This window comes from Rhipicephalus microplus, chromosome 6 (genome assembly GCF_043290135.1).
Source record: "Rhipicephalus microplus isolate Deutch F79 chromosome 6, USDA_Rmic, whole genome shotgun sequence".
Lineage (NCBI taxonomy): Eukaryota > Metazoa > Arthropoda > Arachnida > Ixodida > Ixodidae > Rhipicephalus > Rhipicephalus microplus.
Window position 1 is genome coordinate 144,368,869 of NC_134705.1, and position 67,839 is coordinate 144,436,707.

At 45.2% G+C, this 67,839-nt stretch overlaps 1 protein-coding gene across 3 annotated transcripts; it reads right to left on the bottom strand.

Annotated features, from left to right (window-relative positions):
- Nucleotides 1–11,686: 11,686 nt before the first annotated feature.
- LOC119167277 (monocarboxylate transporter 7) lies at nt 11,687–36,582 on the bottom strand. 3 transcript variants are annotated; one of them, XM_075866791.1, is made up of 5 exons: nt 36,435–36,582; nt 26,276–26,509; nt 22,303–22,446; nt 20,169–21,152; nt 11,687–16,276 (listed from the first exon to the last, which is right to left on the bottom strand). In XM_075866791.1, the coding sequence occupies exons 2-5, from the start codon at nt 26,496–26,498 to the stop codon at nt 16,107–16,109; spliced, it is 1,521 nt and encodes a 506-aa protein (XP_075722906.1). In that variant the 5' UTR covers nt 26,499–26,509; nt 36,435–36,582; the 3' UTR covers nt 11,687–16,106. The 3 variants fall into 3 exon arrangements, with proteins under 3 accessions (XP_075722906.1, XP_037274630.2, XP_075722905.1); XM_037418733.2 differs by lacking the exon at nt 36,435–36,582 and adding an exon at nt 31,523–31,659; XM_075866790.1 differs by lacking the exon at nt 36,435–36,582 and adding an exon at nt 31,523–31,628 and having other exon boundaries at nt 26,276–26,506.
- Nucleotides 36,583–67,839: the final 31,257 nt, after the last annotated feature.

Here is a 67,839-nt window from a genome sequence, read left to right on the forward strand (position 1 = left end):
TCAGTTTTATAATTTGGCGCGCACCTGTGTGACACAGTTCGTCCCTCAAAAATGTGTAAAACATAACCCAAAGCATCCATGGTACACACGTGACATAATCCATCTCATACGGCGTATTAAGCGCATGCGCAAGCGAAACCCCCTCGATCCATTTCTTTTTTCGCTGAAGTCTGAGCTAAGAACGAAAATGACAGAAGCGAAAAAGTTTTATTACAACACGACGTTAACAACATACATGAAAGAAAACCCATCAAAATTTTGGAAATCAATACTTCCCTCTTCTCATGACTCTACAGCATTCATTATCAACGATCAAACTTGCACTGATCCTGCCACTATTTCAGAAGGCTTCAACAGATACTTTCACTCTGTTTTCAGCCAAGATGATGGTTCTCGTCCTCCTTTTATACATAGCTCAGAACACGCGTTGCCGAATCTCGAGGTAACTCACGCTGGGGTTCATAACCTGTTGCTAAAAATTGATACGACTAAAAGCGCAGGACCCGATGCCATACCGAACATGTTCTTGAAGAGATACTCAGAATGGAATGCCCATTATCTTACAGTGATCTTCAATAAATCTCTGGAAACCTCAATTGTTCCCAGAGCTTGGAAAATTGCCAGCGTCGTTCCAGTATATAAATCTGGTGATAAGCAGCTTATACAAAATTATAGACCAATATCTCTTATTTCGACTTGCTGTAAGCTTCTTGAACACATTATTCATAAACATATTGTACAGTATTTAACTTTCCACAGCCTCCTCTCACAAAGCCAGCACGGCTTTCGCTCTGGTTTCTCCACCGTCACGCAACTCATTGAGTTTACTCACGACATAGCTTCTGCACTCAATAGTCACGATCAGCTAGACGCCATTTTCATAGATTACTCGAAAGCTTTTGACATGGTCTCTCATGAAAAGCTTCTATGTAAAGTTCGAGCAATATTAAAAGGGTCCAAATTAATAGACTGGATCACTGACTATTTACACTTAAGATCTCAATTTGTTACTTTTAATCGCACGCATTCTTCATCGGTAACAGTCACATCTGGAGTCCCTCAGGGTTCAGTTCTGGGACCTCTGTTATTTGTCATTTTCATTAATGATGTAGTAAGTGTTATTAATAACACCAACGTTAAATTGCGCCTATATGCAGATGACTGTGTCTTGTACCGCATTGTTTCTGACGCTAGTGATCAAGAAGAATTAAATAAGGTATTTTCAAAGTTCTGCCAATGGAGTAATATGTGGCAAATGAAAATCAATTTTACCAAGACAGTCGCCATGACTTTCGGAAACAAAAAGAAGCCGCTGAATTACTCTTACAATACTAATGGTAGTTACTTGTCCCAAGTTAGTGAGTTCAAATATCTGGGTGTCATTTTTTCACATAACCTAAAATGGCATGCCCATATCAACCATATCTCTGCTAAAGCGCTTCGAAAACTTGGCTACATGAAGCGAACTTTAAAAAATGCAACGTTAGAATGTAAACTGGCTGCCTACAAATCACTTGTCCGTCCGATACTCGAATACGCCTCAACTGTGTGGTCTCCTCACCTCACGTGTGACATAACTCAGCTAGAATCAATCCAGAAAAAAGCTATCAGATTCATCTTCGGTCGCTACGATCGCAGCTTCTCACCTTCATCACATGCGCACATGTTATCATTGCAGCCTTTGGAGCATAGGCGCGAACACGAACGCGTAATTTTGCTGCACAAGATCGTCCACACGCCTTTCGGTATTCAAGCACCGTTCTCTTTTGTACCCGCTAATACACGTGTCACTAGACAAACCCACAGACTAAACATTATTCCTTTCAGGGCACATATTGACTGTTTTAAGTATTCATTTTTTCCATACACTGTTGAAATCTGGAACAATTTGGATGGTTCGTTTCGCGCATTGACTCATGAAGAGTTCGTTGAGAAACTACGTAATTCCATATAGTTTTCAGCTGTTTTTGCATTGTCTTAGTGGTTGTTCTTTTTCCGAGTTCCTATCTACATCTGTACTTGCACCTGATAAGAGTTTTTTGTTCAAGCTATGTAAGTTTATCATTTCTTCATCTTGTTTGTATAATCTTAGCGTTTCTTTTGTTGTACTTTCTTTGTACTAAAACATGTACCCACTCCTGCTATGTCTCGGAACCGAGACAGCAGTATTTGTAAATAATAATAAAAAAAAAAAAAAATATATATATATATATATTGCTGCGACAGGTTCGCCACATTCAAGTAGCCCGCCACAATCATCGTCACCAGCACCAGCAAGACCCGGCTCGGCTGGCATGCGCCACGCGTTCGGACGTTCAACAACGAGGAAGAGGAAGTTAGTCAGATCTCTGCCACTCGGCTACTCGAACTTGACGACCATAGTTTTTAGAATCGTGGGCACAAGTTCGCCCTAATAAAGACGCTTGTTTTTTAACCTGTCGGCGTCAGCATCGCTACATTTCTGGTGGAGTTGCTGGGTTATGAATCGAAGCCCCACGAGCTCAAGACAGCGTAGCCCCGACGACCAGCGTATCAACCCCGTGGAAGTGACTCCTGTACACCAGAGGGCAAGTCGCCGTCTTCGAGGTGACTCACCTGAGTTCGGTCCTCTTCACTTCATACCAAGGGGAATTCAAACGATGGATGCCACCACTATGACTAGCCAGGTAACACCGGCACAAGTGTTCATTAGCCAACCGCACCAGCCGCCAGTTTTCCACGGCGACTCGTACGAGGATGTTGAAGATTGGTTGGACCTGTTCGAGAGAGTAGCGAGCTTGAATGGATGGGACGAAAGAGAGAAGCTCCGTCGCGTATACTTCGCCCTGGAAGACTTCGCGAAGACATGGTTTGAGAACCATGAAACCTCGTTGTCTACCTGGGAGGTATTTCGACGACAAGCGGTGGCTACGTTCGTGAACATAGACAGGAAAGAAAAGGCGGAGGCAGCTCTTCAATCGAGAAACCAGCTAACAAACGAGAGTGCTGCTATGTACATTGAGGACATGGTCCGCCTGTTCAAGCGTGTGGATTACAACATGGCTGAGGATAAGAAGGTGCGCCATCTAATGCGCGGAGTGAAGCAAGAGCTGTTCGCCGTTCTCGTCCGCAACCCTCCGAGCACGGTTGCTGAGTTTTACTCGGAAGCGACGGCCATCGAAAGAACACTGGAACAGCGGGCTCGGCAGTACAACCGGAATCTTAACTGCGCATCTGCACAGGTATTTCCCGGAGGCGTGCGAAACGACGTTGAAGCCCTGCGAGAGCTAATTAGATCAGTTATCAGAGAAGAACTGAGCAGACTGCATATGCCCCAGACTTCAACTGCACTATCTGTTACGGACGTTGTTCGTGACGAACTGAGGCAGGTGATACGAGAGCCAGAGCGTGAGCTGCAGTCGGTTCGACCTATCCGAACATACTCTGAGGTTGTCAGACAACCCACGGTACACAGCAATGCAGCAGTTGCGATGGCAACGACTCCTCTCTCACCTGCGGCACGCAGCGCACCTCGTCCACGGGAACCGACAGCTGCCTATCTGCCCCCAGGAGCACGTAGCACACATCACTATGTGGAGCGTAGGCCCAGGAAAAGTGACGTCTGGCGTGATCACGAGCGCAGGCCTCTGTGTTTTCATTGTGGGGAAGCGGGTCATCTGTACAGATTCTGTCCTTACCGACAGGCTGGATTAAGAGGCTTCCCGTCATATGCACCGTGCCCCCGAAACGGCGAACGACCAGCGGAGATTGAGGAGTACTTGTCGACGTGCCAGAACTCGCCAACTCTACGCCAACACCGGTCACGGTCACCATCGCCTATGCGCTACCGGTCATCCAGCCCACGTACACCTTCAAGGCTGCCTGGTCATCGCTCTCCAAGTCCACACCCGGAAAACTGAAGCAAGCGACCTGTGGAGGTGAGGCCGCTGATAACGTCAGTTACAAAGATCCTCCAATTTGGTTTGAGGGTGATGACGGTGTATTTCCGGTAGATGGGTGCAGCAACGAAAACGTTACTTCAGATTTGCGGTTGAGAATGGAAGGATGGGAGCTGAATGCCTTAGTCGACACCGGTGCTGATTATTCAGTGATAAGTCACAAGATGGTGAAAAAGCTAAACAAAGTTGTGACACAGTGGAGTGGATCGCAGATACGCACGGCAGGCGGTCACATTATTACGCCCCTTGGCAGATGCACTGCAAGACTTGAAATACGGGGCTTTATTTACGTGGCCAATTTCATTGTGCTGCCAGAATGTTCAAGAGAACTCATTATAGGAATGGATTTTTTGCGAGCTAATGGCGCCGTAATTAACCTGCGTAGGTCCAGCGTGTCGTTTTCGACTGAACGAGCTATACCTGTGGAGGAATCTGAGGAACGACGCCTAACTGCTCTACGCGTTGTTCATGATGACGTAACTGTGCCGCCACGCTGCAGTATAATGGTGCTCGTAGAAAATGATGCATTGTACAACCGCGAAGGCATAGCGGATACAAATGTAGGACTGTTTTTGAACAAAGGTGTCTGCGTAGCTAGGGGTCTTGTTCACTTGACGAATGGCCGTGCAGATGTCCTACTCACAAATTTCTCCAATGAGCTTCAACACATCGCTCAAGGCACGGCTATCGCCTATTTACACGACTTCTGTATGGCGACCGAACTATGCAGCTTAACGACATCAACCACTCGACCAGTGGCCTGCAACATCGACACATCCGTGACCGTCAATCAGAGCCTTCCGGACAGTCAGAAGAAACAGATTTACGCCTTGGTAAAAGAATTCTCTGATTGCTTTTCAAGTACCTCGAAGGTCCAGCGCACGTCCATCACGAAACACAGAATTATAACGCAAGACGACACGAGGCCTATATGCCAGCATCCATATCGGGTGTCACAGAAAGAACAGAAAATTATCAAGAAGCAAGTGGAGGAGATGCTTTCTGATGATGTCATCCAGCCTTCGAATAGTCCATGGGCGTCTCCCGTAGTGCTCGTTAAGAAGAAAGACAACACACTTAGATTCTGCGTCGACTACAGAAAACTGAACAGTGTAACTAAACGAGATGTCTACCCCTTGCCACGTATCGACGATACACTAGATCGGTTGCGATCCGCAAAGTTTTTCTCCTCCTTAGATCTGAAAAGCGGATATTGGCAAATAGAGGTCGACGAGCGGGACCGTGAAAAAACGGCATTCGTAACACCAGATGGCCTCTACGAATTCAAAGCGCTTCCATTCGGCCTCTGTTCCGCACCAGCGACGTTCCAGCGAATGATGGACACTGTCCTCGCCGGGTTGAAATGGCAGTCATGCCTAGTGTATTTGGATGACGTGGTGGTATTCTCTGCAACGTTCGACAAACATCTAGAGCGACTACGCACAGTATTGTAAGCCATCCGGTCAGCGAAATTGACGATCGAACCCGAAAAATGCCACTTCGGCTTCGAAGAGCTGCGATTCCTTGGACATGTCATTAGTTCCGAGGGTGTTCGTCCCGATCCCGAAAAGACAGCCGCTGTTCAGAGGTTCCCTACACCCAGAGACAAAAAGTCAGTGCGTCGATTTTTGGGTTTATGTGCCTATTATAGACGATTTGTGGAAAACTTCTCAAAGATTGCGGAACCTCTTACAAAACTGACAAAAGACGACGTGCCCTTCACGTGGGAAAGCGAACAACAGAAAGCTTTTGACGAATTAAGGAAACGACTACAGGGTTCACCAATACTTGCCCATTTTGATGAGACAGCCGACACAGAAGTCCATACCGATGCCAGCAATGTCGGCCTCGGCGCCATCCTTGTCCAGTGGCAAAATGGTCAAGAGAAAGTGTTAGCCTATGCCAGCCGCAAACTATCAAAAGCTGAGGCAAACTACTCTGCAACTGAAAAAGAGTGCCTCGCAGTCATCTGGGCCATAAACAAGTTTCGACCCTACCTTTATGGTAGACCGTTCAGAGCTGTCAGTGACCACCATGCTCTATGCTGGCTGGCAAATCTCAAGGACCCGTCAGGTCGACTAGCAAGATGGAGCCTTAGGCTGCAGGAGTATGATATTACGGTCGTGTACAAATCGGGAAGGTAACACAGCGATGCCGACTGCCTGTCACGCTCTCCCGTCGATCCAAGTGTACCTGAAGAGGACGACTTCCCGTTTCTAGGCGTTGTCGACACATCCAAAATCGCTCAACTACAACGAGATGACCCGGATTTGCTGGCACTTATACAACACCTGCAGGGTCTCGACGTTCAAGTCCCTCGCATATTCTCCAGAGGGCTCTCCGCGTTCTGCCTTCGAGGAAGTGTCCTTTACAGGAGGAACTTCGAACCTAATGGTGAAACGTTTTTACTAGTCGTGCCCACAGCCATGCGAGAGGAAATTCTGCACGCATGCCACGACGAGCCAACATCTGGACACATGGGTGTGAGCCGAACATTCGCCAGGATTCGCCTGAAATACTATTGGCCTAAGTTGCTCGCATCAGTGCAGCGCTACGTGAAAACTTGTCGTCAATGTCAACGGCGCAAAACTCCACCCGTAAAACCAGCCGGCCTTCTCCAGCCAATAGACCCTCCAGATGCCCCATTCCAACAAGTCGGCATGGACTTCCTAGGACCTTTGCCGACATCGCGTGCAGGCAAGAAATGGATAGTCGTAGCCACAGACTATCTCACCCGTTATGCTGAAACTGACTCTCTATACAGTGCGACAGCTGCCGAAGTCGCCAAGTTCTTTGTGAACAACATAGTGCTCAGACATGGTGCGCCAATCGTCGTTATTACGGATCGGGGCACCGCATTTACTGCAGACCTAATTCAATGCCTGATGCGCATGACAAATACCGATCACAGAAGAACAACGGCGTATCACCCTCAGTCAAATGGCTTAACCGAACGCCTCAACAGAACTCTGACCGACATGCTATCAATGTATGTTGATGTTGAACATAAACAGTGGGACGAAATATTACCCTACGTAACATTTGCATATAATACAGCCGTTCAAGAAACAACCCACGTTGCCCCTTTCGAACTAGTATTCGGCCGAAGAGTGACCACCCCGCTGGATGCCATGTTACCACTACAGGACGAAAGCAGCTATCCACCTGACTTAGATGACTTCTTGCAAAGAGCCGAAGAAGCACGACAAATGGCAAGATACCGAATACGCCGTCAACAGCGCGTCGATTCTAGTCGCTACAACAAGCGACGCAGTGACACACTTTATCATCCCGGTGACAAAGTGTGGATATGGATACCAGTGCGCCGCCGCGGACTCTCTGAAAAGCTTCTTTGCCGATACTTCGGCCCTTATGAAGTACTCAACCGTATCAGCAACGTCACTTATGAAGTTAGGTCCGCTGGACACGTGACTTCAAGACGCCGCAATCCCACGGAAGTGGTCCACGTAGTCCGCATGAAGCCCTATCATGACAGATCGTCGAAAAACGAGTGAGAGTGCGCGTGTATCTTTTCACTGTCTTAAGCATCGGGACGATGCGTCTGAGGAGGGGGGCAATGCTGCGACAGGTTCGCCACATTCAAGTAGCCCGCCACAATCATCGTCACCAGCACCAGCAAGACCCGGCTCGGCTGGCATGCGCCACGCGTTCGGACGTTCAACAACGAGGAAGAGGAAGTTAGTCAGATCTGTGCCACTCGGCTACTCGAACTTGACAACCATAGTTTTTAGAATCGTGGGCACAAGTTCGCCCTAATAAAGTCGCTTGTTTTTTTAACCTGTCGGCGTCAGCATCGCTACAATATATATATATATATATATATATATATATATATATATATATATATATATATATATATATATATATAAAAGGCACCTTAACATGGCAATCGCGTTCAATTATGTAGTCGAATACCGCAGAGCAGACGTCCCTGTGGCTATAACCAAATTTAATGCTGCCAAACGATAAAATTACTGCCATATTTAATTCTAATCCTGATTTGTCAAGTGCAGCTACCAGGTATCTTTTGCGCTGATAAGAATATCGGCGACAGAATAAAAAAATGATCTATCGTTTACATTTCTTTACAAACCTGACATAAAGGTGACGCCTTTAGACCAACTTTATGCAAATAATAATTTAGTTGCGGAATTCTACAACGCAATCTTGTATAAGTAACTTCCAATTGCCGTGTTGCGCACCACTGTCTATTCCAGCAGCATATTAGATGTGCGAAATCTCAAAATTTATCCAATGAGTAGCAGTTGAATTTATGCAAACAGAGGTTTCTAAACTTTATTGCTTTCGTGTAAGCCGTATCAGGCAAAACCGGGATAAGGGGACCACTAAGAGATACTGTGGTTAGTGCATCCGCCATCTCATTGAGCTATATGCCACTATGGCATATGCCACTACCCATAACAGTTGCAGTTTTCGCAAGTTCAGTAGCACATACTGAAAAAGAATATGTAAATACGACTGCTTCCGATTCGCCCAAAGGAAGTTTCCATAGTGCCAGCACAATAGAAAATGATTCTGCTATGAATATTGGTGTGTAATCTGGAAGCCTAGCCGAAACGAACCAGTCAAGGGAACCTGAGAAGATACCTGCCCCAGCCTTTTTATTTAATACGGACGCATCAGTCGCAATTATTTTTTTTTTCATGTTCACGTGTGCCAAGTAATCCTGAAGCCGGTCATTTAAGTATAGAAATGGCGTGTGCCTCGCATTAGAGGGGTAAAAATTCTCAAATTCTATCTGAAGGTCTAAATTAAGGTTACTTGTTGAGAAAGTATGTTTTATTTTGACGTTAAGTGGTTCTATCAGCGCTTGAAGGAACATGATCTGTGGGTAGTGGAATTGCGACCACCGAGTTTCAAGAAATAAGCTCGGCTTTTTAATAAAAGCATAAAACAATTCTCTCTGGGGCAAAGTGTATATTTTTAAAAATGTTTCGATGATAAGTATTTTGAATCTATTTAACAACAAATGTTGACGCGCTTCCGTGTATGCACACTGTTAGCAACAATCTTGGGCAGTCCAAGGCACAGTCGTAAAGCTTCCCTTTCTAATAGTATTAGCGGCCTCATTGTATAAGTCGCACTGCCCGAGAATAACACACAGCCGAATTCCATGATAGTACGCATGTACATTTTATACTACGTGTCTATTTACTTGACCTGCGCGCGGCTGATGACGATGAAAAATTATGGCTGAGCACTTAGCCGTTCTTCTTTCTTTTGGAGCCTCTGCACTGGGGTACAGCCACAGGGATGTTTCATTCACCGTTCAGGAATACATCCCTGTTACTAAACAATTCGCTTGCTAAATTGTGTGTGCACAACGTGTTTTTGAATTCGCAATCAGCACTTGAAATTATAATTAACTAACTATTATTCTCAGAAATGAATCAATGCGGAAAGTATCGGGAAAATTAGCCTTATAATTGGCCAATCAACTCCATTAGGTGTGAGTCATGTTGAAAGGCAAACAACAATCACAACTTAGTCTTGGAGTGAGAGTCACTCGGAATATGTCGGGAACTCTCCAAGTTCATGGCTATCAATGTACTGTATCAGGAAGTGCGCATGCCTGCAGTATTTTGTCGATTTCGCATTTTGAGAGTACAAGCAATTTCAAAATTTTATAGCTTACCGGTAAGAAAATCTCAATATGCTTTCATCTCAGACCCAGACGCCTTCTTTCTTGCTCATTGGCTATGGTTTCCCACACCCCAGCTAATGTTTGTACAAAAGCAAGTACAAAGTATAAATGTGAACATTAGCATTGTAATTTCGACAAATGACCCGAATTGTAATCTTATAACTAAATATGATAATATTTCCCCATAAAAATTAAGTTCCAGTCTCTCAAAGCTTTAAATAACATGTAAATAGATTGCCTGGTGCATGCGGAAACAAATAATATAATAGCCACAGATGCTTCAGTGAATACTGAAAAGGCAGATATAGGGATTGCATCAGATTTAATTGACTAGTCCTTCTCTGTGCGACTGCCTGATTTCACTCCAGTTATTGAAGCTGAGCTCGTGGCGTTTATTTTTGCACCTCAAAGAACTTCCGTCCAAACAAAACAGCACAGTCATGATGATAGAATCCCTTTCAGCTTGTGAAGCACTGACAGCTTCTGAGAACTCTCGAACTCTAAGGACATTACAACCATTAGTACCACCACAGTTGAGACACCTGAAGTTACTGTGGGTTCCAGGACACTGAGGATTAAGATTAAATGTATTGGCCTATTCCTTAGCACGAGCCGCGCTTGATGGCCAAATGTTGTCCGTACTGCCAGAAGTTCAATATATTACCGCAATAATATATAGAAAATCAGCAATCTGCACTGATATGTTAGAAACATTAACTAGGTGGACAGAATATAACCACGTCAAGTTTCCATGGCGACCCCAGTTGAGTCTGTTCCTGATTACTAGATTTCGAAGCTGTGTCCCCCCTCTAAACCTACATTTACACAGAATGATACCACCTTTCTGTGCATTCTGCGGGAAGTAGAATCAATTGAACGTTACCTTTAATCTTGTTGCCGATACTCTACACTTATAAAAAGACTTCTAGTTATTCCCTTTCTGGAAATAGGCGTTATATTGATGGCGGAAACTGTAGTGAATTTTGACGCCTCTGTTTTGGGACATTGCCACAGGGATGCTTTCAATGCCGTTTGCCATTTTATTCAGACATTTAAATGTATCTCATTGTAATCCCCAATAAAATAATTATTATCGCGCATCATCAAAAAGTGTTTTAACATAAATTCTGAAGGGTTAGGTGAAGTAAACGCACCTGTGGAGTCATCTGAACACCAAAAATCTCAATATCTCTCAAATCGACTTTTCAATTTTTCTTTCCCTCTTTTTTTCTGTAGTTTTCCTTACAGTAGTTACATATTATTACAAATTCATTCTTACACATGGTTGGAGTGATCACAGAAAAAGTACACTACGCTTTTTTGGCCAATCCTCCTGAATCGGTATGAGCCATAATTTCAGGGAAACAAGCAAGCCTTGAACTACACACTCGTGGGGCAATCAGCATTTTGCGACGACTTAATGTTATTTTACTCTTCTACCACGTTATGTTACGTAGGTTAACGCGGTTTCTCGCCCAACATGGCGTTCGCATAGGGGCTTTCGGCAAATTTGTTTCAAGCACCGATGTGGCTCTTTAGCTACTTGAATGAATGGTAGAAAACTCAACTCCGATGCAGAGAATTCGGGCACGAATGTCATTTGATCTTTAGTATTTGTTTTATCGCTTGATTTTGTCAAGTCTATGCGTAGCTTTTTTATGCCTGTCAGTTACGCCACTGACGATGAGGGCAATGCCGACGACGCTCAACACAAGAATGGGTGCACAAGATCTGTGCTCTAAAGGAGAGCAGATTTGAAGCTTGCATGTCAAATTCAAAAAAAAAAAAAGAGGAGGCTAGTCTAGAAGATAGCTGGTTGGAGCGCCATCAGCAAGACCACGTCAGAACGCCTCCTGCAAACCCACAATCACATGCGACGTTAGGAAGGCCAGGCGTTTTTTTTTTTTTTTTTCAGCTATTGGACTTCTCGAGTCATCATATGGTCTGGCACGAGTTTTAGCACCGCCTTGCTATAGGGTCGTCTCTGGCATAACAAGCATCCTACACAGGCTACCAAAATATGGCTAATTTTGCACGACGAAGAAACGAGGCAAGGCGTCAATGGAGGGTTTCCGTCATGACGTTCACAGAGTGAACAGTTGTTTTATTTATTTTATTTATTTACAGTATTGTTAGCCCTCGCGGGCTGTTACGTGGGTGGGAATGCTAACTATACAGTGCTATGTACAAATCGTTCCAGATGTCGCTGAAAAGCTTCAGCTGACCCACAAGCAACAAATACACTGGAATCAAGCTAGTTCTAGTCAACAATCGTACGAGGCAAAAAAGAGAACATGAATGCATCAATTCCTGGGGCACAGGGCAAAATAGCGTATACGGATGATTGATTCGTGATGACACTCAGACTGGAGGGTTGAAGCACAAAGTTGGATCGATGATTAGCCTGCTATTACACAGTTAATAAAGAAACTTCAAGCGTGTGATTTGTCATCGCTCCGACAGCCTCTGAAGGTTTACCCTGTGAAGTAGCGCGGTCACTGATTTCGTTTTTCGGTATCACGAATAAGTAATCCCGGCTGCCATTCGTTGGATCCGTTCCAGATCATCAACGGGCTTCTGAGTGTGTGGGTGCCACATAATACTGGCATATGCTAGTGTTGGTCGCACTACTGTTTTATAAGCCATCAGCTTTGTTTCAGGCAATGCGTCTGTTAGCGTTCGCCCAGCTTACGTTCAGCCAAACCACAAGTATTTTAATATGCTTGTTCGAGGTTAGGTTCACAGTTATTTTAACACCAAGATATTTTACCTCACCAGCTCATTTAACTTTTATTTATTTTTTATTTTATACATATACGTTAATGGCGCTTTCTTATTTGATACCGACATACAGCCAGTCATGTTGAAATTAATTTTCATATCCCTAAGCGGAAAATGTTATGCATTCACGCTATATATGCATTCACTGCTGGATACTCTCCCTTTTACTTTTTGTATGAAAGAGACCCGACATTGCCGTTCGACACGATTGTACCCAACCCTTGCCAACCTGTCCACAGCATATGCTCGCCGCACTGTTAGCACAGCCGAAAAGGCCCGTCAGATTGCCAATCAACGCCTTTCGGACTCACAGCTCTGCCAGAAACATAGCTATGACAGCCACCACCGGGACGTCCGCTTTAATCCGGGTGACATCGTTCTTCTGTGGTCTTCGTCGCGACATGTTGGCCTGGCCGAAAAGCTTCTGCCCAAAAACTCCGGATCTTACCATGCGCTACGGCAGGTAACTGATGTTACTTCTATATGATATAGTCCCTCTAAACCCTTCGATACCCTCCACTTCATCCGACATCGTCCACGTCGCTCACCTGAGGTACCTCTCGTCCAAGAACTGCTAACAAGTGCCGGGTCAGCGCTATTGCCGCCGGTATATATATATATATATATATATATATATATATATATATATATATATATATATATATATATATATATATATATTATATCGGTGTGTGTGTGTTTGTGTATGTGTGTGTGTGTGTGCGTGTGTGTGTGTGTGTGTGTGCACTGTAAACAGAAATAAGCCGAAATGGGAGTAAATGACCTTGTCCTCTAGCGCGCACCCAGATGGGTGTTTTAAAAAACCCGTCTCTGGGAGTAAAAAATTTACTCCCCATCAGAAGGGGGTTTTCGCATGGTGTCAGGGGGGTTTTTATTTACATCCATAAGGGAACTTTTTCAGGTCAGTATGGGAGTAAATTTTTGCATCGACGGAGAAAAAAATTACGTCAGCAGCCATACCATGCGCTAGCGTAACTTTAATTACATAACATTTAATGAGCACAACAATGATTACAGTACAGAAACATTATCACAATGTTCACATTATACCACAACACTCGCACTCACCACAGCTTGCCACACGCAGTACACACCTACCATATAGTCACCGGGTATATATATGCACCACATTTTTACCTCCCATGTCGCCCTGGTGAAAGCCTTTTTTTGCTGTTAATTATGCAATAAATATGCACGGCGTAAGTATGAACTTGCGGTAGTCTGATGTAAGCACTTCAACACACATGCCTTTTATCCTAATCCTGCCTAATATTTAATATTTTTTTTACTATAACGAAAAAGTTTTATCAGTTGACGCTCTGTCGTACAGGCTGAATTCGCATCAGCAGTGCTGTTTGTGGACCCGTAAAATGCACTGAATCATACACAAAGTGCGCGCGGCCTTGAATGAACACATTAACGAGGCACATTCAGCAGCTCCAGCGATGAACCGAGGTAGACCGCCGCTACCGCGTTCGACGACTAGGCCTCACTCACGAGTACGGCACAGTGATTCGATGAATGACAGCTGGCGATCACAAAATGCTTGCTGATGTGCAGTTTACGTCTCGTTTTTCCCATGCACACAAATAGGTGTCCGCTATCCACGCAGTTTAAGCTACGGAGCGATAGACTTAAACGAATGAGACGGTTCGCAGTCGCTGTTCCCGTTGCTCGCATGCATTGCATGTATAGCTCGCAGAGCTCGCCACGGCGGCCGGTGCGCAGTGCGAGCTCGATACGATGCCGGCTTGATACCGACGCCATAGCGAGACCTTCCTACCGCTTAGATGTTGCAGCCGGTGAAATACCGGTGACACTCCGAGAAGCCACTATCGGAGGAGACGGGGCGAGCGCGTCGCCGGCGCAACTCTCAGACCGGTTGCCGGCCAGCCTGCCGTAGTCGAGCGAAGTCTACTTCGAACCGCTTCGAAGTTTTACGGTGCAATCGCTGACGATCGTACTCCGCCACGTTCGGCGCTCGCCTTGTAGTTAGTCATTGACAGCTGCGGTCGCAAGGCGCAGAAGACGGTTATACATCCCAGCAGCCTTCATTTTTTGTGAAACACATTCTTTGCATCGCCGGTGGTCGGTGCTAGCTCGTAGCGCTTGCCGCGGTGGCCAGCGCACAGTGCGAGTTCGATACGATGCCGGCTTGATACCGACGGCATAGTGAGGCCTTCTTACCACTTAGATGTTACAGCCGGTGAAATCCCGGTGACACTCCGAGAAGCCACTATCGGCGGAGACGGGGTGAGCGCGTCGCCGGCGCAACTCTCAGACCGGTTGCCGGCCAGCTTGCCGTAGTCGAGCGAAGCCTACTTCAGACCACTTCGAAGTTTCTGATGGTGAAACTCCAGGAGCAGCCGCTGACGATCGTAACAGCTTACTTTTGCTACCATTAATTTATTCTTCGAATTTTTTTGTTACTCGGCCCTTTGAAGCATGGCATTCAGGACGTTTCGTTGAGGAATCGGACCGATGTGCAGCGTGGTTTAACGTGCGAAATATATTGAAATGTTCCCAGTAAATACCAACCGGTCGCTGCTATTCTTCGCTGCACTTATAATTTCGTTGCCTGTTGACAGATGCTTACACGGTTAGCCACACAAATCACATGTGTTTCACACCAACGTGCAAACATATGCCCGTACAGACACATACACACACACACACGCGCACATACACACACACACACACACACACACGAACACACACACGTCACGCCCAAAGAGGGTTTTTAAAGCTCCTATAGGGAGTTTGTAACCACGTGACCTGAAACTCTCTGGGGAGTTTAACAAGGTCATGTCGTTCATAAACTCTGTGATTACGGAGGGGGCGTTTTACGATGACATGTGCCGAGTTCACTCCCTACCAGGGAGTAAATAATTGGGGCAGGGGAGTTTTGTGGGCTCATGTGCTGGAGAAACTCCCATTTCGGCTAACTTTTGTTTACAGTGTGTGTGTGTAGCGATAGGAGATCAAAAGATTCTTGTGCCACCCCACACTCTCTATAAAAGTGGCTTCAATGAAACAGCCTGACCCGACATGTTTGCGATATCGAAGGTAATTGCGATCTTTATAACAAACGAGCACTACCTAAGCAATTGCTGAACACTAATGATAGTGCGACTGCTCAGCGTCCTATATAGCTGCCGTCATAAGCCTTCACACCACACATACAGTTTCCAAGCGGAAGTTTTCCGCTTACGTTGCTGTGAATTCTATTTATCTGTGCTGGGCGCATACACTGATGACAAAACGGGGACACCATAGTCGCCAGAGACACGGGAGCACTCGTGTGTTCCTTTACACGGTCCCGTTTCCTTTGCACTTTCCGCAACGGAGAACTACGAAAACATACAGTATGTACACTGTTGCGAAAGGCGACACTTGCGGCTGTCTCCGTAAACATCACTTGGAGCGCGCGGGGCGCGACCCAGTGCGACAGGACTCTCTGCAGAGGCGGGCACCAACCCGTTCCTGAGTGCGTGTCGGCCGATATCTTCCTTGAGCAGGTCTCGCTAGAGACGTCGTGGGAGCACGTGAGCTCTCACAACGCCACTGCACACGGGCAGGCGTCGCTTCGCACTCGGACAGGCCCGGGTCGATTCTCCTCCCGACTGGAAGCACACAATCGACTAAAAGCACAGCTGTTTCTCTTACGCTCGACGGACGACTCAAGAGAGGCCAACTTCCACTTGGCGCTGCTTGGAGTGGCCGCAGCGTGTCCACTCTCGTCTGCGCTCGCTAAATATTCTTATCGCCCAGAGAAGGCAAAGAGAGGCGTTCACGGCGGCCGCAATGTGAAGGAGACCGTCGTAAGATCCCTGCTGGTCCCGGTAGTAGCCTGCAGAAGCAAGCACAAACAGGCAACGTTAATAGAGTGCTGTCTAGAATGGGTTCCGGACGCTACGAATGCACGGTGAAGGCAGAAGTTTGAAGAAGAGGGTGGGGAGCGTGCTTTGTTGCAGCACCGAAAGTTAGTGAAACCGCGACACGTGAAAGCGATGCAAGCCTGCAGCGCCTGTGCTATATACAGCCGAAAACCAAACAGTGTCAGAAACTGCTACAAAGGCTGTTTTAGACTTTATCAAAAGCAGTGGACTAGATACTAGACTGTAGGGTACTATGCTAAGTGGCTACTGTATATACGCACCACCTCATTTTGTCCCCATCATCATCCTTCATCCCTCTTTCCTTCCCCCTTCCCTCATCCCTTGTGTAGAGTAGCAGGCTAGAGCGAACTAGCTCAGGCTGACCTCCCTTCCGTCTAATAAAACCTCTCTCTCTTTCTCTCTCTCTCTTTTTCTCTCACTCTCTCACAGCCGAAAATATGAGACGTAATAGCGAACACATAAGCATTTCTTGCTTCATGAAAATAACTCTCTTCAAGCTTGGTCAAAAAACAAGAATATCAATAAGTCATCCGATTTCAGGTCGCCAAATGAAGAAGGACTCCGTATAACGTCTGGCCACAAGGGTCTGTACTTACAAAAAATTGACGCTGAAAGTCTTCGTGAGAAAACTACTAGGCCAAATCGCGATACCGGACATGTCGTTAGCAAGAGCAGCTAACCAATTGCAAACCTCCCCTACGAACCAAAGGCTTTCTGCATTCGGCCTTTAATGTTCTTTAACGTGAACATGAGTTCAAAAACACATTACGATTTCGCACCTATCATTCAGAGATGCGTATCTCATAGCAAAAAATCCAACCGGTGAGCTCGCGATGAGCACCACAACACCATAGAAAGTGAGGCACTGAAATGAGTAACACTTAACATAACATAGCGTCTGATCTGCCGAGAAGGCCACAATGGGTGCTTGTTAACACACCTATTGATTGGCGTTGCCCATGCTTGAGTTCGCAAATACCTCAAGGGGCATTAAAGAGAAACAATGGCTTCATTTATGTTTGCAAACTGCGCTCTGAAAAGTATAACACCATATGTTTCACTTTCACAACTTCATTATAAAATGAAAAATATCAAGATTGAAGCTTCGTTTTTAAATTTAGCGCCAAAATGTCAGTGCGTGACGTTGAAAACTTCAAAATGTAATTTTCCTATTTTCGCGTTATCGGCTTGATGAAAATGTCTCAAACTTCGCATGATAAGTATATAGCACCCATAGACGACAGTGATCTTCAATTTTTATCTGTTATAAGCTACCCAGGACTTAGTAGATGCCTTCGAAACATATGACGTCACGCCGTTTGGTGCGGTAATCTGAAAGAGCGACTCCACGCCCATTTTCTTTTCGCGTGTTTCTTCGCTTACCAAGCGTCGTGTCGACTAAGAACGGTGTTTTTGAGATTGGGAAATAGTACTTTACTAATACGCGACAAATCATCTTGCTCCTTAGCGTCCCTTTAGGAACAATAGTTTAGCGCTGTGCTACAGCTTAACTGGAGAAGAAGCGTCGCATGGCCTAATGCATAGAGGACTTGCGAAGCCTCTCTCCGTAGGCAAATAGCCTGCCTATCCCCTCACCACGGCCTTTTTATTCTTGCTTGGAAAAAATAATTTTAGCGCCTCGCCCCCTCTTCCTTCACAGTTAGAAGTGCAATTGATTATCTTCATTTCATTTCCTGGTTTGTCTGTCATTTGTCCGTGTGCTTCTAACTGCCTCAACATTGTAACGATAATATATATTCATCTAAATGACACATAACGACGTAACAGTACGCTGTACATCTTTGCACCAGTTCGACACACAAAAACATTTATTAAGCGCTATAGCATTGATTCTTTGTATTTTATGCTTGATAGATCTACGACTACCTGGCGTGCATAAAGTTACCTTAACTCGTGCAAATATATTGCACTATTTATAGCAGTTTCATTATTTGAGCATGCATTTTTTTTACTTTTTGACACGCAAAATATGCGTATCCCAGCACCACCAAAAGTGTTTGTAATGGTGCCGGTTTTATATTTGAACGAGGAACTACAGCAGGGGCTACTTACTGCACTTAGTCTTTTTCGCGTTACGCAATTACTCGTGTTGCTGGCAGTTTGATGGTTCCACATCGGCTGCAACAGCGGTGGAAATTCCACGTACGAGGCCCACGGGACGGCTTTGGGCTCTCCCATAGTCGAGTACTAAGTACTCGAAATCGTTAACCACTTTTTCTAAACACACGATTGAGGTCTGTGGTCTGCGGTGTGTGAGGCCCACAGGGCAGCTTTATGTTCTCTAATTGCAGACTACCACGTACTCAAAATCGTTAAGCACTTTTTTTAAACACACGTCATAATTTAGCTAGTGTGATGGCGAGGATTTGTCGTCTTTTCTGAAAAATAATAAGTACAGACAGTTGACGAGCTCATTAACAGTTAGGCGAGCAGGTCGACTTTCCGACAGCTTAAGACCTTCTAATGATTGCGAGCGACGAGACTAGCAAGAGTCGCGTATGCGCATTAAGTTCACTGTAACCGCGAGCTTCACCTGCGTGTTTCTACTCACAGGCCGATCACCACCCTTGTCGTCTACATGATGATTGCTTTAAGAAATTGGATTGGAGCGAAACCCTAGCCGTTTTGTGTGACACACTTCAAATACTACTCAGAACACGCTAAGCGAGGGTCCTCAATGCCCGACCGAAACACAGACACTTATGTAAGTCACATATTTTGCTTTAACACCTGGCCATTTTCTCAGTAGAAATTTCCGGGTGCTTGAAAGCATGTAGACAACGACGAACGTAGCTCAAAGTGGCTTTTGAGCTTTCACGGGGAGACAGACTTAGGCCCATATTCATAAATCAACCTTGGCCTTGCGTCTAATTTTCCTCAAGTGTCTGTACTCCCCACGTGCGTTAGGGCACAGAAACGGTAAGAGGGCAAAATATAACAACAATATTGGTTCATTTATACTGACCTACTTTGTTTATTAAGTGCAATGCATGATTAAAATTGATAACATAAATTCGAGGTAAGGTTGGAGTTCGTTTGCGAATACGGGCTTTATATACTCACCATTAGAGCACGTGTTGTGATGGGAAAACTTTTCTGCGTAGTTTTCATGCAATATATTCTACGCTCAATGGTTCATTCCAAATTCGCACCTCGCCTACAGAGCATTCGGTTTTACGTAAAAGCTTTTGTGTGTTGTGCACGTCGCCGCATAGGGCAGTGTGTCACCCGTCGGTGTACCTTCTATATCGCTCCCTTCTTTTTTCTCTTACCACGGTGCCCAGTAGCAGTCTATAGACAAGCTTTTTTTAGACCAATATCTGCCAATTTTTCCAGATTTAGCATCACCTTCTTCGGGAAAATGAAGAACAGATGATCAACAAAAAGGCGTCCTTACTTAGTCGCATACTCCCTGCTTGCCGCTTGCGCTGTTGGAGCTTCTCACCGATTTGACCATGCTAGGCTCTGTGTCGCGCTGGTGGTGAGCATTCTGTGGACAAAACTTGCGTTTTGGTTGAACTTGGTGCGCATGCGCTAGTTTTGCAAGTTGTGTCACTTAGCTCTGTTGGTAGACACCGAAAGACCAGTCAGCCGACGCTTTCGTGGTACTGTTAACGTATCGGTCGACTGTAACTGGCAACGAGCCGTTTTATCGATGATACGAGTGATCACCAGTGTGTAGACCTTACGGATATTTTTAGCGCGAAATAAGCACGAGATACGGACAAGCGCATACCGTCTAAAATCTACCGTAAGAATGAACCTACTCACCCAACAAGTTATTTACTGAAGTATGTAGACCATAAGACCAAATATACTTACCAACCAACATCGGCCTGAACAAGAGCACCAGGCCGTTGCAGAAGGAAAGGGCACCCATCATAACGGGCAGGTGCTGTATTCCGAAGTCCTGGACGAGAAGCGGCGCCTGCAGCGAATGCCTGAACCCGTTGCTGATACCTATGAGTGCCGAACAGGCCATCATCGTGGGGAACGTCCTGAGCCACACGAACAGCTCGAAGCCGGCGGCCTGAAGGACGTATCCTAAGAGCATCACAGAGTCGAGCGTCAACAGGCCCCAGTCTATCACGACACCACTTAGAGCCCTGCACGCAAGGTCGCCAGCCGCGAAGGCGTACACGAGAAAGGCCGCGCGGGTTGGCAGGACACCCCGATCGGTGGCGAGGTCCACGTACAGCATGAAGTAGGTCGTCAGTCCGAAGATTATCACCGAAAAAGATAGCGAGTCCAGCACGAATCGCCACGTTCCGAAGAGTCTCGCGTTTGCTGTCAAGTCCTGGAGGACTCCTTTTTCTGCTTTCGCGCTGGTCGTGGATCGAAGGAGCGAGCAAAAGTTCCTGAGGTTCGGCGCGTATTTGGGGACCACGATAGCTTTTGGTACAGGCACCAAAGTGATACTTTCTAAAATGGTTTTCTTTCCCTCCTCTGGAGCAGTTTGTTCTTTCTCGGGATATGCCGTCAGCAAGGGAGCTACTGCGGACTTCTCGGTCTCTGGGTAACTCTCGCCTTTCTTGCTGACGGAAGAATTCTTGTTCCTAAGTTCCATCCAGGCCGGGTTTTGGACGGCGATGGCAGCTGGAAATGTGTTCAGGATGAGGCCTCCCAGCAGCAAGAACGTGCCCCTGATGCCATAGGTGACGCGGAACAAGTCGGCTAATGGGGCGGATAAGAACATGTTTGCGGCGCACAAGGTGAACATGAGGCTGCAGGCCGTGGCGCGCCGCTTCTCGAAGTGTTGCGACGCCAGCACTTGGACGCCGACGAACACTCCTGACACCGCAGCTCCTGAAAGAGATGCAAGGATGGAAAAATATAAAAGCTTTTTTCACTTCTCAGTCGAAAATTACGTCAGGGCACTCGTAGGGGGCAATCAGGAATCCTGTAGGTCGATCAGCATTTGTCTGAGTAACAACTAGAGGGTCATAGCAATTAGGATCAATTAAGATCTCTATCTGGGATCTTGTACTGAGGCGGCCATTCACAACCATGGCAAATCAAAGGTACTGGGCTTGTCATTGAGCTAAAGTTTAGGTTCTCCTTAGCTTCCATAAACAGAAGAAAGCTTTACGGATACTTTTTGTTGAAGTTTTCGTTCCCCCATGGTGTTTCAACTCATAGTTACCGCATGAGTTGGATCAAGAAAGAAAAATGCTTGGGACCAGTCCAGAGGCCGATCGTGCCACTCATTTTAGGGGGGGGGGGGGGGGAGGGCGTGGCCTAAAATTATACCGGAGAAGTGGGCAAGGTCATGACTTTTTCTTGATTTAACTAGCAGAAACCCCTTTTCATAGCATAAATATACTGTTAATGTACGCTCACAATGGTTTCGCTCTTTGTCGCGATTGGTGATAGGAGCACTGAGGTGAGGGGGGTGTGCTGACACAGACTTGGGGGGGAGCAATCACCCCTACCCCCCCCCCCTCTGGATCCACCACTGGACCAGTCCCGTCTGGTAGCTTACCCGTGCACTGTTAATTGCAATAGACGAGAAAATAATGTGCAGGATCACAATGTGCAGGATGTGCAGGATCACAATAATGTGCAGGATCACAATAATGTGCAGGATCAAATATTTAGCAGGATCACAAAACAACTTAATTCCGTGTGAAGCCGCAGGTCGCTAGTGAGAGACCTGCAGGCCGTCTGTTTGAGACACCTGCGTCCGACGTTCGGCCCTAGAGCAAAAATATTGCACCTAGAGCAAAAAAAAAAAAAAAAAAAAAAACTTATGGCACATTGTAATGTGCCCAAGCTGGGGAACGGCACTGCGTATTTGTGTGATGCAAACTTATCTAATCATATCTCTACCAATGCTAGTTCAATTGCCAAAAATTATGAAATTACGTACGCAAAACTGGGAAACTTGTTCATTCTACCACCGACAGTCGTCTCCCGCTACTGGTGACATCGCATATCTGGCATTCGTAATTCTTACCATGCACAATTCCCAGGACTATTGTGAGGAAGAGGACACTGTTTGCGAAGTAACAGGCGCAAACTGAGATTGCAGAGGCGAAAGAGAAGAACATCAGCACCGGCCGACAAGAGAAACGCTGGCAGAGATATCCGATCACGGGACCTGCACAAAAGAAGGCGAAAGGTTATCGTCGACTGTTGACGCTTTAACGAAGGTGGTGCGAGCAGTCAGTCAACTTGGTCTCCGAACTTTTAGGCAAGATCTTCGAATGGGAGACCTTAAAAATGTTACGCAAAGGCGTGGTTTCGCAGAAGAACATTTTCACGTTATACGCAACATACTTCTGCGCATTATTTGCGGAGGAGGATTCACCCTGCCATATTTATTATCAAGCTTCTACTTCTACGCTTGTTAGCGCTGCTCACAGAGCTAGCACGTTTGAGATATGAAACCCATGTTAATTAAGTAAGTGAAGTCGGCTATAGTTTCGTTATGTTCGAAATATGATGACTAGCGTTAGAAAAATATGGCTAAGTGATTCCTTCCGCTGGATCGGCTTGGCTCAATACTAACAAAGGTCGACAAACGTGGTAGTATGCAATGAATAAATGTTATTGGTGGTTTATTAATGGCAACTTTTTATTAATGCAATATTCAATTGCATTATTCATTGAATCACATTCTGATATGGCACTTTCGGATTTACAAAGGCAAGATTGGTTGGTTCTGGGAGAATTTTTTTTTTCAACTTTCATCTCATAAGCATAAAGCTGAACTTGTCTAGGCTGCAGCACATTCTTCGTTTATACGATGGTCACCGGTGGTCACCATCTCCGCGTGACAGGGGGCTGTGGTTAGAGACCACGGCTATCAGTTTACACGACTAATTTTTCCTGCCAAACCACTCCTCGGTTTTCAACTATAACTGCTCAGTAGACTATAGGTCGGCGAACAGACTGATTCCCAGAGTAGCCAAACGCACGAAGGGGGAAAGAAAAAGTTAGGTGGGCCAATGGGATTAAGAAGTTCGCAGGTATAGCGTGGTGGCAGAAAGCACAAGACCAGGTTGGTTGGCACATCATGGGAGAGGCCTTTGTCCTGCAATGGGCGTAGCCAGGCTGATGGTGATGATAACTGTCTATATTAATAATTATTGAGAAGGGTCATCAACAAAGAGAAGCGCACACTTAAAAAAAGAAATTTTCTGCTTTCGCTGCCTTCTTGCCCATATTTTGCTTGTAGGCCAAGCCCTTTTCTATCACGCTGTCCAGGCATTTGCCAATCGTAACGGAAGCCTATGGGAATCCAAACTGTTTCCAATCATCAGCCATCGGCCACTGCTGATACGTTTACGCTGTTATGGTGAATATATGGCGGATTGTCTGTGGCCCACAACGCAACACCACTTTCCACCCGATGCACGCCCACAACACGGAAAAAGAAATCGCAAGCTAAACCAAGGGAGCGCCGGCCCAACCCACACTATCGATAGCAGACAAGCAGACGCTGCAGTGGCACATCAGTTCCGTCACTTCCGCTTTGCAAAATGTAATGCAACACGCACAATCTTGCTCTTAATTCTGGCAAGCGAGGTGAGCGTTTGGAGGCAGGTTATAAAATTTATTTGAAACAATTATTTGAAACTCTCAGCTCAGCAATTTAACATAGGGCGGAAACGTGGAAACGAACGTACCCAGTGAGTTTCATTGAGATTCGTTGGCAGCGTAAATTCACCGAAGTTGCATGGACTTTCAATCTACTCATTACCACCATTATATGAGCCATACCTGGATTCGTGTTTATACTCACGTTTACTCGCAGGTACTTGAAAGCAGTATCGTTCACACACCTTTTCAATATTAATTGATCAGAGCTATGAATTACGTAGGAGAACCCCGCTCACCCGCGCACTCTTCCAGGGAAGTTTATGCAAATATATCTTAAGTTGTCGCCTCTTTCAAGCACATTGTTCTTCCTGGTTTGAAACCACTGCTAATTCGTATTCGAAGGTACTAAACGGCGCCAAGAAGCGCACCGATCACGAGAGATATTGGTGTTAAAGAGCATTGGCACCATGATCGTAAAAGCCGATTCTATACTAACGGACTCATGGTTCGACTCACTCAAACTCATTCGAACTCAAATCGAGCCCTGAGTCTGAGTGAGTCCGGGTGAGTAGTAGTTTGCTGAGCTCAAGTCTGAAAGAATCCGGTTGAAGAGATTTTTCGTGAGCATGCATGAGTTTGAGTGAGCGTGGCTCAAGAAAATTTTTGTGTGTGAGTCAGAGCGAGCCCTAAGCGCAAAATATATTTCATGAATGAGTCCGAGTGAGTTCCACAATTTTTACTGACCTATGATAGTAGACATACGGCAAATGTACCATTACATCCTTTATATTTCCATGTGCTCCTTAGGCGATTAGTGCACCTGCGATGATTTCTTTATCAGCGTATACGCGACGCATCCAAGTGTGCAGGCATTACATTGTCTAAACCTGTCATGGTAATCACGAATGGATAAGGTGGAGAGTATATGTGTACATTGGCGTCATTTCATCTGTTACCATTAGTGCGCGTAGGGAAAACGCAAAAATGACGTGAAGCCTTATTTTTTGTCATCGTTATCGTCATTTGAAGCGTAACACAGAATCAGTGCTAACCGTTATTGCATGTAGAGCAAGAGATAAAAAAATAACGTCAAAGCATTGTTTCTGTCCCCATTATCATCACTAGCAACAGAAACAGAATACTCTACGTCCAGTGAGATAAGGAGAACCCTGTCATGTCACGATAGCTCCTTTATCACTTCTGTCATGTGACTACAACCTAATCGCGCTTTCTTGGTACTTTCTGTTTAGTTGTGTGACTGTTTTTAACGAGTACTTTCCTGTCAAATCTTCAGCGAATCAACGGCTCATCTCGCGTTTTTTCACCCACGTCTCTTTGAAAACGGGCAGGACAAAGCCTCTTTTGCTCTTCGGGTGGCCACTCGGGCTATCAGCTTCTGTCAGCCGCCGCAGTAGTGGCCTTATCCAGCGTGCGAACAAATGTGATGTAGAGAAAAAAAATTGTAGCAGCCTACGTATTTCCGCAAGCGCAACGTGAAGCGGCACCGCGAAAGCGAATCCTTTACTTGATAACCCTTCTATAGCCTTATCGCCTTCACACTAAGCTAGCTACAAGTTTCATGAAACAAAGTACACGTAACTTTTTTTTTCTTATTGTCTTCGTAACAATGCCACTCTCATACACCACTTGTACTGGACCGATTGCCAGTACAAGTGGTGTATGAGATATCACCCAAATGTAGAAGGTCCTCTACGTGGGACTAACGGGGCACTGCCTGAAAGAAGAAGGGCACCTGCCCACTCAATGCTCCGAGTGCGAGCCTTTGCTCGGGGAGATAAATATCTTGGGAAGGAGCAGCACTGAAGTGGACCGGGAACTTTTGGAAACATTTATCAATAAGGAGAAGGGTGATGATTGCATAAGCGCCCCTTTGAATAATCTATATAACGCAGAAGGCCATAGATGAGAAGTAAACACGCAAAGGCTCATGGGATGCGTGCGGTCTGCACCGGCTTCCGGTTCAACGACTCTTCATCTGCTGCGTCGGTCCTTGGGTATCGGTACAGTGTTCTTGTATCAGTGTCGCTCGCTTTCTTTATGGCGTTTACTCAGTTGTAGCCGCGCAGGTTATCCCCCTAGTGTTGCATTCCAATGAATTCTTACTTACCGTCTTTACATAAGGTAAATCCAGCCCTGGACTGAAGGCAGGTTATCGTGGAAGCATGTCATCACTGTATTATTCTTATTTTATCCATTTTGAAGCATCTTTTTTTTTTGGTCTCTACCAACGAGGCAGGGGTGAGGGGGGCTGCGATGTAGCTTTGCCCCCCTCTTTTAATGAGGAACCCTGCTCACGCTTATGAGGTGAACTAAGGACTATCTAATCAGTCCGTCTATCCGATCGGCGAGTTCCCAAATCCCACCTGTGAGGCAAACGACGCTGGCGCAGAGGACGAGTGGCCAGGAGGCCTCTTCCCTGCTGACCCCGTACGTGTCGACGATGCCAAAGAAGAGCACGCCCGCGGACTGCTGCGTCATCATGGAGCCGCACAGCAGCCAGCTGAGGAAGCCCGCCGTCACCCAGCTCCAGCGGGAGTCCAACCCGAAGCGCGGGTCCGACTTCAGTGACGCCTCGCTGCGAGCCATCGCGGCGGCTTCTGAAATCAATTGGCACGCTTAGTCAAAGTTCATTCGGATCCAGATAAGAAAAGAAAGTTGCATGATACTCAAGAAGCTTTACCACTATCCCTAAAAAGGAAGGTACATAACAGCTGCATCTTACGTACACGGAGCAGAAACCTAAAGGATCACAAATAGAGGTCAACTTAAATTGAGCATGACGCAGAGAGCAGCGGAAATAAAACGGTAAGTGTAACCTTAAGTCACAGGAAGAGGACAAAGAGGGGGAAGGAACAAACGTGTTTGACGTACATCTTAGTCGAAGTCAACAACTGGGCAAAGGGCATGTAACACGCAAGCGAGATACCCGCTAGCCATTAACGATAACGAGACTTGATTTCAAGAGGAGGCAAACGCGCGGAAGAAAGAAAGTTAGGTGGGTATGTGGGACTAAGTTTGCGGGTATAACGTGGCAGCAGCAGCAATCACAGCACCGTGTTAATAGGCGGAACAATGGAGAAGCTTTTTCTCTGCAGTGAGTGCGTTTTGTCAGGCTGGTGATGGGGATGATTATGGCTCAAGACTAGTGCAGGGGGATGGGGATGCAGGGAGGTGGTTGCTGTTTAGTAACGCATAGTAATAAACGTAGAGGTGCCCTTAGTAGTAGGGCCCAGTAAAAACTGGTCATGACGAGCAGTTAGTCTGCGCTCATCGTGTCCATTTCTTTCCTGTGTTCTCTTCATAGGCGTAGTAGCTTCATGCATTTTCAAGCATGCTACTCACAAACGTTTTTATTGTTTCATGATCTCCAATTGCGATTATTTGTTGCCAACAGGTGCAATACGTTTTCGTGACAAGCAAAGGCTATAACAAAGATTAAGTTACGCGAGTGTTAAGTACTGGCTTAGGGGACATAAATACAAGTCTAGGGGAGAGAGAACAAAATATAATGAATAATATTACAATAAAAATGAACAAACTGTGCGCAATAAGAAGCTTGAAGTGGTAGTTAAACAGCTCTTTAAACAATTCTCGGCTGGTCTCATTAACAATGTACTAAAGAAAATGCACTGAAGCAACTCAAACGGAATTATGTATACCAGTGGAACAGTGGAAACTCGTGTGATTAGCAATAAAGAGCCAGATAGATTGACTTGGAGTTGTATTTATGGAGAGGTGCTACGTGTAGAAAGGAGCGTGCCGAGGTTTTGTATTGGTTGAAAAGAGCTAATTCGGAAATCTTGAGTTAAGTTAACGATGGCGCAGTCGTATCACAGCTCAACGTGTATGAATATTACATATCTATTTTACTTCGCCAAGAGCCTGAAAATAAGGCATTGTTTCTTCATTTCATTGCTCTGACATTTGAAAAATGATTCATTCTAAGAGTGTTTGCCTTGAAGCTTGCCTTTCACTTGTTCTAAACTTCCAACGAAGACTACACAAGTCTTTACAAACACTGAAGGAAGCATGGACCATTCATATTTTATACGCGTATGTCGGGCAAACGCTTCAAGTCCCGTCGACTTATCAGTTGAACAGAAACTCACAAAGTCACCTATGAAACCAACAAAGATGATTCTAAGGTGGTGAAAGTTATCTTCTAACAACTCTCATTCGATGTATCAATGCAGCCCCGCAACCCTTCGAAAGCTTTCTGATTCTAACGTCGTTTTACACTTATTCCAAGATTGGCACCTCCCCTGGTTGTGCTTCGTTTCCGCAATTTGACCTCATTTGACAAAGCTACGATCCAGTGCGATGACATCATAACCAAAGAGGTCTCAGTAACTAGAGAGAACTTCGGCGCTAGTGTCTACGGGAGCTGCAACGCACGGCGCTTCATCTATAGCATGGCAATGATAGCTACAGTACTCGGACCTGTCTATAATTTTTGTTGTTTTTCGGCTTTGTTTAGCTCCATGTGGCCTGAATCCGCTTTGTCGCAAAACGATGTTCAGCAAAGGTTTAGCAGTCACGTTTCATCACCTTGACCTTATTAGGTTCACCGATTCAAGTCAAGTCACGAAATTCACAACGGTCCGCTCTTTCAATCGAAACGAAACCGAAACTCAGCAGTAAGCAAAGTCATAAGCACGCTGAAGCCACAAGCACGAAGACTGGGGCCAAGTTTGTGTACAGTCTACCACAAAAGTTTGCGCACCACGCGAGCACGTACGAAACTCGAGTTACTGTATATGCTACCGAAAAGTAGCATATGCAGCAACTCTAGTTTTAGCCATATTTGAAGGCATCATCTGCTTCTTCTGGAGCACCGTTCGAGGCGACGAGTGTCGGCCCGTGTTCCTGAGGCGGGCGTGGGACCAGGCCGAGTCTATTCAAGGTCCAGCCTCAGTGGCCTATAGATCAAGGTTCAAGGACGTGACCTGCGGTGCGGCTGCTGCCTGGGTGCAGCGGCCGAAAGCGGGTTCGTGAACGAGGCCTGCCTGGTGCTGCCTTCGTGGGCTGTTGCGTGATCATGATACTCGGGAGTCACGGCCCACGTTGCTGAGTTGGCCGCCGAGTGTTATGCAACGGTGCTGCACACGGTAGCACATCCGTGTGTTCGGACCATGCCGCTTCGGCCCTGCCGCGCGACGACCGGCACACCACGACGGGAGGGCAGTGTTCCGTACCGTGAGGCGGTGTTTTCTTATTCCCCCCTTAACAGTCAGGAACTCTACGCGCATGACAGAGTTGTGCAGTAACATAGCCGAACTCTGAACAGTTTAGGACTGCCTGCTGCGCATGCTTGTCATTATACACTGTACGTATAGTTTCACTTGGTTTATCGCATTTCTATCTTCTATTCACTGGCGTGCTTCATATATAAAATCCTTCTCTTTACCTCTAAAACGTTCTTGCAAATCCTTTCTCGTCCATCAGCCGCAAACCACGGGAAAAATGTCGATAACCATCCCACCAAAAAAAGGTGTAGGGAGTATTTACGTGCCGTCATCACGCACCCTTTGTCGTTTTACTCCCAGTTTCTAGCTGTTCCGAAGATACGCAGATTAAGATTAGAAAGCGTGTGCCTTCCTCTGTGCTTTTTGTACTACAAAATGGCGGCGGCAATGAGGTTAGCACATACTCCCTATAGGAGATATTATTATTAGTAACTGTAATGCAAATGTGTAAAAAAGAAAAGCGGATGAAAAGATAACTTGGCGCTGTCAGGGACCGAGCCTGTGACCTTCGAGTAACACTTACACATTTGTTTTGTCACATTTACACTACTAATGCTATACCTATACCATTCACTATACTGTCCTTGGCAACACTGTCCTTTACTTTTCATTAATATTGCGTCTAACAAAGACGGCGAGTTCTGAAGTTTACTCTACTGTACGTTTCAACTTTTCTTTAAAAGGCATTCCTTGATTGATATGTGGCGTTTAACGTCCCAAAACCACCATATGATTATGAGAGACGCCGTAGTGGAGGGCTTCGGAAATTTTAACCACCTGGAGTTCTTTAACGTGCACCCAAATCTGAGCACACAGGCCTACAACATTTCCGCCTCCATCGGAAGTGCAGCCGCTGCAGCCGGGATTCGAAACCGCGACCTGCGAGTCAGCAGCCGAGTACTTTAGCCACTAGACTACCGTGGTCGGGCTAAAAGGCATTCCTAACACTCCGCGTACATACAACCATACCAGTTGCAATGACAACCATACCGGCTGTGCAATGACACACGTTTTGCTATCGGTAACACGAGCGATAAATATACTGCGTCTGCTCATCGCTGTGATGAAACGCCGTGAGGGAAATCAGTCGTTTCTATACACCAAACGTTAATGAGCACTGCAATCGCGGCACGCGTAGGTGGGTGGGCTATACGAGCTATTTTTTCTTCATTTCGCGGACCCTTGTAGTCCACGGGAAAGCATTATTTTGCTGAGCAGATAATAATTCATGAATCGTTTAATCGGCTGTTTTCCAAGCAGAGCTTCCATTTAAATTATTCGCCCAAACTGGCTGCATAAAAATCTCGCTGATCAAACATGCCTAGGAAGCAATAGGCAGAATGCAAAAAACACATCTGCGCGACGAATTGTAAGTATTGTTTAAAGATTTTGTCGAAGGGGCATGTAGCGAAGAGTGTTTAGGCTCCGCTAACGGGAAACCCAGGGAGGGCTGAAGCATGCTGTGTGAGCCGGTGTTTCTCACAGCAAAATCTATACTCTTTACTGCTTTACTCGCCGCCGTTCCACAAACGCACCATCACTTTGCACATATCTTTCAAAGAGTGTTGTTTGAAGTAGATAACTTTACCGTAGAGATGTATGTCTGTGTCTCTGTTTTTAGACAAGAAACATGAGTGCCTCGGATAATTTCTTCGGGTATTCTGACAGCACTGCTGAGCTAAATAGAATGCTTCAGGTACTAACGATGAACCTTTAACTCATATTATTCGAAGTATGGATCGATGGCGAGAAGTGTGATTCACCCGATTTTCGTGGCGCATACCCATTCATGACGGATTGTGACGACGACATGGCATGCCGACAAGTCGAGACCCTATAAGGTGCTTCACCCCTACAAATAGCTCGATCTACTCCGTACAATATTCGAAAGCGCACATTTCATCGCATCGTCATAGAGTGCGCCGGTATATTTTTAAACTCTGGCAAAGGTTATCTGGCGCATTCTGTGCAGCGGAGCACTCTGGCTACATAGACTGAGCATTCAGTACCATCCACAGTGCACTGTAAGAAAAAAAATTTCACATGAAATACCTGATCATTGCTCCAAATGTAATCGCCAAACATAGTGGCTGCACTGCTTTAACGCTGCACCCCGCGTATTTCAGGAATGCCAATGACATGCGGGTTTTAACATGATGGTGCGTTCCTGAAGAAAGTACAGTGCATGCAGTGCTACTAAATATGAAATGCCCACAATGTATTCATATAATTAGCCTTAAGGTAATTGGAAGAAACTGGTGAGAATGCAACAAAATGAAAGCGAGTTTGATTGCCGGCAGCAAAACTACCTTGGTTCAACACCATAGTGACGGCGTTAGTGCTGATTACCTAAAGTGAATTTACCTGAATGCTGGAAGCGAGTGACAGGTGCGTACCGCAGCGAGGCGCGAATGCAAGTGGCGTCGACTGACGTTCTCCCTCAGCCTAAGGTGGTGGGGGGAACAAGGTTCGGGGCAGCCAATGAGGCGGTCTTGCGTGTCTTCGATTAGAACGGAAGTCAAGGACTCGCGATAGCAGCCCCTTTTGGGCAGCAACAAACTATCTTATCTGCCAGCGCCGCCAATGCAAAACACGCAAACACACAGACACACACTGAGCAACGCCGTAGTGAAACACGCGGATAAGCGTTATTCGTCTCGAATGTGCGTCAACGGGCGGAGCGCTGCCGATGAACACCGTTCATCAGACGTGCGCGAAACTGACGACCGGGATGGGTTACCGCCTACGTGTGTGAGCCGCAATGTTCATGCCAATACAAGTCCGCTAAACAGCCTGTGCTCCTCAAGGATCTCTACATTGCACGTCTGCTTGGTTTTAGGGAGAATAAAACCTATCGTTCTGTCACTAAAGTTTCGATCACTTGTCGATCATCGCGTAAAAGTTACATAATCTTCCTTTAAGACACCTCGAAAGATATCAGTACAATGTCTTCAACATATCAAAAAAAAGGAGTAATAGTTATTAATCAGAAATTAACGGCATCTTCCCAAAGGGTTAACTGGCGGAACATGGGAAAGGCCTTTGTCCTGCAGTGGACGTAGTCAGGCTGATGATGATGATGATGATGATGATGATGATGATGATGATGATGATGATGATGATGATGATGATGATGATGATGATGATGAACCCTGATGGGATGCCAAGAAGTGGCGTTGCACATGGACGTGATCGACATTTTTGACTCGCACCTCGTCGGTGTCGTTGGTCTTCCGCTGCCGCCGCTTGCGTTTGGCTTCCCTGATTCGCGCCTCGTCAGTGTTGCAGGCACGACGTCACCATTCGCGAACGCGATCGGCTCTGCTAACCTTCGCAACGCCAGCGATGGCTGGGTAGGGCCAAATCACTTCAGCGCATGTTTCGGTGTCCTCTCTATCGCAGATAAACGACCCGAAAGAGTGCTCATTCGATGCATGCTTGAACGTCGCGAGCGATGGAGAGGGTGTATCGAGAGAGAGGTGACACGCGGCGAACGCGCAGCAGGTGAAGGAGAGAACGACGTCACCACGCCATGCGAAGGATGGCATGACCTACTTGGCACCACCCTAACACCTGCGGTGAGGGGAGCACTGTGCGGCACGTTGGCACGGACGGACAGCGTTACACGGGCTAGTCAAAGAGCTGCTTCGCATCTAATAAACGTTGATTTAGACTGCAACGATCCTCATCGAGATTTTCTTAACGATTAAAGAAAGGAAAAAGAAAAATTCACCAGTTACACCTCGTGAAAACTGCACAAACTGCGGAATAGCAGACGATTCGCCTGCCTCCGTGAAAGCTTGGCTCGTGTTTGTCCTTGCCGAAACTGTGAGTTCGCCTGCCAGTCCTTCCATAGTCCTACATGAGTTCATTGATCGTGCTCGGCATTTTGTACCAGGACAGCAGAACCGGGTGGCCTACTCATTGAGAAAGCATGCTGGCATTTAGACATGCTTGGGTGGCCAGACGTGCTTCAAGAGTGAGTTCTCCATGCAGTCGACGTAAAGGGATTGTTTCAAACCCTTACGAACATATAGGCAAGAAATATATTTATCTATATTTCCCTACGTTGTTTCTGCCCCCACCCCTTTATTTCTTAAATACAGCCGATACTCTACCAAGTTTAACTTTATTAGGAAACGTCCCTGAACGAACCACGAGATTACAAGTATGGGCCAAGGATGTGTTCTGAGACGCCGTGCTGGATGACCTATCGGGAGCCGTTTGTGGGAGCCTACCGCTATGCACTTGACTTTCTAGCCAGGCCTACGCTCAAAGCAAACGCCGCAGATAAAAGTCTGAGGTATACCAGCATCGGCAAAAAAAGCATGCAAGGGTGTCTCCCACACTCGTAGACGCTATTCAACTTGGCGGTGTGCTGCTAAACAGAACAGTCGACGCCCGATAATATGCTTGCAACATATGCTGATAAATATATGAATGGCATATACTTACGCTCTCCTGACGTACTTGAAAGGGTATTTTGATAAGGAGTGTCTAGAAAAATAAGAGGCTTACAGAATCAATCATCGTCTATAGAAGTGGCCCAAGAGTGCATCAACAATCACGATGATGTGATCATGATGATGTGATGTGTGGGGTTTAACCTACCAACACCATCATATGATTATTAGAGACGCCGTAGTGGAGGACTCCGGACATTTCGATCACCTGGGGGTTTTTAACGTGCACCCAAATCTGAGCACATGGACCTACTGCATTTTTACCTCCATCGGAAATGCAGCCGCCACAGCCGGGATTCGATCCCACGATTTGCGAGTCAGCAGCCGAGTACCTTAGCCACTAGGCCACCGTGGCGGGGCCTGAGCAATCATCGTCTGTGTATCTGGGCATGGGGGTTCGTCAGAAAATCAAAGGTGTAGCTTAACTGCAGGCAGATGTTACACTACAACACGCGCTTGAAATTCCTTGCACAAGCGAGGCAACATCCCAACCTATGCAATTCTTCTTACGCGCTTACCAAAAGCAAGAACGACAGAACTTTTCCCGAGACCGATGCCAGATGGATCTGAATACCAGGTTCGTTATGTAGCGACACTCAGTCGCTTCTCTCTCTTGATCATCGTATATGGTCAAGTACCCATCGATGTACCCGAGTACTTTAATCCATTTGCGTGGAAATCCTTCCCGCTCAGAAAGCTAGGGAACCTAGCTTTCTGGGGGGTTGCTGTGAGGGGGGGGGGGGGTCGCTGTGTCACGCTTTTAAGTTTCTTGCTATCGGAGCAGCTCCCCTGGGGGAGGGGGGGAGGGGAGTGGTTATTTTTGTGGAAAGGAAGAGAAAAGCGCACCCCACAGCTGTCTCTCACAGAAGAGGACACATGAGCAGTAGTGCACGGGGAAGGGGTGAACGGGAATAATAGATAGTGAGGAAAAAAAAGAAAAAAAGGGGGCTCCCCTGTTCCTTAGTTTTGAGTGTGTGTGTGTGTGTGTGTGTGTGTGTGTGTATGTGTGTGTGTGTGTGTGTGTGTGCGTTTGTGTGTGTGTGTGTGTGTGTGTGTGCGTTTGTGCGTGTGTGTGTGTGTGTGTGTGTGTGTGTGTGTGTGTGTGTGTGTGTGTGTGTGTGTGTGTGTGTGTGTGTGTGTGTGTGTGTGTGTGTGTGTGTGTGTGTGTGTGTGTGTGTGTGTGTGTGTGTGTGTGTGTGTGTGTGTGTGTGTGTGTGTGTGTGTGTCATACCTATTCACTTTAAAAGGGCAACAAAAAGGCATTATTTACAGTGACCGAAACAAGGTACCGTACTTATTAACATAGTCTCAGTGCATTCGAATGCTTCACACAGGTAGTATATCAGCGCTTAAAAGGTAATAATCGTTGTTCGGGTTTCAAGTGCCAAAACAACGATAATATTAGGAGAAACGTCGCAGTGGAATAATTGTGACCATCTTGTTATTTGGTCGACAGGTCTTGTTAATTTTCTGTAATTTACTGAGTTTGTTGTAATTGTCTATTACAACGCGTGTCGCACTTGCTTATCTTTTGTTAACTTATGCTTCTTCGTTTCGACAATATCAGAATGACGTTTATATATCTCGGTTGCGTAATTTAAAACAATTTTCCCTTGATACATGGATATCTCCGGCGTCATTTTTCCATTTAATGACGATACGTCGAGATGATTCCTCTCATAAATTATCAGAATCGGAATCACACACTGTTTTAAATTAAATAGTCAGCAGCCGGGTAGCAAAAAGGTAGTAACGGAGCAAGAAAGGTACTAACAAATGCAGGTACTACCTGTTTCATTCCAGTTACTAACTATTTACTAACATAGGTAGCAAACAGGTCGCAAAGGGTTAGTAACGGCTGCAGCTAGTAACTGTTTACTAACGTTGGTAGTAAACAGACTGCAAAAGGATAGTAATGGTTCGAGAAAGGTACTAAGCGCTGCAGTTACTACCAGTTTGCTTGCAGTTGCTACCTTTTCACTAACTTTTTTTTTTCTAAGAGTGTACGCGGCCGCGACTGTTCACTACAAACAGATCCAGACCTTTGTGAAACGAGCAGCGCAAGTAACGACGGAGACGTGTGGCTAAAAAGCAGAGAGATGCAGATCATGTGGCGCGGTTGCCTAGTTTGGTCACATGGGAGTGTGTGGACCTAATAGAAGATTCAAGCAGCGTCGGTTCCTTTGTCTCGACCGCCGGCAGCCTCCGCTCCCGCTGCAAGATCACATTGCTTAGCTGGAACATCACAGCCGAACTCGCGACTATCCAGCGAGCCGAGCTAGAAGCCACCTAAATACTATCAAAAACCACGTCTGTGGCTGGGACCGAGACCAGCTAAAAAAAAAGGGGGGGGGGGATTCTAGTTTTACTGATTTCGAAATGGCGTTCGCAATAGTCTTATTTACAGGTTACTGAGGACAATTTTTTTAATAACTTCGTGTTTACGAAAACGGAAACGCTTCAGAGCACTATGCAGTCTACTGTGGGATAACTACGCCACTGTTTCATAATCAAGTTTCAAGTTTCAACGAAGAAACCACCTGTAAAAGCCAACCAGACAGGGTAAAAACAATGAGGGCGAAGTCTAAAAGTGGCTATTTCTCACCAAATCCTAAGTTCTCCTCGGATCGTTGACATTCCATCAAGCTGTCGTTGGCACTAATGAATATAAGGGGACTGTGTGGACGTTAGTACGTTAGTAAAACTTAATGGTGAGCAGCCACCAAATGAGCCAAGTTCTAGCCTGTAGCTGTCGCACAAAATTAAGCGATGATTGTATTTACTTGAAACGAGCTCAAGAACTAACAGCTTACCTCGTACGTTCCGAAGGGGCACTCAGAACATAGCGCTGCGGCCGGTGTGCTGAAAAAAACATTTAAAAACGCGGAGCCGTTCTCGCTACGTCCTCCGACAGGTTGCGCGACTCACTACCGGCGATGCAAGTTCATAAGAGAAGCAGATGTGGAATAATCCCGACGACCACTCTATTACGCAGAGTATAGCGAGAAGAAATGTAGGAGAGTGGCGACAGCGTATATATGCGTTCCCTATGTAGATAACAGCGCTGAAGCGCAGAGGCGAACCGGATGAAAGGACAGCTTCTGAAACGCCACTCGCTGGCGCAGCATGCGAACGCGAAGCATTGGGCAAGCGATAGTGATTAGCACTCTCGCATCGGGAAAGGTATACAGGCGTAAACATTTACATGCGGACTAGTAAGAAAAAACGCAGAGCTTAGTGTCATCGATCGTGAGCGCTTGTATGCGTCCTTTATGTTATTTAGTGAATTTTCGTATTTTTCATTTATTTATTGTCAGGCTGAACAATGGTATAGAAGGCCGAGAATAGGTTCTGCTAGCTGTATACTTCACCCTTTCCACAGTGACTTACGTTGGGCGTCAGAAGAAGAAAACCTCCAGCCCTGCGCTCACCGTGCAGCTCAGTCACAGCGAGAACTGGAAAAGCGGCCTTTCAGAGCCTATCTTGAAACACTATTTGGGTAACTGCTATAATCGCACTAGCAGGGTACCTATTACACCGTAAATCACAAAATTTTGCGTCGTAGGGAATCATTTGTGTTCATGACGATGATGTCTTCGCTATGGCTCTTGCCACTCTGGAGGATTCGCCAAGAATTTAGGCCTTTCAAGTGACACATAACCCTGACAAGAGGACAATAGAGCGTACTTAAAAACGGAAAGAATGCAATAATTACTTTCTGCAATTCTGACCAGACAGTGTAGTCTATATCTTGAATGTAAATTGCAGCAGTTTCAAACACGTTTGAAATTTATGTTTTGATTTTGCCTATTAATGCTATAATAACACATATACAAATAGGAAGCTAGAGGTGCATTCGTTTTGTATCATGAAGATGTCTGCAAACGACATCAAAGGTGCTCCTGTGGCTGTAGCCTAGAACCGGAGCACCAAAAGGGAGTATACTGACAATGGTGAAGGTCAGGTTAGCGAATGAGGCGACAAGAGGATGTTTTCTTCACAATCTGTAACGGTGGCGCGACAAAAAATAATGTTTTATTGATTCTATTTTTGAACAAGGGCACTTACTATGCCATCCTTCGTCATTTGTCGGAGAAGCCTGGCACCCGCTACATACACGCAATGTATTTTGTGCAATGTTTCGGTGCTACGGCTGTCGGCAATGAAGAATTATGCTCGCAGCTTTAGTAATGGGTTGGAGCAATCGACGACCCACTCGTTACACATTTAGCAGTGTTTGACGCCTGATTGTCCCTGGGCTGTTCTAAAATGCTTTATTACTCATATCAATTCATATTAACTTTCACGCTCATACAAACTTACTTATATTAATTTTCATGCGCCAACATGGCTCAGTGGTAAAACAGAGGACTGGCACGCGGGAACCCGGGTACGAATCTCAGGGTGACTGACCATCGTGCTTTTTATTCTCTTACTTTTTTTCCTCAATTTGGGTGATGGTAGTTAGGGACGCCGGCGGCGGCGGCGGCGGACAACTACGGTGTGCGCAACCCTCGTTGCGATCAACAGCTTTCACTGTGATAAACAACGTATGCAGAGATAAGTCCAGCCTAACCACGGCAACTCATGTTGTGCAAAATAACGGAACCAGGTCGCGGGATCGAATTCCGGTTGCAGCGGCCGCATTTTGACGGAGATGAAATGCTGGAGGCCCGTGCGCTTAGATTTAGGCGCTCGTTGAAGAAACCCCGCAGGTCGCGGGTTCAAATCCCGGTTGCGGTGGCTGCAATTCCGATGGAGACGGAGATGTTGCAGGCCCGTATGCTCAGATTTGGGTGCACGTTAAAGAACCCCAGGTGGTCGAAATTTCCGGAGCCCTCCACTATGGCGTCTCTCATAATCATATGGTCGTTTTGGGACGTTAAACCCCACATATCTCTATCTATCTTTGAAGAATCCCAGAGGTGGTCAATATTTCCGAAGCCCTCTACTACGGTGTGTCTTGTAGCAATACCATAACTTAGAAAACTATAACCTCACTGATTTTTGTTATTAACAGAATTGAACAGAAGTCTCATAATGCAGGCAGCCCTTAAAGGACATGCGGCATGACGTCAATTCGAGGTCGGAGCACATTAAGATGCGCTGCGTGTAGACGAGTCAGTTGCGATTTCAGAGAGTGAATTTTAATTGTAAACATACATATGCTGCCTATTGGAAAAATACGTTTGACTCACTTCAGCTTTCCATGGTCACATGCGAGCATTCCAGATCCTCGCAAGAAGGCACGTGCGGTATGGTATGCCTTCTCTTTCAATCTCGTCGGAGGCCGTTTGGACAGGAATCGTCGCTGGACGTCCGGCATCATTTTCCTTGTCGGACAATTTCTTGTCAGTTCGAGTCTTCATTTGTTTAACAGAATTTAAAACGGCTCTCTTGTTTGCATTTGCACATACGCACTACGTGGATAGAATTGGGATGTGAGCTTTTTTTTTCTTTTGTCAGTTTGTCAAGTTAAACCTTTTTCTTATTCGGAAAACAGTCCTTTACCAAAGTAGAGCAAACGAGTAGCACCTGCCTCGCAATCGTCCTTTTTCCTGCTTAGAAGTTTTAGTCGACAATTGGTTGAGGAAAACATGCTTGCTTCAAAGCTAATAAACATTTCTGAGAAATATATCTAGATACTCGAGTAACAAATGTAGATATAAGCAAAATAATCGAGAAAAACAAGAGATGCGTAGATAACTTTGAAAATGTAACATGGTCAGAGTGTGCAAAGTCTTATTAGAATATTACCGGCGTCTTTTACAGGTCTACAGGTAACTACAGCAGTTCTCCTTCAGCGCAAGAATGTCGCAAGGTTTGAGACACGTGAGCCAAATGGTGTTTTGCTACGCTCTTTCGTTCGTTCATACAACTTTTTCTTTTCGGTTTTAAACTGACGTCGTATATGGTTAGGAGGGTGGATAATATGGTGCTTCTTAAGTGCACCGAATATCTAATAAACATGCAATGGTTGTTATGGTATAGAGGGGCAACCAATTTGAGATGTCGGAAGAAAATTTATCAGAAGAATAATATTGAAATATAATTAAATAAAGTAACCTCGCTGGTATTCTATGTTTTCGTTATAGATGGTGTCTGAATTTATTTGTAAAGTTTTTTGCGCGTTAATTATCATGTTAACTGGGCGCTTCTAAGTAGACGCCATTGTAATACAATCAACAAAGAAAACTTTATTTAACCATTTCAATGCGTGAGCAGCGCAACATATACAAAAATAATTTGTATGGCTGTGAATAATGCCTCATTCTAAACGCGAACAGAACAGCCCTTCTTATTTGTATTGTGTTCCCTTCAATAGTTCAGTATTCAAATCTGTTGGATATTCGTTTTTGTATATGATAAGTCTGAAGTACGAAACACTAATGCCAGATTAGATTGATTTATTGGTTGATTTGGGGGGTTTAACGTCCCAAACCACCATATATGGTAATGAGAGACAGAGTAGTGGTGGGGAGGGGGGGGGGTTCCGGAACACTAATGCCAGAGGTTCTGAAGTATTCAAGCTCCGTGACTAGTCGTTGATGGCGCACAGGATGGGATTCCAAGAAAGAGCTGCTTCCTCACGTCATGCTTCGGATTTTGCATCAGCCCACCACGGGACATGCACTTTCATGCCCCCTGCTCCTAATGCATTCCACATTGATACGTCCGACAGAACAGCAAGTCTTTATGAAGTTTGCTTTTTACACAGACATTCTTCGTAACTGACGAGTTGTTATCATTTCAAGGAGGCGTACGATCGTTGCATTGCTGTTTCATTGTTAGTTTCATACTTCACTATACTATTTCTTACTTTTTCTGTAGTCCTTACCTCACGTTTATTGTGTAATCTACTGTTTTTCCAACTTTCTTTTTGTATGTTTGCCCCTCGTATCAGCATAGTTGTTTTTGCGTCTAGATTATTTTCGGTAAATTAGAGGCAGAACAGCACAAAACCATGAGGTTTCTACATAACAGTTTCAAACGTACCGACTCTCCCACTAACTTTTTGGCTTCTTCTGGCTTTGATAACTAACTACTAAGGTAAAAAAACACGCCTTTTTTTTCATTTATTCAATCGCTAGAACACCTGCTTTGGCATGCTCGAGTCCAAACTTTCTTGAGTTTTCCGCCGAAAAACGTCGCATGCATACGTCACCGACATTTGTCCAGCTTTTCTTGTTTTCCAAAGATTTCAAACGTTCATTAAGGTGTGTGTTAATGCACCGGCCAGTCTGACCTGTTGCCCCTAACTTGCGGTCGTGTATGCCCAGGTCAGACTGACCAGTGCATTAACACTCACCTTGATGAACATTTGATGTCTTTGGAAAATAGCATTCACTCCTACCTAGCCGAGCATTGCCGCAGCTGCCAATGTTATCCTGTTTGGTGGGACACGATCATTTCGTTTTATCACAAAGACAAGCTAACTCGGGGATCAGTAGAAGCGTTTCATATCAGAAGATGTGCTGATAAATGCGTAAGCAGCCAGGCCATTGTACTAACTGACAAGAAATTTATCTTTCTGAGCCATACTTGAATTTCACATTCTGCTGAACATTGTAGATACCACTCATGTAAAAACTGGTGTCATGGTGTGTTATCATTGTTTGTTTTGATTTCCCTTCGTTTTGTTTTTTGCGCACATGTGCTTTTGAGCTACCCTGTGGTATATATTTCGTGTATTTCCCTTAAGAAACTGAGTTGTGGTTTCGCACTTGTTTGTCTTCTCGCCTTCCGTTTTCCCGTCCACTGCCTGCGCGCCTAAATGTTTCCAAGAATGTTTTTTCTCACTCGGCCTGCCGTATGTTCATAAGTATCTCGGCGGGCATGTATACTGGTGAGCTCCTTTCGTGCGGCGGGCGATAATCTGCGGTCATGTTGTCGCTATCGAAGAGGCGCAGGCGCAACGCACACAGAAGGGCCGGTGAAGTGCATCCCGCGCAACGTAACGGGAACACGGGCAAGAATACAGCAGATAACGCAGACCAAAGTCAATATTGTGTGTATATTGCCACACGTGCTTCTTTCTATCTGTTTTAAGTTGCCGGTCCATTGCACGTGTCGATACTGCCTTGCGCAAATCGCCCCGGAACGTCTGAGAGCATTCAAGGTTATCTCGGTATTTTCGTCAAGGCGCGCAGTCAAGAGATTTTCGTAGGTCACCGAGCCGCTAACTCGCCTCACAAAAACCGACGTTGAATTCCAGCGGTAAACGGCACAAGTTGAAACATTTCAAGAACTTAAACCATGTCTACGCACACCAACGATACTCGCACATTTTGACAAATACGTTGAAACTAAAGTGTACACAACGATGCAAGCAGTGTATACGGACTTGGCGCCATCGTGGCGCCAAAGACTGGTGGGTTGGAAAGTGTTATCTGTTATGCTAGCTGGTTGCTATGCAAGGCAGAAGCCAACTATTCCACAACAGAAAAGGAGTTCCTTGCCATCGTCTGGTCAGCGTCAAACTTTCGCGCCGACCTCTACGGCATGACCCTTCAAAGCTGTGAGCGACCACCACGCCTTGTGTTGGCTAGCTAACTTGAAGGACCCTTCAGGGCGTCTCGCAAGGTGGAGTCTGATAAAAGAGTTCTACGTTACCGTCGTTTACAAGTCCGGGCGAAAGCACTCATGCCGACTGATTGATTCACGCCGCCATCCACCCGTCTACACAGAACGACCAAGAGGATGACTGCTTCTTGGGGATCATAAATGCCGACGACTTCGCTGAAAGACGGCGAGCCGACCCGGAACTCTTATTCAATACCTCGAGGGTAGGAGCGCCGTTGTTGCAAAGGAATTCAAGCGAGGTCTGGCGTCGTTTTCCTTGCGAAACGGTGTCTTCATGACGAAGAACTTCTCACCACTTCAAGCCAAGTAACTTCTTGTGGTACCTTCAGCACTGCGACAGGTGATCCTCCAGGCCCTATATGACAATCCAATAGCTGGACACCGCAGTCTTTCTCACATGCTTGCAAAATTACAGGAAAACTGCTGTGGTCACGCCTTGGCGCCAACGTCGCTCGCTACATAAATACATGCCGAGACTGTCAGTGACGCAAGACACAATTCAACGACAAGGCAGCAGGCTTTCTTCAACCTATCGCCGACCATTCCAGAAAATTGGGAGTGACCTACGGGGGCCGTTATAACGCCGACCTGCGGATACAAATGGATCATCGTAGCTACCGACTACTTCAGACGATACGCCGAAACAAAAACCCTGCCTAATTTGCACTGCTGCCAAGGTATAGCCAAGTTCTTCGTTAAGGACATCGTCCTTCGTCATGGTGCCGCAGAGGTACGAGTCATCACCGACAGAGGTACGCTAGTTACTGCTGATTCAACTCGGGGGAATTTCGGGATATTCGTTTATTCTACTGATTTTCGTTTCTTTCTTTACATAATCAGAAAGTGGAGCGATGGCAAAAGGCTTAGGAACCTGACAAACGGCCTTTACTCCAAATGAAGTGAGGCACGCAGGCCATCATAAGCGCTTAGCAATATAAAATTGATTATATGAGAGGGAAGATAAAAGTACATGTGCGAAATAATGTAACGCATACAGCAACAAAAAAAACATTGTTAATCGTAAGCATATATATATATATATATATATGCTTGTGTGTGTGTGTGTGTGTGTGTGTGTGTGTGTGTGTGTGTGTGTGTGTGTGTGTGTGTGTGTGTGTGTGTGTGTGTGTGTGTGTGTGTGTGTGTGTGTGTGTGTGTGTGTGTGTGTGTGTGTGTGTGTGTGTGTGTGTGTGTGTGTGTGTGTGTGTGTGTGTGTGTGTGTGTGTGTGTGTGTGTGTGTGTGTGTGTGTGTGTGTGTGTGTGTGTGTGTGTGTGTGTGTGTGTGTGTGTGTGTGTGTGTGTGTGTGTGTGTGTGTGTGTGTGTGTGTGTGTGTGTGTGTGTGTGTGTGTGTGTGTGTGTGTGTGTGTGTGTGTGTGTGTGTGTGTGTGTGTGTGTGTGACGCTACGAAGAATGGGTGACGTGGTCTGGCTCATACGCCATGTTTATTCTAATCTCACTTCTTCCTTCTCGGCTTCTACCAACCATCGCTACCTTCATACGTCACATGATTCCCCCTCCCCCCGAAAGAATGCGCGAGCTTCAAACTATGAAGCACGAACAAGTGGTGTCGCCTCATAGGAAAAAATATCACAAAATAGAGTAGTTCCATGTAACACGGCAGTTCCATGCACTTGCACAAAAATCTTCACAGGGAAGGCAGTCCAGTGACATCTATATAGGAGACCTCAGGTGGGCGAGGTTGGCTGTTGTGTTCTGGAGAGCATAACCCTGCATTCGACGTGGAAAATGCTGATGACACAGCCTGGATAGTAGCGAAAAACAAACAAGGTTGGGAGTCCTTGTAGCGTTGGAAGGTCGGATGCCTCATGCGTTGGATTCTGAGTCGTGGCTGCGACAGACGCTTTGCTTCTAAAATGCGTGCTTCTTGACGGATTGTGAAGGCGTGATGCCTGCGGGCTGGCGGTATGCAAGAAGTGCTTCCGCATATTTCTTGGCGTTTTCTGTGGTGTTGCGGTCTGTGTAACTGTAGGCACGGGGAACGTCTCTGGCGACTTTCCTCTGTGCGAAAAAATTTGACGTCTTGGAGTACTTTTTGGGTTAGAGATCTTATTTTCCGCTGTTTTTCAATTGGTGAGTGTGCTTCCGTTGAATTTTGCGTTCCTCGATGCCTTCGTTGCAGTCTATTTTGTTGTCGCATGAGGTTGCGCGCTTGGCTATGCTTGCTTTGCTGATGCTGCCCAGGAGATGGCTGTAGTGGCAAGCCTTCCGGAATGGGACATTCATTTACTTTGAGATTTGACGCGTCCTGTACACAGCTGATGCATGATGAACAGGTTTCTTGCTTATCGGGCGTGGTTGGTGGAGCGCCATCATTGCTAGCCTGCTCTTCAGAGGCTTCTGTGACGTGGTTGATTACAGACGCTTCAGAAAGACAACTGTGTACGAGGTTCGATGTATGATTTGCTTCTGAATTGGTTCGATTCTTGGATTGGTGACCACTGCATGAGGGTACCACATGTGACGTTGCATCACCAGGTTGAAAATGCAAATTTTGGCAAGTCTGCGGTGCCGTGGAAATGAACTCTTGCGACAAAAAAATTCAGAGTTGACAGACAGTTCATCAGGGGCTTCTTCTTCGCGGCTCACTATGAGTGGTTCTTGCGCCTGGTAGTATGCGACGTTCGTTGCGTCTGAGCCTTCTGTGTTTGGAGTTTCTGGTGGCTGCGCACTGGACGGCAACATTGCAACAGGAGTAGTTCTGTAAGGTTTGAGTTGTGAATGGCCCTCTTTCTTTGCAACTAACGATGCGAGCTGTTCTGGCGCATGAATCTGGGTGGTAAGTACAGGGCTTGGCGTAGCATCGTTCGAGCTCCGCAGCTCTATCCCGACCATTGTGAGCGTGCTAGATGTGAGATGGACATCGTGAGTCACGAAAGAGCCAAGCGATGGAAAACCAGGAGGCGGGCCAAGTCTGCGAGATGGGGAGTAAGCTGCTCCAATGCGTGAAGACTGATTTTCACTCTTTTAGTCATCTTGGCGTTGTTTGGTATTTTCCCCATGTGTCAGCTGGTCTACCATGAACAAGGCGTCCTTATGACACGAATAGCGACTGTTAGGAGCCTTTGAAGAGCTGCGTCGTAGAAAACCAGGTGGTGGACCATGTATGCGAGACGAAGCATGAAAGGCATCAGTAGGGTGAGCGACGTCTCGTGTCGTATGTTGGTGCCACGACTTCGTAAATGCCGACTTTCGGGAAGAGAAACCTCGTGGAACGCCACGTTTCTTGAGAAATAAGCGTGGACTGTGACGGACGAGTGTGGTTGTATGCAGATGGTCGGTAATGAGGAAGTCCTTGTCGTAGTCGTTAAAACGGGCAATCCTCTCTTCCCTGATCTTTTGCCATGATTCGTCGTTTTCGAATATGTGTGTCAGGTAAAACTTGAATGTCTCACCGGAGATGTAGTCGGTGAAGTTGGTGATCATTTCCCGTTCCGACCATGATGCAGCGGTTGCGTGGTTCTCGAACAGGTCGAACCAGTCCTGTACAGGTCCATCGTCCGCTGTTCCGGTGTACTTGGGGATGGGAAGGTCGTCTGATGGTGCCGACATAATGCTGGTCTTGGTGTAGTGTTGGGATGTACTTTCGTGGTCCACGTTCGGTCACTGCGTCTCACTGAGGTCTTCGATGACAATGGCCGGGCGATGAAGTGGTTGCGAGGTCTTCATCCTGTCGACACGTGTGACGCTACGAAGAATGGGTGACGTGGTCTGGCTCGTTGATGATGATGATGATGATCCTTGACACTCTGGCGCACACCCACAAAGGGGGATCGGCCAAGAACCGGGCGGCAGGATCTTAACTAAAAGGCTAATGGTTTTTCAAAGAAAACGTAATTTTGGGCTAAAAAAATATAGAAAGGAAAGCCGAAAATCGAAAAAGGAGTATATCTGAGCAGGGAGCGATGCAGGCCATCAGATGCGATTTGAGACAGAGGTAATGGTGGGTCTATATATATATACATATATATACACATACATACACATACACACATATATATATATATATATATGTATATCTATATATATATATATATATATATATATATATATATATATATACACATACATACATATACACACACACACACATATATATACATATATAGGCAGATTAACATGGCAATCGCTTTGTTTCAATTATGTATTCAAATACCGCAGAGCAGACGTCCCTGTGGCTATAACCGAATTTAATGCTGCCAAACGACAAAATTACTGCCACATTTAATTCTAATCCCAATTTTTCAAGTGGAGCCACCTCATACGCCATGTTTATTCTAATCTCACTTCTTCCTTCTCGGCTTCTACCAACCATCGCTACCTTCATACGTCACATGATCTTCATACGTCGCACATATATATATATGCAAGTATTGTAGCATTCAACGTACTATATAGTGCAACATTAGCTGCAAGTGCTCAACACCCATATTTAAAGCAAGGATAAACACAGATGCTTTGCAAAAAAGCAATAGATACGTTTAATAAATAGCCACACGGTGTAATATTTGCACCAATAACAACATAAAATACATCATAGGCAAGCAGAAAACAACTAACATTCAAGGAAATTCAATGCTGCTTTGTATTAGTGCCTTCTTGGTCATTTGCTTGGAGATATTGCTATTTATTTATAGAGGGTGGTCGATTTCGTTCATAAAGGTGGGTATCTGAAAGATGTGTGTGGCCGGCCGTAAACCGTTTGAATCCTTGGAGTCCTTTTTAGCATAAGTACGAAAATCATACAGTGTGAAGATTTTGTGAACTATAGTCTATTGTGTATTATCTGCTGAAACAATTTCAAATAATACATCTTATGTATTTCAAAAATAGCGGTTCTGTCCGCAAGTCATGCGTATGGGGCCATGCGTTTAATGAAGAGAGTTTTGTACAGCCAGACAAGCCCCCACACACCACTGCCTACCACTCAAAGACAAATGGCCCGACAGCGTCTTCATAAGACAATTTCCGACATGCTTGCAATGTACAGGTGCTCCAAAGGTAAAACAAAAGACGTGAGCTGTGGGCCAAGCTACACAAAAGCGAATCTCAGCACGCTCAATCAGCGAAGTGGTTCCTTATTTTTATACGCGAATGATGGCACTGTCTTCTGACAAATTGCCGTATAAGAATGGACCACTTCTCTGACAAAATGCGCTGGCATTCACTTTTGCATAGTTTGGCCCCAGTTCGCGTGCTTCGTTATACTTTTTGTACACCTGTACGCCACCATCAAACCCAAGACGTGGGATGTCATCCTATCGTACGTGAACTTCGCGTACAACACAGCCGAGCAAGAAACGACGCAGATGACGTCGTACAAGTTGGTCTATGGAAGGTGTCCGGTAATGACGCTTGATGCAATTGCTACCCAATGTCACTGACGAAGGAAACCTCGTCGTCACCGCCTACCTTCAGCGCGCTCAAGAAGCCCGACGAATGCCCCGCCTGCGCATCAAGAATAGGCAGATGACCGAACGCCACCATTATAATCTTCGACGACACTTAGGGGACTATCAGCCCGGCGATCACGTTCGGGTGTGAACGCCGATATACGCGGACTTGAATTTAGTGAAAACTTCTGTGGCAATATATACTTCGGACCGTATAGGGTACTTTGACGTCTCGGCCCTCCCGACTACGAGGTTGTCCCCGACGGCATCACGAACTCTCAACGGCGCCGTGCGTGACCTGAAGTCGTCCATGTCGTGCGTCCATGTCGGCTTAACGAACCTGGGGACCGTAGTTTTTGCTTTATTATTGCATTTTTTTTTGCTTGTATTAATTGCTTATTGTACTTTTTTCTTTGTTATTGCACTTCTATGTTCTGTTAAAGCATCGGAACGATGCCATTTCAGACAGAGACGATGCCGCAGTTTTCGTTTTGTGTTTTATCTCGCCGGTCAGTCGCGATTGTCAATACATCCTTGCGCAAATCACGCCCGAGTGTCTGAGAGCACTCCAGATTATCTTGGCATCATTCGTTATGCTTGAGCGCGCAAACGCGAGCAGCTGAGCTGGTTCTACAGAACAAACGTGGCCGCCAGTGATAACGCTCGTACGTTCGACGTCGCAAGTGACGCCGCGCCTCGCCACCAACCAGTTTTATCGACGACCGACGCTTTGTGCGCCGGTATCAGTGTGCAAGGCGCATTCCTCGCTGTAATTCCAGTTTGCGTTTCACGGCCGCAAGTTCGGCCAAATAGAGTTTCAGCTGGAAGACGCCGACTGCTCCTTTTGACCACGACCGGAATCCGCGATCACATGATGGTGATGCCTGTCGTAGTAACACAACAGTAAATGCCTGTCGTTTTCTCCACTGACGTTTTCTCTGCCAGGAGAAAACGACAGGCATTTACTGTTGTCCATTTCTTAAACCATTGCAATAAAAAAATGAAAAGACGTCCTACTAGCTTTGCTATTTCATAGCACCGCCTTGTTCTTGTTTAGGTAAATCACTGCAAATATTGCTTTCTGGTGCTTAAACCTTATTCATATAGTCAGGGTTTGACGTGTCAAAATGACGACGTTACAATATAGTAACGTCGGGTTGTCTTCGGGTTGTCTCATATATATATATGAGTCAACCCGAAGCGGAGAGCTACGGAAATTTCGACCAACCGACGTCGTTAAACTTGCTAGTATACAGAGCACAGCGTGCGGGCCTATATTATTTTGCCTCCACCGAAATTGGACCGCAACAGCCGAGACTGAATCCGCGACCATCGATCGGGTCAGGAACCGTGCACCATAACCACCGAAACGCAGAGGCGGGCGCTAAGATGTCAATACAAAGAACTGTTTATGTTTTTGTTATGAACTGATGCCCTCTTAAATGGGTGGATAAGTGAACATCCCGTCTGTGGGTTCGTGTAATTACAATTTAGGCCTTGATTCTCTTTCACGTTAGTACATGATGACCGATGGGTGTGTGGTAAATGCTCTTTGCTGTAATGCTCATAAGTGCGCTGGCTTCTTTAACGTTTTTATGGTATTGACACTGCACGACAGCAGACAAATTTCTCTTTTTTTAAGTGAAGCAATCACATAGTGCGACTGTATACAGAGTTATACATAGTAGTATACGCAGTACAGAGTTGACAACACGAGGACATGCATCTGCTGTGACACACGCACAAAAAAAGGAAGAGAATTGATATAGAATTGTTTGCTCTATTTGGAGACAAAAAAACGTAATTTTCTCGCTCCACAGTCGACTGGGAGAAATTAACTAATGCAATTGTTCCTTCTCTCCCATTGATATAGATTTCATCAGAATCAGAAAGAACACCTACAAGTTTTATTATTTTGCGTTTTTATCTCATTTTATTTTATTCTATTTTCTTCAGTTTGTATGCCCAATGTTATGCCATTTCTTTCATTGTTAATTTAATGTACCAGCCCGCTAACATGATCGAAGGTGAATGTAGTAAGCGTAAATAAATACAATAAATTAAATTTAATCTAAGTGAAAAAAATCGTAGTGATTAACACAAACCTAGTAAGCAGTTCTACATGACACAAGCAAGATGTGCCGTCAAGAGAAAGTTTCATCAACGGAAACCACGGCATAATAAAATGTAACATTATCGGGGGTTTTGCGTCTCAAGCGTTAATATAGATGATACGGCTATGACAGTAACCAAATACGTATATTACCGCTTTCAATAAGGAGGCGTTCGTTGAATTTATTACGGTTTTTACTTGGAACACGTGATACTAACAAGATAGTGCCGATCCAGATACTTATTATTCGTAAGTTTGATTTATTTCATGGTAAATATTTTTCTTCTCTTTCCGCTTCCAGCGGCTGACCAAACGACGCGATGAAAGGTTTAACGCCTTGTTTAGGCGATAACCAGTTCCTTCGGGATCCGCACAGGATGTGGCTGTTGCAACCAGTGTACACCACCGTTTGCCACTGCCGTATACAAACAAGCACTTCAGGCAGATCGAGCATCGTCGCACGTTCGTTTCTTGGCATCTGTTTAACTTTGGCCCACCACGTGTGCGGTATGGTTTCCGGCGCGTGGGGCAACAACCACGACGGCCGCTACACGTGTATTAGATATGGCGAGATAAGAACTCCTATAGACCAAGAGGAAACAAACACTCGCATCTCAGACTGTCTGTGCTGTTTTCCTTATTGCCTACAGATAGTGTTCAGCTACGTTATATCGAGTGTTATCTTATTGTCGACATAGTGCAGTCACTTTAAAAGCGAAAACAGGGTGACTTCTCTAGGTAAAAAAAAAAGAAAATTATAAGAAAACAGCAAATTACGCAATTCTTTATCATCTCAAAACTACCCTACGCCTAGGCAGTTTTAAAGTGCTGTTTTTTTTGTTTGTTTTTTATTCTTCAACGAGCGGGCATGTTTCAGCTTGCACGCGATAACTTTTATACACTGGCAAGAGAACGTTTTCATTATAGCATCAACGGCCTATAGTGTGAAGGAGTGCGTGGTACAAACACAAAGAAGCTTGCGCTCTTCCACGATCTTTTTGTGTTTCTTTAACTCTGCGAACACAAAAGCGTATACTGTCCTTCTGACGATTTGCAAGTTAAACAGTATATTATCGCCATAATTACGCATTCGCATAATTAGGGCGATAATAAGCACCGGACTAATCGCACTGATTAACACCTGTTCGTACCCTAATAAGCCGTGGTCTATAGCGTTCAAAAATATTGTGAACTTTTTTCAAGCATTTTCTTTATTATACGGGTAACCGCTACAAGCACACTTGCCGAGTAATCATTATGCCATAATTCATTATAATGTTTGTCTTTTAGAGTCGAGTAGAACCTTGAAAAGTGCACACACCCGGAGGCCTCCACTATGCCTTTCTTGTTTTTCGGCAAACCGCGGAGTACCCTCTACACGCTTGCAAGCAATTATGCGCATTTTGTTGATGCTGTGGCTGACGATGATGAAGAATCCTGCCTCATGTTCTTGTAATGAGTTTTATCATTCGCCAGCCCACTCGTTACGCAATTCGCATTGTGTGGCGCCTTGTCATTCTGTCGTTATTGATTGTTCCATTGTTGTTCATTGTTCCAGTGCGCGTTTCGGGCAAGCCTATAGCTTTTTTTTATGTAAAGCAGCTTACGAATGATGCTTGTCCTGTGTCGTGCCCTGGCCTCCGCTGAAGATGAACAAGTTCGTTCCAGGCCACACATTCTCTTTCTGTCATCACGGCACAGCACGTGCACGGTATACCCACTCTACGCCATCACACTGGCCATGCCGCTGATGGCGATGAAGGTGCTGATGTTGATCGGACACCGACTGGCTTGTGCAGCATATGACGTCTCAACTTTTTCCTTCACTCGTCTGAATGAATATTTTACGACCTGATAAAAAATTGGATACCCACCGCAAAGACCTGCCGGACAGTCCGAGTTCCAACATACTCAGCAGAACATGAGTGTGACTGACTGTGTCAAATGCCCTTGTGATGTCCAAGAACACTGCGACCGACAAACTACCACAGGCGCGTTCATGCTCCACATACGTTACTAAGTCCAGTATTGCATCCATTGTGCATCTCTGTTTCCTAAAACCTGTCAAGTAGTTGGAGAATACACCAGTTCTGTTGCACCACCATTGAAGTCGCGCATCAATCATTTTTTCCATTACCTCAGACGCAGACAGGGAGTGCCACAAGGAAGCGTACTCAGCCCTCTTCTTTTCAACTGTGTTATGGCTGATTTAGCTAAAAGACTGCCTTCCAGGTTGAAATACTCCTTATATGCAGATGATGTGTGCATTTGGGCATCTGGCATGGACATACGGTTAATTCAGATTGCATTGCAAGACGGAATAAATATTATTAACAACTTTTTAAAAGAAAGAGGAATGATTTTATCGCACGCAAAGACAAATGTATTGCCCTTCACCCGTAAGAAGTTTAAGAACTTCAATCTCAATTTAGAAGACGAACCACTAATGATTGTGACACAGCATCGGTTTCTCGGAGTAATACTTGATAAGCAGCTATCATGGGCACCTCACATAAAGAAACTTGAAAACGAGGTGAATACGCTGATGAAATACTCCGCAGAATTGCTGGGACATCATGGGGCGGATATGTATCATCCATGCTCGCTGTTCACAATGCTTTAATACGACAAAAAGTTACATATTCTGCAGCAGTGTTACACGGCCTTTCCCGCACTTCAGAGGAGCGACTTTTAGAGGAGAGACTATTAGCTAGGGGACTGCGCGTCTGCATAGGTGTTCCACGAGCGACTTCCAGCAGCCTTGTCATAGCAGAGACTCGGCAACCACCCTTTCCAGTGATGAGAACAATTAAAATATGCCGCCATTTTTTTCGCTTACAGACGCAACACAAGGACCACCCATTGGCACTGCAGATTTTACTAAGAGATAAAAGCAATGCTCATAACGATGTACAGAGTAATGTACATATATTACCCAGAAATGAATTTTGGAGCTCTGAAATGGACTATCCTCCATGGCTGCTTGTAATACCAAGCATTGAATTCTCAGTGGATGGCATTATCAGAAAGAGAGACATGTTCATCCAAGCTTCTCAACAACTAGCGCTTTATCAGATACACATGCAGTATCCAGGGTACATACATATTTACACAGATGGCTCAAGTACTACAACGTCTTCAACATCGGCATTTATCATACCACAGCTCAATATTCAGGAATCGTTTAAATTATGTCGCATGACGTAATCTACTACATCTGAGCTCTTCGCTATTCTGTATGCTCTAAAGTTTATAAACTCGGTAGCAGACGCTAGAAAATGGGTACTTTTCAGTGACTCACAGGCCGCATTAAGATCACTCTCCAGTACAAACAGGACAGTAATAAGTGATAGTATGACATACGAAACGCTGAAGGAGCTCACCAAAGCAAAGAAGGCGCAACATGAGATCAAATTCCAGTGAATACCTGGCCACTGCAACATTCCTGGAAACACAGCTGCCGATGAAGCAGCACGACAAGCACATCATAAAACGTTACTGTTTCTTTACCAATTTCGAAAAATGAATTGCGTAGTATTATAAAGAATACAACTTTCAGAATGAGCCAAACTGCTTGGTTTGACAAAAGTACAAAGAGCTGCGATTTATATCACATCGATCTATTTATTTAATTCAAAATTACGCTGGCATTAGATAGAAGGATGGAAACTCTAATTCACCGATTGAGGCTAGGCACCGCATACACAAAACATTTTTTGCACAGAATCTGCAAAGCTGAAACTCCCGAATGCGAATGTGGATTTATAGATGAAGAAGTCTGTCACCTTCTCATAGACTGTCCACATCATGACACACCGAGACGCCATCTTAAGTCCGAACTGTTCGCATTGGACCGCAGACCATTTAGCATAAAAAAAACTTCTGGGCCCATGGCCAACTGGAGTTTTACAGTCCCATGCTTTAAAAGCATTAACACGTTTTTTACAAGACAGCGGGATTGCTGATAAGTATTAACAAAGAAGAAACTTTCATTTGTAACACATGTACTTATTATGTACAGTATCATGTGACACCCATCACGTGTGTGTTGTGAAATGAATGACGTGTCGACTATTATGTACATACGAGCGAATGTATCTTTATAAGGACCAGACGTGTGCTTTGCTGTTTTGTGCTGGTGGACCGAATATTAATGAGGGACATTTCCAGAGACTTCTTACATTGACTTTCGAACATTTACTTACCATTGTGATATGTGCGTATAAGTGTGTCTTTGCATATCTGTGCCCGAGTTTTCTTTTTTTCATGCACTGCTTTGTATGTTTTGCTTCAAGATACGTGTTCAAGTTTCAATCAACGGCTAAGGAGTAGCCGGCGTCATAATGGTGCGCCAACATCTCCTTATATATCATATCAATAAAAAAAAATGACGTCTCAATACGATGCATGTCGCACGACTGGAAACAACCAACCAACAGGGGAATGCAGAGACCTCGTCTTTGCCATCTTCAGGTTAGATCCGATACTACAATGCAGTAATAATAAAGGCACAACAAAATTCACAACTCCACACAACGTACCATTTATGACCGATAAACCTTGTATGTGAGTGTAAGCCGCTCTAGTCACTCATTTACATGCATGAGTGGTGAATGTCTCGGGTGATTTAAGGTAAGACCGAACGATCCCATTGCTTCGCCTACTCATTATCATTCACTTCGTGGATATGCCGGAATTTTCCCATATTATTTGTTGTGTTTGAAATTTCAGCCCCGTATATTAGAAATGGCATTATACAACGGCCCTATGCTTTTCATTTAGGGACGGCGACGTATTGCCTCTTATTATAAGGGGATGACCAAATTCTGTACTTTAATTATTCGGTAAATTTCTAATTCAAGAGAATCCATAATCTAGAGGGGACCCGACGGATAGAAGCACGTAGTGGGATAGTCAGGATGAGCAGTGGAAGTGCCTCAGACAGGCTGGCAGACGTTTCGATTGGAGGACCTATCTTTGTCAAAGGCACCTTGTCATCCTTGGCGTGTTAGTTTTAACAGGGTTAGTAGTGACTAATGACACCCACGGGGTTAGTAGTGGCGCGTTAGCTTTTGGGGGTTAGCAGTGACTACTAACCCTCTTACAACTAACACGCCAAGGATAACAAGGTGTCTTTAACAAAGATAGGTCCTCCTATCGAAACGTCGGCCAGCGTGTTTGAGGCACTTCCACTGTTCACCCTGGCTGTATCCCACTATTCAAGAGTATACAGAGAGCCGAGCCCGAGCGCAGGGATGTAGGAAATGTATGGGATGTCCGCCTCGGTGTGACAGTGCCATGGCTGGGGGGGGGGGGGGGGGGAGGGGGCTCGGCGGTGGGCCTGAAGGTCGCGGGTTCGATTCCGGCCATTCGATGGAGGTGAAACGCTAGAGGCCCGTTTACTGTGTGATGCCAGTGCACGTTCAGATGGTCGGGATTCCCGGAGCCCTCTACTACGTCGTCGCTCATAATCATATCGTCGTTTCCAGATGTTAAACTCCAATTATTAAATTACTATTAGGAAATGTAGGGGGTTTGCTAGACCACGCCCAGCTTGGTGCCCTACACACGGCAAGGGGAATAAAGAAGTAGAAGGCAGAGACAGAGAGGAAGATGGAACGCATTTCACAATTCAAATCATAAATGGACGCTAAAGGTGAATATTAAGTCGACGTTGATTGTTGAAATAGCGGTCCAGAAGCCACTTAGTGTTACTTTTGTGCCAAGGGTCTATTCTGAAATAAAGCCACGTTTTAGTGGTCCACATCGGATTAGCGCACTTCAAATTACCCGCCTCAGGAAGCAGACCGACTGGACTCTAATGTTCTAGCCATCATAACCGAACCGATTAACGTCACTGTTGCCATGCACAACGTCGCCCGGCTTTACTGCGCTAGTAGCAGTACACCAAAAGCAACGGGAGCCACATCAGCAACAACGGCCATTGATCGATTTCCCAGCATAGGCTTTGAATTCACAGACGTTTTTTTTTTTTGTTGTTGTTGTTTCAACTGCGCCCCACTAGACGGCACCATCTGCCCCATGTAACCAAGCGAAAATTTAATTTTTGAACCACTCGCGTCATTCCCTATAGTAACGTCCGGCGGTTCTTTTTTACATGAATCAAACAGAAACAAACAAGCAGCATTTTATTGCATCTCTTGATGTACGGAAAGTTCTTTATTTTGAGTAGTTAGATCTATTACTAGTGATTAATTGTAGGCGGTCCTTCGGATGTCATCATGATCATTTTGAAAATGTCCTACTGCGGCGCTTGTGTACTTGCGCATTTACTTTAATTTCTCGGTGAGTTGGGCACTGTTATTGATAATATTGTCGTTTTAGATGTTTTCGTACATTGAGCTTTCACTCTGACGTCAATTTCTACTTGAGCTTAGTGTCCCTTTAACGCATTTCAAATGTTAACATAGATTATGATGAAATATTCTCCACTAACAAAATTTCAGTAATACAGATTCTTAAATACTTGCACATGATGAAACAAATAATGCAGTAGCCACCGATGCTTATGTAACAGACGAAAATTTCAGGAGTGCGTATTTACTCCCCTTCACTTGGCTGGTCATTTTCGCGAAGACCACCACACTTCACGCCTGTTTTTGAAGCTGAACTCTTGGTGATCATTCTGGTACTAGGCGAGCCATCTTTGAATGTCCATGCTGCTATAATAATTACAGACTCCTTATCAGTATGAACGCCACTTACAGCTTCATCTAAATCGGATGCCTTAAAGGCGTACCTTATGCTAGTTTCTCCATGCACAGCTGAAGCTCTTGAAATATTTATGGGTACCTGGTCATTGTGGATTAGAGTTAAATGAAGTGGCGGGCTCATTAGCTCGAGTGGCATGGAATGGGCCAGTACTTTCGCTCATTCCAGTAGTGGCCGTTATAACTGCGATAAGAAATAGACAATTTTCACTCTGTTCAGATGCCGTGAAATCTGTTACATCGTGGCAGAATTTATACATTTACAATCCCAATAGAAAACCAAGGGGTGTCATGCTATCAAACTGGAAGGCATACTAACAAGATTACGATGTCATGCGCTTTCGTTGAATTTATACTCACACTCAGGGCTGGTCTGGCGATATCTGCCCTGTGTAACTTTTCTTTGGAAGTTGAATCAACAGAGCATCATTTTAGATGCGAAGCATCTTATGAGCGAGCTTGACCGGTTAGGTCCACGCTCCACTGCACATGCGCATCCCCTCCCCTCTTACACTCTCCTCTCTCATTGCCTCGCAACGCCGATGCAGGCAGCGTCTGCTAGCGAGTTTCTTGATCGAAAAAAAAAAAAACTATTGGTCACGCTGCACAACCATTCACCGGCCACCCCATACATACTATATATAGTCATTGGATTTTAACTGTCAAGGTAGCTTGTTTAATAGAAACGATATTTTTTCTTTTGTCAAATCGACTGTTGTGTAATCTTATTCTGCAGCTTTCCCGTGGTGCTGATCACGTGTGAGACTTTAAATCTCATCGCTAGTTGGAACTTAGGCGTATTCTTCGACTTTGATTTCATTCGAAGATGTAAGATTCATCTTCGAACAAGTGAAATATTTGCTCACTGCCTTCGTAATTAGTTTTCGTAGTGAAGCTGTCTTGAGGTGACTAGAGATTAATTACATAAGTAACAATAACAATTATCACAATTACTAACTTTTTAATTAAAGAATAAAGATGCTAAAACCAGACAGTAGAAGGTGCTTATTTTGAATACCTCACTGTCACTCCTATAAACGTGGCCGCTGGTCATTTTTGCGAAGCTGTTAAACCCATCTCACCGGCGATACCGAAGTGCCGTAGAGATCAGCTTGATGTACGTTAGATGACCCCCAAAGTGACGAGTCAGACGAGGATTGGAGCGATGCAGGTACTCTTTGCTCGTTACACTACGTGCGCCATGCGAGCTACCATGGCAAGTGAGCCCCCTACACACAAAAAAAAAGTTGATCGAGGAATGGTACAATTAAGGGCACTCGTATACCGGAAGTCGGCCATAAAGCTCTCTTCGGCGCTTTGGTTTCAGTTTGAAATTTGTCGAAATTCATCACTCCGCTGAAGTAACTAGGTGGCATGTTTTATTTATTTATTTATTTTATTTATTGCATACTGCCAGCCACCTCTTGGTGGCCAAGGCAGGAGTGATACAAACTTTCATACTTGCAGCCACTTACAACACTACACTTCACGGCGCAGAAATAAAATCACCACATAACAGGTTTGCGTGGAACATGAATACTCGGGTTACAGGAGCAACACAAGAGCGGTATCAAAAATGCAATCCAAATTTTTGTTCCTAACACGAAGTGTAAAAACATCATTAGAAGAATTGAAATCTGCACATACGACCAGACAGCTTTTACTACAGACAGGCAGTGGCAGCTGATAAGAATGCGTCGGGCGCTGCGATGCTGGTGACGTCATGAGGTAGTTCATTCCAGTCGGAAATTGTTCGTGGAAAGAAGGAATATCGCCGAGAATTTGTTTTTGTAAGCGGCACCACTATGGTGTTATCATGCTTGTTCCGAGTTTTTCGCGATGTATTGTACTGCATGTAAGTGTTAAAGGCGAGTCCTGAGTGTCCGTTGACTATGTTATAAAGGAATTTTAAGCGATGTAGCTTTCTACGGGACTCCAATGTGGGAAGAGCGGATCTATTACGGAGTTCAGTGACTGAACAGTGTCTACTGTACGCGTGGTAAATAAACCGAAGGGATTTATTTTGGACTCGTTCTAGTAAGTATATTTCTGTTTGTGTGTGTGGATCCCATACAACGTCAGCATATTCCAACAATGGGCGTACCAATGTAGTGTAAGCGATTAGTTTTGTTTTGCTGGTGCAGTGCCTCATGCGATGCTTTAAGAACCACAATCGCCGCAGTGCTGCTGATGTTATACCTTCGATATGAGTTTTCCAGCTCAAATTAGAAGTGATTGTCAGACCAAGGTATTTGTACTGGTTAACGGTTGTTATAGCAGTGTTGTTTAACATGTAAGTGAATTCCGAGGGATTTTTTTACGTGTTATGGTCATCTTGACGCACTTTGCTATGTTAAGGCTCAACATCAAAGGTAAACAGTTAAGGTAAACATCAAAGCATCAAACCTATATATCTCCCATTGACCCGACTATATGTATCTTCTAACTAAAAACAAGTTAATGTAAGTCATATACTTATTGCTATAATTACAGCCACTTGTAATTTTGACATGTATGCCACGACAAAAAAAAAAGTAATGCAGAAGGTCACAAACTGCATGTGATAGATGTTTCCTCACTTTGAAAATTTTCGGACACATTTCTTTGAGGCACCGTGTTCAGAAGTCTTTATGACGCCACATCGACACAACCGCTGTACGAACCAGTATCAAATAGACCAAATCGCATAACTCTTATGAAAACAGGCTTTCCACCATTATGACATTCACGTTATCTCAGTACTACTAAGAATAACAAGAATTTGAAACACCTCAGCTCTCACCTTCTGTCACCATCGCGCGGTTCACTCACTTTCAAGAAGTCTGCTCTTCAAGTGCGACCCACGCACCAAGATACTTGCAGTGCAGTCTGCAAGGGACATCACCCAAAATAAAAGCAGACACGCGCAAATATTACCCTTGCACAACACGTCCCGCTTCAAGCTCGAGCATCCCTCTGATTCCTTTCGCAAAGCGTGTCTCTATGCAGTGATGTGAAAGCGTTGCGTAACCGTGGCGCTTTGCTTATCTAAAAGCAGTACGTCCGGCCAATCAGTTTACGATTTGGCAAATAAGTTCTCCAAAACTCCGAAGGTGCAGGGAGTGGTGCACGAAAGGGTAAGAGAGCCATCCACTCGAGTTGATGACTATATCTTCTTTTACTCTATTACTTTTCACAGACACCTTTGTCGTAAAGCTATTGTACAGCCACGCTTGATAAATCCTGTCTTTTACTTGGTTCTGAACCCAAATCGATTTGCCCGCCTATCTGTTCTTCTGCAACGCGTAATAATGTTTGTACTTTTTAAATATAGTTTTGTAACATTTTATAAGGTAGCACGGCACGCAACCCCTAAAACACGATAATATATGGTAGCGCAGACAAAAAACACGGACAAGAGAAGGCACATTCAAGACAACACAGCGCTAACTTTCAACTTACTCGTGGAAAGTGCTATATTGGTCGAACCGGTAGATGCGTAAATGATCGCTTACGCGAGCACAATAACAAAGTAAATAGTGTTCTTCCTGGCGGTTTTTCTTTCCCTTCCTTGCCAGAGATGTAAGTGCCCGCCCAAATTCAAGGAGGCGATTGTTATGAGTAGAAGTAGGTGCGAGATTTTTATTTATTTATTTATTTATTTATTTATTTATTTATTTATTTATTTATTTATTTATTTATTTATTTATTTATTTATTTATTTATACATACATACATACTGCAGCCCTATTCAGGGCTATCGCCGGAGATGACGCGATTGATAATGGAGGCTGGCAGAATCCCTTGGTGACGCGTGTATGAGCAGTCCGTCAGTAATGTTGACAAGTAAGGAACTGGATTACATGTGTTCGCTATAAGCGTTTTGTGGTTACGCACGAAAGATAAAAAGAAAGAAATAAAAGCACAAAAGTGTGAAAAAATATAGTGTTGTAATGTGCTCATGCATGCGCATTGGTTATATTTCATGGTTGTGAGAGCTATGCAAATGTGACGTATGGCGTGGTGGACTACATACACTTGGCCCACTGGATTAGCCCTATGCCATCTCCTGTTGTCGACAAGATCTCTCGCCAGTGGTGCCCCGTCCTCAGACTCCCGTGACCGTGTTTCATCTTTCCTATCTTCTCTTTACTACCGTCATCGCTCACTGTCCCTGCGCATCTCTCTCTTTATATATACCTTTATTCCTATCCTTTCAATCCCTCCTTATACCCATCCCTTGTGAGATACTGTTGAGGCGTCACACCAGATGCAGACAGTTACGGGGCTTACTTTTGTCTTCTTTTCTCTTTTATAACCACATAAAAGTACATACACTAGGGGGATCTGCATGAGATAAACTGTTGTGGAAAGTTAGCGATGTGTTGTCTTGAATGTGCCTTTTCTTGTCCGTGTTCTCTGTCTGCGCCACCATAAATTATCAAGCTACCATCAAGCCCAAATCGCCACACTCGTTGACCCTGAAACACCCCTTGAACGTCTTCCCAGTAGTGATGCCGAATCATCGATGGTGCTATCAATACTATTGATAGCTGAGTCAATATCGAACTATCGATGGTAGAAAAAAAATGGACGCGTATTTACGTGCTTCGCTGCAAATGTCGTTGAAACACAGATAGTCTTCTGCCGGCCGTACTACAAGTGTCCAGGTCTAATCCGCGTGAGATATGGCGCTGCGCTCTACGTCACCGTAACCCCGTTTTTTGAGGAGAAAACGGGTCGGAAATCCTCTCCCCTGACAAAAACCAGTGACGTCATGGTGACGGGACGGGTCGTTTGACGGCTGTGAGAACGGTGCCTTGGTGTGCTCCTCCGGAACAGGGTGAAAACAGTGCTTTTGTGGACGTCATATTGGTTCAAACGTTGTTCGCTGGCATTTCCTGGCACGTAAGAGAGATCGCTTTCAGCGTAATGCGGTGGTTTGGCTCAGTTTATCCCTTCTGGTGGTAGGGCTTGCTCTTATAATGTTTGTAACAAATATATTAGGCAATAATTATTATGCACGAAGTATTTGATGACGAAATAAAGGCGTTTAGAGCGAGTCTATCGGTTTGTCTAGCTCACTGGCGGCGTTGGTTCTCGTGCTCTCGTGACTAATTAAGTTGACGAGTACCAAAATTGACATGGTGTGACAAGACCATGTGAAAAACATGTGTGACTGATTATTACATTAAAATAATGACATGCCTTCAACGCACCCTGGCCATGACATACGCGACGTGGCCAAGGAGCAACAGCAGCTGTTTGGTCGACTTCGTGTATACCGAAATTGTCATGGTTGATAAGAGCACGAGGAAAATACTAGTCTGGACACGAAAACCTTGCCAATGTGCATGTCATATAGACCGTGACATACATTACCCGGTCATGGAGCTCTTACGGACGCTTTATTAACTTGATGTGTATCAAAACTTACACGACATAATAAGACCGCATGACTAACATGAACGACTGACCATAACACGAAAATCATACCAAGCATGTCATGTGCGCCATGACACAATTGTAATGTTCTAACGACCGTATTATTAACTTTATGTATACCAAAATTGACAGGGCGTGATGACAGCGTAAAATGAAAAAAAGGACGGGTCATAACACCAAAAAGATGTGATCCATGTAGTAGTAGTAATAGACTTTTATTCTGCCAAATTTACAGGCCGAGCATTTCGAAATCCGTGTCATGTACGCTATGACATGTATGACACAGTCATAGAACTCTAATAGCGGTTTCATTATTTTGGTACTTACAAATTTTGGTACGTATGACTTTAAAAGTACCAAAATTTTCATGACATCATAAAGAATTATGGATAACATAAATACCTGATCATAACACGATAACCTTCTCGTGCATGCCATTTGTATCAACTAGCATTAAATTGGCCTAACTCAATTAGGCTACGATATAACTAGGCTTTTTTCTAAGCACACCCTGGTTTAATACAGTGGCGTAATTAGCATCAATGAGTACCCATCAGTATTGGTTTGTATCGATTACTGTTGATTGTTTTGACTATGCTTAATTATTCAGCATGACTACGATTAACTTATCTTGACCAACCCTATCTAAGCTTATCGGCAAGGTAGCCGAAGCAAATGCCTGTTCACTCCACACGGCTAAAAGCTTTTTTCTCTTTGGAAAGTAATTTCACGCGGTCATTATACGATGTAGCTACAGCGAGGTAAACATGAATTTCTAAACAGCATACTCACTACCATACTCACTACTCACTTTCAGGACCAGCCCATAGGGCCGTCGGTCGTATACGACCGATAAATTGAATTTTTTGCACGTTCTGACGAGCAGCGCCATCTGCGCGGAATTTCTGACACCACTCTTCCATTCTTCGAATAGTTTTTTTTTTTTTTTTTTTCCAGAGAGGTGGCGGCGGACAATTGCAGTTTCTCTCGGGTAGAGTGTACTAGTAGGTGTTCTGTGGTACTAGTACACTGTATCTCGGGTACGGTCGCGTCAGCTCATGGAGTTCTTTCTCCGTGCATCAGCTGATCGAGAGAATGGCGTCTAGTTCGCGACACGGAGCGCTTGAAAAACGGCCCAGATCTCGCGGTTCCTCTGCTTCGACGGCTGATCTCGTTGATGAAACGAGCAGCGAAGAATCAGAAGATGACTTCGGAAGTTCAGATTTCAGTTCGGACAGCGAGCCGGGAGACGATAAGCCTGGAAGCTCTACAAGTGGACAAAGGTTAGTTCCGCTTCCCATTTAACTTGCTCTTGAGCAAGCTTGCCCGGTCGTTACATGTTCTTATTGTGTTATATTTATTTGGCAGGGTTTCCACAACTAACGGCGATGACTTCCTGCCGCCAGCGCAGAAGCGCATCGTCTTTGCGCCGCATCCAGCACCTGGTGTTTACATGACTGACTACGTGGGAGTGGCACTCTGGAGCGGACCAAGGAAATTTCTGAGGGCCCTTGACTTCTCCGCTCTTTCTTTCACAACTCGAGTGATCGCTACGCTTTGTGAAAACTCAAACAAATACGGCTGGACGAAAATACTGAAAGAACTGACGCAGGCTCGTCCCGATTGTTCGTGTGGAGAAGTGACCCCGGATGAAATGATGAAATCCATTGGCCTCATAATTTACATGGGCATTGTCAAGGTTCCGCGCCTGAAGCTCTACTGCAACGTGGAAGAGCTCTACAGTAGCCTGCTTTCACGACGATTAATGCCCAGACGCCGCTTCTTATGGTGCATTCAGACGACGGACCGAATCCGGATTTGTCATGGACGCGGACAGCTAATCCGTGGATGATCCGCCTGCAGGCGCATCCACACGACGCACGGTGAAGTCCGCCGAGGAAGCGCTAGCGAAGCTGAACAAAGTAGCGACCTACCGAGAGAACAGTAGGGAACCGGCAACCAGAATGGTGGAGAAGGAAAAGCAGGCAAGTTTGGAAAAAACAGGTTTAACCGGTTCAACTGTCGCAAGGCCCAGCTTCAGCGATGTAGTGGTGGGGCAGGGAGGGAACAAAGCAGCCGGCGTCACAGGTGCAAGTAGCCCCCAGGTGCAGAACGCTCCAGCTGAAAAGTCGCAGCATGTGATAATCGCCGGGGACTCCAATTTAAATCGATGCACAGAAGCCATCAAAGAGAGGATAAGAGGTGACAAGAGAGTTGCAGTAGGGGCGTTCCCCGGACGCAAGCTGGAAGCAGTCATGAGGCAAGCGAGCGCAAAGCTCAAAACGACAGCTGATAGACGAAACCTAGTGATAATTTCAGGCGGTTTAAACGATGTCCTAAATAGAGATGCAGCAGAACTAGCAGCCACACTGGCGAAAGGCGTCGACGACATGCGCGCCACTTCTCCTAAGGTACAGGTAGTGATATGCACGATACCGGAGGCACCGGTGCGTGATAGCAACCTGCAAAGAGCGGTAGTCAACGCAAACCAAGAGATATGGCGGATGAGTCGAGAGAAAGGCTTTGAGGTGGTGGAAATAAACAGAGAGGTGCATAGGTGGGGGGGTTTTCAACGAGACAGAATTCACTTCGATGGGCGGCTAGGTCATGAGGTGGGTTGGCGACTTGCAGGACGCGCAGTAGCTTTTTTGGGGGGCAAGCGAGCCCTTCGGGGTGCAGGATAGCTAGTAACGAGGAAAACAACCAGGGAGACTCTTCGACAGGTGGTATAGACAGATACGATTCCAAAGTGGCACCAATATCTAAGATAGGTAGAGTCCGGGGCATAAATAGACGTAGCCACGAGCGCCGAGCCAATTCAGACATAGGGTATATTAACATGCAGGGTGGTAGGAACAGGCTGAAGTGGGAAGAGATAGAAGAACAGCTAAGGGAAGAGAGGCCGATGGTATACGGTTTCGTAGAAACACATCTCAGGGACATGGAACAACCTCCGAACAATCCGGACTACACGTGGGAATATTGTAATAGAACAGAAGGCAGCAGAAAGGGGGGTGGTATTGGCGCAATCATTCATAAAAGTACAGACTGGCAAAGGGTCAAGCAGGAGTGCCAGGAACATTTATGGCTAAAAGGGAAAGTGGCAGGTCAAATGACACTCCTTGGTTTCGTGTACTTGTGGACGGGAGCAAAGGCCAGAGAGGAAAACCAGACAATGGTAGAGTGTATATCAAAGGACATTCAGGAGTCTGGAAGAGAGTGCGAGATAATTATACTAGGAGACATGAATGCGCACATAGAAGATATAGATGGGTATACCGACCCGACAGGCAAAATGATCATAAACATGTGTGAAAGGCTTGATTTGATCATTTGCAACAGTACCGAGAAGTGTGAAGGGCAAATAACATGGGAGGTAGGAAGGCTTCAGTCGACGATAGATTATGCACTGATGTCACATAGGATGTATGATAAGCTCAGGGGAATGCACATAGATGAAGGTGGCTCCAGAAGTCTGGGTAGCGATCACAAACGTATCAAGCTAAGTTTTGGAAGAGCAGTGAAGGTGGGAAGGAGACAAGATGAGCAACTATAGGAAAATTTTTATCCGGAAAGGCAAATTGAAATAGCCACTAAACAAATTGAGAAAGTAATCACAGAGGATAATAAGACAGTATGGACATACACGAATCTAATTAGACTCTTTGAGCTAGAGCTTGCTAAGACGCGTGACAAGTCACCCCGGAAAAGAAGACACAAACCCAAAAGTTGGTGGGATGAGGAAGTTAAGAGAGCCATAGCAAAACGTCAGGAAGCCTCTAGGGAACAGAGACATGCTAAGCAGCGGGGTGAACCGACAGATGATGTTGAGAGAAAATGGGCAACCTTTCTAAGCTGTAGAAGGGATGCATCCCTTCTGATCAATGAAAAGATTAGAAGGAAGGGAGCTCAGTGGCTGGCAGAAGTACATAAAAAAGATAGAAAGGCAGCTGCGAAATTTTGGAACCATCTAAACTCCCTAAGAAATGAGACGAGCCTAGAGCAGAGATTTATAAATACAGCCCAAGGTGCTAGGCTAGAAGGGAACGAAGCTATTGAATATATAAGAACAAAAGTGACAGAAAAATTTCAACAAAGAAGTACTTTATGCACCACAATAGACAAGGACGAATCAAGTGGTGCAATGGCTCCATTTTCACAACAAGAGTGGGTAAGGGCCGAGAAAAGGGTTCCTAGTAGTACATCAACAGGCCCAGATGGCATTCCAATTAGGCTGATAAAAACATTAGGTCCGAAGTCTAAGCAGGCTTTGAGAGAGGCAGTGAGCACAATAATAATCGATGGTGAAGTTTCCGATGGATGGAAACTTAGCAGGATGAGCATGATCGATAAAGGAAAGGGGGACAAAGCTGACATAAACAACTACCGTCCTATAACAGTGACATCAGTGGTCTACAGGCTGGCGATGCAGATTATAAAGGAAAGACTGCAGGCGTGGATAGAGGATGAGGGGGTGCTGGGGTAACTGCAGAATGGGTTTCGGAAACACAGGAGGTTGGAAGACAATGTGTTCTCACTGACGCAGTGCATCGAAATAGCAGAAAAGGAACACAGGCCCCTGTGGCTAGCATTTTTGGATATCAAGGGAGCGTACGATAGCGTGGTTCAAGAGGAATTGTGGGGAATACTGGACACACTAGGCGTGGAACATGTAGTCACTAATCTTTTAAAGGGTATCTATAAAGGTAACAAGGTAGTTATAAAGTGGGAAAAACAGGTATCCAAGCCTGCAGAGGTAAAACGGGGGCTTAGGCAGGGGTGCCCCCTGTCACCCTTATTATTCATGATGTACCTACAAGGATTAGAGGCAAAATTAGAGAGAAGTGGACTGGGTTTCAACCTCTCTTTAGTCAAACAAGGAAAACTTATTGATCAGGCACTACCAGCATTAATGTACGCAGATGATATAGTGCTAATGGCCAACAACAAGGAAGATTTGCAGAGATTGATGGACATCTGCGGTAATGAGGGAGATAGGTTCGATTTTAGATTCAGTAAGGAAAAATCAGCAGTCATGATTTTCAATGACAACGAAGGTAGTGAGCTTAGAATACAGGAGGTCACGCTAGAGATAACAGATAAATACAAATATCTGGGTGTATGGATAAGCAATGGGACTGAGTATCTGAGGGAACACGAAATATACGTGACGACTAAAGGTAACAGGAATGCAGCAGTCATGAAAAATAGGGCACTGTGGAATTACAATAGGTATGATGTTGTGAGAGGAATATGGAAAGGGGTCATGGTTCCTGGGCTGACGTTCGGCAATGCGGTCTTGTGCATGAGATCAGAAGTTCAAGCAAGATTAGAAATTAAGCAACGTGGAATAGGTAGGCTTGCTTTAGGAGCTCACGGGAATACACCAAATCAGGAAGTACAAGGTGATATGGGATGGACATCATTTGAGGGCAGGGAAGCTAGCAGCAAGATAAAATTTGAGAAGCGATTGAGAGAAATGGGGGAAGAGCGTTGGGCTAGGAAGGTTTTCAGCTACTTGTACATGAAGAATGTCGATACAAAATGGAGGAAGCGAACCAGGAAGTTGACTGGTAAATACTTAGAAAACAGCAGGTGGCCAAACCAAAAAGAACTATCGGTTAAGAAGAAAGTGAAGGAAACGGAGACTGACATGTGGAGAATGGGCATGATTAAGAAGTCCGCACTAGAGGTCTATCGAACGCTTAAGCAGGAAATTGCCAAGGAAAGGATCTATGATAATACTCGGGGTAGTTCTCTACTGTTTGAGGCCAGAACGGGAGTACTGCGAACCAAGACGTATCGGGCCAAATACGAAGGGGTAGACACAGTATGCAGTGCGTGTGGAGAGGAAGAAGAAACTACCGAACACTTGATAATGTTCTGTAAAGGGCTTCACCCTATAGTTCAGGATGATGGCGCAGAGTTTTTCAAAGCACTGGGGTTTAGGGACCG

Bases quoted from the DNA above. Each gene is read 5' to 3' on its own strand.
- LOC119167277 (XM_075866791.1), bottom strand. From the start codon at position 26,498: ATGGCTCGCAGCGAGGCGTCACTGAAGTCGGACCCGCGCTTCGGGTTG. The intron at 22,447-26,275 runs GTGGGATTTGGG...TCTTTTGTGCAG, and splicing joins CAGCGTCGTTTGCCTCACAG to GTCCCGTGATCGGATATCTC. The intron at 16,277-20,168 runs GTAAGTATATTT...TTGCTTCTGCAG, and splicing joins GTTCAGGCCGATGTTGGTTG to GCTACTACCGGGACCAGCAG.